This window comes from Podarcis raffonei, chromosome 7, assembly GCF_027172205.1.
Source record: "Podarcis raffonei isolate rPodRaf1 chromosome 7, rPodRaf1.pri, whole genome shotgun sequence".
Lineage (NCBI taxonomy): Eukaryota > Metazoa > Chordata > Lepidosauria > Squamata > Lacertidae > Podarcis > Podarcis raffonei.
In genome coordinates, this window is record NC_070608.1 from 68,666,288 (window position 1) to 68,738,376 (window position 72,089).

General features: G+C 43.9%; 1 protein-coding gene across 1 annotated transcript; it reads right to left on the reverse strand.

The window, feature by feature from the left end:
• Positions 1 to 12,563: 12,563 nt before the first annotated feature.
• LOC128417873 (glutamate decarboxylase 1-like) lies at positions 12,564 to 43,957 on the reverse strand. Its single transcript, XM_053397096.1, has 15 exons — positions 43,814 to 43,957; positions 38,436 to 38,570; positions 37,365 to 37,607; positions 36,263 to 36,353; positions 31,107 to 31,219; positions 29,490 to 29,605; positions 28,387 to 28,466; positions 26,954 to 27,008; positions 24,474 to 24,590; positions 24,099 to 24,163; positions 22,335 to 22,413; positions 20,169 to 20,318; positions 18,112 to 18,219; positions 14,446 to 14,535; positions 12,564 to 12,816 (listed from the first exon to the last, which is right to left on the reverse strand). The coding sequence occupies exons 1-15, from the start codon at positions 43,866 to 43,868 to the stop codon at positions 12,643 to 12,645; spliced, it is 1,671 nt and encodes a 556-aa protein (XP_053253071.1). The 5' UTR covers positions 43,869 to 43,957; the 3' UTR covers positions 12,564 to 12,642.
• Positions 43,958 to 72,089: the final 28,132 nt, after the last annotated feature.

Consider the following 72,089-nt stretch of genomic DNA (forward strand, 5'->3'; position numbering starts at 1 on the left):
TGATGTTGGGCTTAAAATAAATGGTTACTATTAGTAATGGTTAAGACAGAGAGAATAAGGATGATTAACATAAATTTATAGTAAAATAAGGGAAGATTCGCTGAATAATTGTAAGAACTTGGAATACAGAAACGGGAAGCAAGAGGAAGTCGAGGAAGTAAGGTTTAAGAAATTAGGACATGAAATGGTACTTGTTTTTTGTTCTGTTAATGTTTGTTGTTTGTTTTTGTATGTTTTGTTTGTGTTAATATAAAAATTGTTTAATAAAAAATATTATAAAAAAAAAAACAAGATGCTTGGGGTATAAATAGTAAAATTATCATTATTCTCCTATTTTCATCGGGGAAATGTTGGAAGGTATGGTCTCCTTCTGCCCTACTCTTTCTACTTAAAAAAGAAAAATAGAGAGAAAGAGCTGCAACCTACTTGTGGGTCCTGATTCATAGTTGAAGAAGACAATTGTTCTAGAACACAGCTTCAGTTCATATGGGGCAAAGGCGAGGCCTGTTTCAGTTTCCCAAGATTTAAGGCAGGGGACATGACTGAAGGTACCAGGGATGGAATCTGGGACCTTCTGCTGGTCAGGTGTGCCAACTCTATTTGATTTTTGTTTGAAGGGGGCCCAGTGTAGTGCGCATTACAGCTTTAGCACCCAGCTCCGCCGGAGTGCTGGGCCTCCTCTAGAGGATGTGATGTCACACACATGCGGCAGGGTCCCCTCAGTCACAGGGGCAACTTGGTGCCTATGGTCACAGCCCTTCTTTTGAGACTGTACCACACAGGTCTCACAGAAGGGAAGTTGGATAGCAAGCGGTAGACAAACTATCTTTAGAAAAGATTATCTTCCTAACCACTTCCTCACCAATGTAACCCTGAGAAGCTTTCAAGGAACCTCCCAGTTCTCCGACAGAGTCTGAAAAAAGGACCTGCTGTGGTGTATATCTCTCTCTCACACTCTGTGAGAATTTAGGAAAAAATGATTTGCGTACTTGTTCCCACACATCCACATGTCTATTGGCATGGTTAGTATTTTGAAAAGGAGAAAGGAAAAGTTGCTCAATAGTGCATCTATCAATATGAATAGCCTTAGCAAGCAATTGCAAAATTCATTCCAGTAATTTATCTGCCTGCATCAATGACCATTGACTGCTTGAAAATCAAGATCAATATTAATGATAGATTTTCAGTGCCATTCCTATGAACATATATTAATAAGCACAGCACAGAAATGATTCTTGACCCTGTGGCATAAAGGACAGATACTCAATAGCCTTGTGTCCTTGCCCAGAATGAACCCTGTACTTGGATTATGCTAATTAAAAACTAAACAAACTGCTGAGGTTTCGTATAATTAAGAGATGGAACAAGGCAATAAACAGCTTGCGGGTGATTTAGAGTTGGAGCCTTTTGATAACGGCAACAAATTGTTTCAGCCAACCTAAACTTCCTCTCTGTGCATTATTTATTTCACTGATCTGGAAGACAAGGGAATACATTGCAACAAGGGTGGTTTGAAAGTGATGTGCATAGACTCGGGAGACAAAAGCATTACTGGGGTATAAGCAAGTATTGACATGGCTGAAATGAGAAAAAGGTGAGCTCTCAATAGGCCCCATTAAGTAACTGGGAAATCACCCGGGTTCAAGAGAGGGAGAGAGCATGATCAGAAGAACTCAGAAGAAATCTGAGAATTTGGAAAAATTACCTTCCCCATTAGGAAAGGTTTGATTAACAAAAGTGTGCTATTGACAAATTCAAGGCTGTGCTAATGGGGTCAGTTCCCCAGATCCTACTTGAATTCTCCTCCCCATTCCTAGCATCTTTTCCCTTGTCTCGGTGCAAATACTTTTGCTCTATTACAGAGATTCCCAAACTGTGGCCCACAGGAGGGCTCTGCAAGCTTCATACAAATGGTTCAGGGTTGGTCTATGGATTTGTGGTTGAAAACATCCATCACATTAAATGTTCCTATTGGTTTTTAATTGTATTTTTATGGCCGATATTGTTTCTTCTGTTATTTCATTACAATTTGAATTTGATGGCATTGGAACACAATACAGTGGTACCTCGGGTTACATATGTTTCAGGCTACATACGCTTCAGGTTACAGACTCGGCTAACTCAGAAATAGTACCTCGGGTTAAGAACTTTGCTTCACGATGAGAACAGAAATCGCGTGGCGGCGGCAGGAGGCCCCATTAGCTAAAGTGGTACCTCAGGTTAAGAACAGTTTCAGGTTAAGAACAGGCCTCTGGAACGATTTAAGTTCTTAACCCAAGGTACCACTGTACAGTATTATAAGAAATAAAAGAAGTGATTAAAAAGAAACGATGGTTACCACGGCACATAAATTGTTAAGCGACCTGCCAAGATCCAAGTGGTCCATGGGGGTGAAGGAAATTTGGGGATCACCAGTCTCTTAAATTTCATTGGCAGAGAAAAAGACACTGCAGGGGCTAAATTGGAACATGGTGGGAGAACCACATCCTTCAAGGCTCTTCACGGGTGTGTGTGGGGGGGTGTTCAAGACCATTGGTCCACAACACAGAGACTTTGATTTGTCTGCTGTGGTGCTCTGACCTCATTTACTGTAACAGGAAAATTGATGTTATTGTGTTGCATGTGAACAGAGCAGTGTATTCCAACAGAGGGATCCACAGAGGGACTGGATCATCTCACGTTGTGTCTATTTTGTCACGGTGACACTGGCTTGGCATTTGCCCTGTGTTCCAACTTCCCAGCTCATAAAATTGCAGCAAAATAGACACATATAACTTTCACCCATCATAGTATATGGTGGTGCACACTCCCTACCTGCCTTCATGGAAGTTATTTAAGAGAAAGAGTTACATTTCTTTTGAAACTAAGGTGGAACTAAATAAGTCATTGACTGACTGATAACACAAGGACTTTGGCTGAGCAAAAGGGCTGACGGATATCCCTCACTCCCATTTGTGCATTCAGTTTCCCCAGAACTGAGCGCTGTCACAGCAACACCAATACTCTCATGCTTGAGTTAGTTATTGTGGGCTAGCTGTGCCACCTGGTGCTAAAGTCTGAGAGCTGCAGGGATGTGTTTGCCATGGTTTTCCTAAATTATGGTATACGTATGAAGACCTTTCACTTAGGCTGTGTTGTATTGGTCTGTGGATGCGGGTGGTGCTGTGATCTAAACCGCTGAGCCTCTTGGGCTTGCTGATCAGAAGATCCCTTTCTCTGTCTCCGATGGAGGTGGTGACATGGGCGGTGGAGGCAGCAGCGGCAGGGCAGGTTGGCATCTTTTACCTCAAGCACCAAAACAGGATGCCCTGCCCCTGGGCCTGGCCCAGGATGCTTGGAGGCTCAAGGGAAAACAGAAAATGGATAAAGGAGGATACACACAGGGAAGGTGATGGGCAGAAGGTCAAGGGCCCTGTGTGAGAGACAGGGTAGAGAGGATCCCTTAGGGTGGGAGGCTGAGGGAAAGGGACAAGGCTCCCAGGTAAGAGCTAGGCAAGTTCACTCTTCTGTGTGCAGAATAAAGATACAAAGAGCTTGGTATTACAGTGGTACCTCTGGTTACGTACTTAATTCGTTCCGGAGGTCCGTTCTTAACCTGAAATTGTTTTTAACAAGAAGAGGAAGAGGAAGAGGAAGAGGAAGAGGAAGAGGAAGAAGAGGAAGAAGAAGAAGAAGAAGAAGAAGAAGAAGAAGAGGAGGAGGAGGAGGAGGAGTTTGGATTTGATATCCCACTTTATCACTACCCGAAGGAGTCTCAAAGTGGCTAACAATCTCCTTTCCCTTCCTCCCCCACAACAAACACTCTGTGTGGTGAGTGGGGCTGAGAGACTTCAAAGAAGTGTGACTGGCCCAAGGTCACCCAGCAGCTGCATGTGGAGGAGCGGAGACACGAACCTGGTTCCCCAGAGTACGAGACTACCGCTCTTAACCACTACACCACACTGGCTCCCTCTTTAGCTAATGGGGCCTCCCGCTGCTGCCATGCCGCCGCCGCACGATTTCTGTTCTCATCCTGAAGCAAACTTCTTAACCTGAGGTACCATTTCTGGGTTAGCGGAGTGTGTAACCTGAAGCGTATGTAACCTGAAGCATATGTAACCTGAGGTACCACTGTACTATATTCTTTTCTGTCTTCGTCTTCATCTTTCTTTTCTTCTTTTTCTCTTTCCCGCTTTCTTCCCTATCTTTCTTCTTTAGATTAGTTAGGCTTTCATTGTATTTTAAGTGGGAAACTTTCAGGGAAAACATGATTTTGAAAAAAGGAAAGAAAATGCTACACAAACACAGCCAGCCACCATGACCCACTCCTCCACAGCCCCTCTGTTGCTGCTACTCCCTCTTGGTGGCAGGGGGCCAATGGGCAGGCAGAAGGAGGGTAGAAAGAAGCGGTGGGGACAGCTAACAAGGGCAGGAGATAGTGAGCAGTGCATGCCTCAGAGACTGGATCTGCCACCACTCCCAGCTGTCTGCGGCCTGTAGCCCTGAGGCAACTGCCTCATCACGCTTCATGGGCAAGTTGGCCCTCTTGGAATGACCTGCATAAGCAAGTTCAAATCTACATCTGAGTCACTACAGGATTCCAATTTAGGAGGGTAGCAATTTCGTTGTTGCCTCATTCTGTCCCATACCACACTTGCCAAAAGGGTTGCTCTCACCTGCTGGTAATGTTAGCATGGTTTTATTTTAACGGTAGCTGTCCTCTCTGCTTTTCATCCTTCTTCTCAGTTCCTATGCTGAAAGTAAAGTATGCCGCCAACCCAATTGCCTTGTCAAAGAAGGAGATGTATGAGTGATCTGTATTCGACGCAAATCACTAAGGTGCCTGGGCGCCAATTCATTATAGCTATAATTATGTCTTACTCAAAAATGGGTGGCATTTTAAATGATATTCTTAACACTTTCCCCTCATGCCAAGGTCTTTACAGGATAGCTCGTCTTTATCTCGCTGACCTTTGGTTACTTAGTGCGGTTTTTATGTTCAGTAATTGGACATGCCAATTAACTACCTATTTAAGGATAAAGGCTATATTTAAAATGAGTCTGGAATGCTGAAACGCTTCCCTCGGCAAGGGAAAATGGCTGAAAGGCCATGCAAAATGAATGCACTTGTCAATGCTAGCAAATAAGGGTTCTATCTGCCACTGATGCTGAATTTGCCCCAGTTTATCGAGCTGTTTTATAGCTGATTTGCCCAACTGAGGGAAGTGGGGAGGTGTTTCAGAGAGAGAACACCTGAAATCAGCTGGATAGCTCAGTTGGTTAGAGCTTGGTTGCTGATAACACCAAGGTTGCAGGTTTGATCCTGATAAAGGACAGCTGCATGTTCATGCCTTGCAGGGGGTTGGACCATATGATCCTCAGGGTCCCTTCCAACTCTATGATTCTGTGAGTTCACCATGAGCTCCTCAGATTCTCCTCCACTCTCAAATGCCATGCAACCCACTGCAGGCTCAAATTGTGGGCAACAGGGGCTTAGAAATGAAAGAGGGAGCCGAATTGCCTCTCCTCTTTCCCATTTCTCCATCTTTCACATTTCCCATTTCTCCATCTCCTCAGAGTATTGCGAAAAGAACGATGTCAATCAACATTTGATGATCTCCTTCTACCGGTCAGCAATAGAAAGTGTCCTTTCATACTGCATCACGGTGTGCTATGCTGGTTTGACATCAACTGATAGGAAGTGCCTACAGAGGGTGGTGAATACAGCACAAGATATTATGGGCTGTGCTGTGAATCCGCTGGATGAAATAGTGGGAGAACGTTGCCTCAGGAGAGTGAGGAAAATTCTCAGGGGTGATTCACACCCTGGCCGGCAATTTCTTGATCTCCTGCCCTCAGGCAGAAGATATAGAAGCATGATTAGTCGCACCAACAGGGTAAAGAACAGCTTCTATCCGTGGGCTGTTAGGCTGCTGAATGAAAAGATAACAACAAGGAAACTGACTTTCGGGTTTGGCAGGTGTGCGTCAGTAAACGAGGGGAATTAAGACTCTTAGTCTGAGTGGGGGGTGCTCGTGTAATCTTACTGTATACAAGTTGTACAAGTGACAATAAAGTATAAAGTATTTCAATTTCTGAGGGCGAATTTTGAGGATGGAGCAAAACTCATGATCCAATGTCAGCCTTATCCAGAGTTAGGAGGTATCAATGAGCCTGTCAATTTCAGTTTCCCTCCGTTTCTCATTTTTCCCCATCTTAAAATTTGTTCTTCACATTTCCACCATCAGTGTGATTATTATTATTTTTTTAAAAAAAGAAAAGTCATCTTGAAAATTCATTGGCATTTTAGTTCAAATGAGGGTTTTCTTTTATTCATCCTATTTGTATCCCACTTTCAGGGGGATGTTTTAAATGAGCAACCAAAATGTTAAAGGGTAGGAATGCAAGCCTGCTATACAAACACACTCATCAGGGAGCCGTGATGTGAAATGGTTTCCTAAGGTGACATTTTAGCCACATAACAACCCGGGGAAGTAGGCTAAATCGAGAGCCAGTGAATTGTCCAAGGACACCCATGAGCACAAGAGCTAAAAAAGTGTGTGCCAAGTAGTGGTTAGAGTGTCAGATTGAGGAGATCCAGATTCAAATCCTTGCTGATTGGTGACCTTGGGCCAATCACTGTCTCTTGACCTAGCCTACCTTGCAAGCTGGTTATGAAGATAGAATGGAGAAGGAGGCCATTTCTTTATTCCAACAAATAAAGGGGGGATATAAATGCAACCAACAGTGAGCAGCTATTTGAACCCTGGGAGTTCCTCATCCAATCCTACCCCCTTATCAAATGCACCATAAGTGACCCTCAACTAGCAAAGGATTCGAGGTAAGTGACCCTTGACGGCTTGCAGTCTTCAAACCTAAACTGAAAATTGCCGCAATCTAATGTTGCTAAAGGTAAAGGGACCCCTGGCCATTAGGTCCAGTCGTGACCAACTCTGGGGTTGCGGCGCTCATCTTGCTTTATTGGCCGAGGGAGCCGGCATACAGCTTCTGGGTCATGTGGCCAGCATGACTAAGCCGCTTCTGGCAAATCAGAGCAGCGCACGGAAACTCCATTTACCTTCCCGCCGGAGTGGTACCTATTTATCTATTTGCACTTTGACATGCTTTCGAACCACTAGGTAGGCAGGAGCAGGGACCGAACAACGGGAGCTCACCCTGTTGCCAGGATTCGAACCACCGACCTTCTGATCGGCAAATCCTAGGCTCTGTGGTTTAACCCACAGCGCCACCCGCGTCCCTAATCTAATGTTGCTAGACATCCATAATTTCCCGGATGTAAGGGCGTCCAGGCATCTGGGCGGAAATTGCTGAAATGTCTGGGAAAATCCGGATCAATGGCAGCCCATGTTGGTAGTGTAGATTTTGGTGAATTTCATTAAAAATAGCTTCTTCCTTCTTCTTTTTTAGATTTCGCCAAGAAAAGCTCAACATGTTTTTGTCCGGATTTTCCCTTTTTGAAATATGGCAACCCTACTCAATCATTTATCTACTCTCTTCGTCATTTAAACAGACGAGCGGAGTTGTACAGTAGTAAAGCATCCTCTCCCCTCTCCAGTGTGATATGTGCTTTATAGCTGAAAAATAGCTTGGGGTGTATCAGGCTTTTGTTCCAAAAGCCACTGCAGATGGGATTTCTTTTCAGAGAAAGGAGGTTCTGCTATTATACTACCAAGCTGCGACAAGCAGGTAGGACATAAAATACTCACAAGGTGCTTATTATTGTGACTACCTGCAAACTGCATGTTGCAAGCAAGCTCATTAGAGTTGATCTTTTACTGTAGACGGGATGCAGAACCCCATTTTCAAACTCTATGCGGCTCGTCGCAAAGTGCCCCCATCCATTTCTTTTGTAAAGCGAACAAGGGAACAATACGCTAAAATGCACTTTATAGACAAATAAAAGGAACGCCTGGATCAGCAGAACGTGTTGGGCTTCTGTTTAATTTGTGCCCCCAAGGCTCCACCATTTATTACAGCAGAGCAGGTGGATCTCCAGTCATCAACCTGGCTCCTATTATGGTTTAAAGCAGGGATCGGAACCAGGAAGGAGGGCACCCTGTTGGTTGCCCTGCATTTCTCACTGGTTTTTGATACCACTAACTGGGTTGCCACAAAGGGATGGAACTAGGTGGGGGGGGGAGCACAGTGGTTCTCGAGAGCTGAACTCAATCCCAAGAGATGGGATTGAGAAGATGGTGCTGAGGAATGTTGCTCTTCACTTTGGCCAGTGGCCTATGACTCCATCTTGCCCCACATGCTGTTTAACATCTACATGAAACTGCTGGGTGAAGTCATCCAGAGATTTGGGTTGTAGAGTCATTGGTATGCAGGTGACACCAAATTCTATGTCTGATTTCCATGTGGTCCTACCAACGCATTTGAAAGGTGGAGCCACTGTTTGGTAGCAGTGAAGGGCTGGGTTAGGCAGAACAGAAACATACAAGTCAGACAACAATTGGAAGACCACATTCCTGATTTAACAGGTGCCAAATAATAATAATAATAATAATAATAATAATAATAATAATAATAATAAATTATTTATACCCTGCCCTTCCCAGTTCAAAAAACCGGGCTCAGGGCGGCCAACAACAAATTTAAAACACTTAATTGTAATACAACATAAAAGCAGCATAAAATACAGTATAAAAGCATGAATAACAATAAAATTCAAAGTTCAAAAATCAATTTTAGGGGAAATCCATCCAATAAGCATTAGATAGTCACCAGGGCTAGCTGGCTGAATTAGTCCTACTTGGGCCAGCGAGGAGGCCAGGGGAGAATTAGCTGGTAATCTTAATAAAAGGGGAGGGGGAGGGAAGAGAAGGGAAATAAAAGATCAGGCTAAATTCAAATTAAAAGCCAGGCGGAATAGCTCTGTCTTACAGGCCCGACGGAAGGAGGTTAAATCCTGAAGGACCCTAGTCTCATGGGACAGAGCATTCCACCAGGTGGGAGCCATCACTGAAAAGGCCCTGGCCCTGGTGGAGGATAGTCTGACTTCCTTAGGACCCAGGAGCTCTAAACTATGGTTATTCATGGACCTTAAGGTCCTCTGCGGGGCACACCAGGAGAGGCGGTCCCATAAATACGAGGGCCCTAAGCCACAGGCAATATGGGGAATGGAAGAGACAGTGCTTAGCCAACCACAGTGAAGGGATGCAGCGAACATCAGTGACATTTGTTTTGAAAATAGTTCAACCAAATTCATATTCCAAATTGGGTCATTGTGAAGTTTGGTGTTGTAATATCACAGATACAACTTCCATATTACTTCGAACCTAATACGTTTTAATGGAGCCCATTCACACATCCAGCTTCAAGTTATCAGGTCACCTGGTATTGATAAATCAAATTATATAGGTGAACAAATTAATTTATACATGAATATGGGCCCAATTCACCCAGTGGTTACAATATACAAAGTTTAGTTTTCCAGCTTGCATGTAACGTCAGTAACTTAAGGTTTATTTCCTTGTTTTTTGACAGAGACAGAGGGGTTAACTTGGAGAAGCATCAGATAAAAGAAATGTTCTTGTGTTAATGGTAATTTTATAGCTGTGGGATGATTATTTTCTTAATAAGACCGGGGGAAATCTAGTGTGTGTGAAGCTTCATAGCCCTTTAAAAATATCTATGTATGCTGAGTTACATGAGGCTATTTCTTTTGGGGACTCTTAATATCTAAGAGTTAGGTGCTCTTAACAAATTGATAAGCAGAACATTAGAAATAGTATATACTAACTTACGTTAGACAAATTAAATCAGGATTGGAATATATGTTGTTGGGGAAAGTGATATGCACACCCCTTGAGGTTTGGATAGGCAGTTAATGCTTCTATAATCATTGAGAGCATTCATAAAATTTGAACCGAGATGTTTTATAACACACAGCACAGATGTGAAAATATATGGGTGAGTCATTATTGTTCAGAGAAGTTTCATAAGACCATAAAAGAGTTGCCCAGGGGAAGGATGCATCACCTGTGAGAATGGAACGAGACTCAGAGAAGCCATAAAAACGCATCCTCAATTTATTTTATGCCTCATCCATGCAGGGTAGATTCTCCCCTCAGATCGTTGCCAGTGCTTCAGCAAAGACTCTGTCATGAGCCCTTCTACAGTATTGGCAAAATTACCCAGCTCGAGTCCTCCTGCTGTATCTGCAATCCTTCTGATCCCACTCAAATGTGAAGTGTCACATAATCCAGTAGAGCCAAGGGAGCCCACCATAAGGGACTGAGCTAGCTGATCACCACCTCTCTTAAGAAACCAACACCCAACTCATACTGAGTCAGACCACTGACAAATTTAGTCCACTCATGCTTACTCCAACTGGTAGTAGGGCTCTGATTCTTCATGTCAAACCAGGCAAGTGGGAAGTATGTGAATAGGGCCTGCTGGTATTTAAAAATGTGTTTAAGAATAGCCATGCTGGACACCAGTTTGAAGCACAAAGTACCTTTCTAGTTAAAATCACCCTATGAAGCTGACTAAGGGACGCGGGTGGCGCTGTAGGTTAAACCACAGAGCCTAGGACTTGCCGATCAGAAGGGCAACGGTTCGAATTCCCGCGACGGACTGAGCTCCCGTTGCCCGGTCCCTGCTCCTGCCAACCTAGCAGTTCGAAAGCACGTCAAAGTGCAAGTAGATAAATAGGTACTGATCCGGCAGGAAGGTAAACTGTTTCCGTGCGCTGCTCTGGTTCGCCAGAAGTGGCTTTGTCATGCTGGCCACATGACCCGGAAGCTGTACGCTGGCTCCCTCAGCCAATAAAGCGAGTTGAGCACCGCAACCCCAGAGTCGGTCACCACTGGACCTAATGGTCAGGGGTCCCTTTACCTTTACCTATGAAGCTGACTTTGGTCTGTTCTGGTTCCATTCCTGAACTGCTAGATCCCCCTGAGGTCCGCACTGAACCAGCAGAAGAACCAAGTATTTTTGAAACAAAAAATGGGCAGCTCTAGCTGCCTTGTCTCCCCGCTGGAGGGATAGGATTCCTGGCCTTCAATTATATAAGTTCCACGCTCTTACCTAGCTAACACCAAATAAACAGGAGACATACCTAGATGAAAACAAGAACACTCCTCTGTCTCAACATGCATGTTTCATGTACATAATTCATAGAAATCAACCATGTTTTACATAATTGGGGAATCACTTTTGCGTTTATTAATTTATTTAGCATTCATAATACAATGACAATATTGCTGCAATGCTGTTCAACCTATTCTGGATTATGTACATTAAATCCATATAACTTCAGCTAATAATCTATTACTCTGTGCTTATTGAGATCCCTGTCAATGTCCCTGATAGTAATGCCCCTTTTCAACACAACACAAATATAATTTCCTAATAAATATTAAGGATATATTCAGACATCAAAAAATAAAAATCATCCCTATGGATCTTACAGGCAGAAGAAAGAAATGTATTTTTGACCTCTTGTGATGCTTGCTTTGTTTACGGCTGCCATCAAATAAGAAAGCAGGCTTGCATCTGCTGGTCCATTGTGACCTGGTCCATTTGGTTCAAATCAAAGGCAATGAAAAGTGCACCTTATTTGTGTGTGTGTGTAGATCTAGCTCTATCTGCCTGGACTTGGGCTTTTTAATTCTAAGAAAATGATACATGGACTCCTCTTGTCTTCATAAGGAAAACAGCATCCCAAATCCGAGAAATAGGATTTAATAGACAAATCCTAAGGGAGCAATCCTCTGCACAAGAAGCTGGTGTAAAGCAAGCTGGTGTGAGTTAAGCCGATGTAAAGAAAGCTACGCCACATCCAAACTCCGTTCAACAGCATGGCTACTGCTGGCAGAGCTGGCCTGGCAGAGGCAAAGCAAACCTTTTATATAGTGTTTAAGTTACATCAGCTTTGGGGCAGGTTGCCAAGCCACATGACTGAGCTGCCAAAGCTTGGAATCCAGCTTAAGTTACCTCTCTCTTGCCACACCCTTTTCACAGACCTTAAAGGTAAAGGTAAAGGGACCCCTGACCTTTAGGTCCAGTCGTGGCCGACTCTGGGGTTGCGGCGCTCATCTCGCTTTATTGGCCGAGGGAGCCAGTGTACAGCTTCCGGGTCATGTGGCCAGCATGACAAAGCCGCTTCTGGCAAACCAGAGCAGTGCACGGAAACACCGTTTACCTTCCCGCTGGAGTGGTACCTATTTATCTACTTCCACTTTGATGTGCTTTCAAACTGCTAGGTTGGCAGGAGCAGGGACCGAGCAACGGGAGCTCACCCCGTCGCGGGGATTCGAACTGCCAACCTTCTGATTGGCAAGTCCTAGGCTCTGTGGTTGAACCCACAGCGCCATCCGCGTCCCTTCACAGACCTTATGCAAGCTTAAAATCCACCACCTAAAAAGTGCTGACATTGTTAGACACATGGAAGTCAGAGATATGGGATATCTACTAGTCTATCATCTACCCACCCCTTCCTTAAATGCTACATTAATAGATCTTGTATTTGAAGATAGTTTTAAAGAGGAGCAGCTTCTAACCATGGTTTGTTCCTATTTTGAAGAACCTCAATATGCACCCAAGGTCATCAGAACAACAGTGACAAAACTTTAAACAGGATCCACTACCCCAATGAAATGTTGGTCCCCACTTTTTGAGATTTATGGCCAGCTGTCACAAATCCTTCCCAAGCCTTTCAATTTCTTCCAAGAGAAAATCAACATCTGATTTCTTGGTTGCTGGGTTAGAGAAGACCATTCTGAAAAAATTCACATGGTTCCCGTGAGGCTGATAGCTAACCATTGTAGTACCTTCTTCTATCATCCTCGCTTTTATCTTTGGAGCAACCTAGACATGGATACATATAAAAAAGTTGCAATTATGTTCTGGAATAATTTAGGGACTAGTTCCATGAATAGACAGTAGCAATGGTCTGGATGTGTAGCAGAGTAGTTACGGTACTGTAATGTTTGGTTGTAAAGAAAGGATGGAACTCATTGGACATGTGAAAGAAGAAGAAGAGTTTGGATTTGATATCCCACTTTATCACTACCCAAAGGAGTCTCAAAGCGGCTAACATTCTCCTTTCCCTTCCTCCCCCACAACAAATACTTTGTGAGGTGAGTGAGGCTGAGAGACTTCAAAGAAGTGTGACTAGCCCAAGGTCACCCAGCAGCTGCATGTGGAGGAGCGGAGACACGAACCCGGTTCCCCAGATTACGAGTCCACCGCTCTTAACCACTACACCACACTGGCTCACCCAGAAGAAGAGATTTATCAGGTGCTTTTAATATTTGGCAGGCATCCTCTCTAAATTCAGTATACCTGAAGGAGCATCTCCACCACCACCATTCAGCCCGGACACTGAGATCCAGCGCCGAGGGCCTTCTAGCTGTTCCCTCACTGCAAGAAGTGAGGTTACAGGGAACCAGGCAGAGGACCTTCTCAGTAGTGGCGCCTGCCCTGTGAAACACCCTCCCATCAGATGTCAAGGAAATAAACAACTATCCTACTTTTAAAAGACATCTGAAGGCAGCCCTGTTCAGGGAAGTTTTTAATGTTTAATGCTGTATTGTGTTTTTAATATTCGATTAGGAGCTGCCCAGAGTGGCTGGGGGAACCCAGCCAGATGGGAGATGGGTGGGTTATAAACTTCTTCTTCTTCTTCTTCTTCTTCTTCTTCTTCTTCTTATTATTATTATTATTATTATTATTATTATTATTATTATTATTATTTTGTTTTAGATGACAGCTGAACAATTTTTTCAGCAAACTTACACCCACGTGTAATCTATTGAACTATTTTTGTTTCCAAAGTTTTACTGGTTTCTCAATGCTTTGAACAATGCTTTGGACAATAGCTATTTTTATGTATATGTGGGTTTTTGCTGTGTTTTAGGTACAATTTTACTACGTATGCCTCTTAAGAGAGCTCTTTGATTCAGCAGTTTATAAATTTCTCTAAATAAAATAAATGCAGGTATTGGAAACAAATGCAAAGAAAGGGCTTACATTATGAGACAATTATGAACAGCCCTTTTAAAAGGGTATCTAGTCACTGGTGCTGTAGTATGATTGGCTAAAACTTCCAAAGATGTAATAAGCACAACAGCTAGGATACTCTCAGGACTAAGCCATGGGCAGCTACAGGAGGGAACCAGTCTCTAGGAATCAGCATCCAAGAGTTTCAGGGTTGAAGAATGCACCAAAACACATTTAAATATGTGTTTTAAGAGAACTGTGCCTTAATATTCCTGAGACGCTTTCCCCCTAAAATTGCAGATTGACATGGAAATGCAACAGAATGGAATTATATATTTAAAAAATATGCAAAACTGCCACAGACCATCCCTAGTTCTGGTGTGTAGATGAAAGAAATTGGGGTCTGGAACAGATCTTCACAACAACAGCATTGGTGTTCCTATTTCTGTACACACTTTCCATGACTGACAAAAAGGTTTGCATGAGAAATTCTACCTGATGTAGTCTTTTTTCTCTCTCTGGTCCCTTTGGGATCTTTCGAAGGCTGGGTGGGATGTACCAGAAACACACATTGGTGAGTTCAGGCTTAGACAAACAAAATAAAATACAAATTACAAAATGCCAATGTCTATCTTCAACAAATGTTTCCATTTATTAAACCCACCTGGGAAGATTCTAAACTTCGCAATTCCTTTTCAGCAACTTCTCTAGTGCAATTCACTCACAAATGCTTACTGTGTGCGAATGTGAAGCAAACCTAAGCCCAATGATTCTCCCTGAGCTTTTAATATATAAAATATTTCAAAAAGATTCCAGAATCTGAAGGAGAGAATCTTGGTTTTCACAATTTCCTTGCACAAAATTAACATGGAAGCCAATGTTTAGTAAGACTCCAAATATATAAAAAGTCCCGGAGATGTTTCATAATCTAGCTGGCAGTTGCAAAACGATCATTACTCAAAAAAAGTCCTACAACAGTCAGTTGTATGTTACTGTGAAATCTAAATTCATCCCAGTATGATATAAGCCTGGTCTCTGGGAAAGAGCTGGCTTTAAAAAGTGAAAATAAATCATTTAAATGTACCAAAACCCCAAGTGAGATGACTATTGAGAAGCCAGATTTATTAGCAAATATGTCACACAAATAGTTCGATAAAATCAGTTTGTCAAATGACAACTGTCAGCACTCTCAGTACAATGTCTAAAAAGTCCAAATTCTAATTTATACAAAAGTATAGTCCACCTTTTCTTCAATGTGGAGTATGTAGATCTCTCTGTTTTATCCTCACCACAACCTTGTGAGGTAGCTTAGGCTGAGAGTGAGTGACGGGCCCAAGATCGCCCAAATTCAGTCATGAATAAGGTCTCAGCCAAGAATAAACTCAACCAAGACATGTATTTCAGCTGAATTTGTGGGTCCGAGCATGAAATGCGTTGACATTCAAGGCTCACAGGGGAAACTGGTAGTTTCTATTGACAAAGAAAGCAGATGGTACCTTGGACAGCTCCTAGAGGCCCTACTAAGGCTGCTACAATAGACACCACCTCTGCAAGGAGCTAGAACCCAATGAAGCTCAATGAAGCTTTATGTACAGGATAACCAGTGATAAAGCTCTGCCTCCCTGGAGGAGCTGGCTGGCTGGATAAAAAGGCCCTCAACTTATCATCTTTTAGCCCTTGACTTCTGCTAGAGAGACAGAGATAACACAGGAGATTCATCCTTTGAATAAGTTTCTCCCATCAAGGAAGTGGCTTGAACCTCATCCACATCAGAGTCTTCTTCTACGAACTGCAAGGGTTGTGGGTTACGGCAAGCTGAATTCACTGCAGCCCTAATTTGGTGTTGAATTTGTCATACTTGAAGTCTAACTTTCAGACATTGGGTTGCAAACAGTGGTGGCTTTGTGCCGTTGGAAGTGTTTCCACTTGCCTCAAAGCAAGAGACCATATTTTCACCACTGCCCTGTTCCAATTGCAGCCCTGGATGCTCTGTTTTGCACTGTCCCCCCAGACCTCAGGAGAAGCTTTTGAGGGTTGGAGACATGCATTGGGCTGGAGGGATTGGCAACCATCAGTCCTTGTGAAAGCACTTGCAGAAGCTAGTGCAAAATCTCCATTGGATACAATCCAATATACTGAAAGGACGGACAGTTTTCATTCGACAGACGGATTTCATTGAACTGCTTCTGTGATATATTGATTAATAAATGATTCCTGGTGTCCAATCTTGGCCAGTTACAGTCATCACACTTAGGACACTGGTGAATCTAAGTGATTTATTTTCACCTTTAAAGGTGTCTCTTTTCCCCAGACTAGGCTTACATCAAACTGAGAGGAAACAGGGTTTCAGCATAGCATGTCTGGGCACAAATGAAACTCATGCAGCAACATCCCATAAGAACCACACATATTTGGTGGCAAAGCGCATCCTCTTCTCACAGTATATTTACATTATATATTTTACACCAGCCGGCTAGAATCATAAAGGCTCTCTGTTACTTTTAATATCTCTTTGGTTCTTACTGAGCATCATTTCCTAGCCTGGTTTTTTCTCTCTCTGGGATATTGTGTAAAAGTGATGATAGCTCCTTCAGATACTCGCATCTTTATTAAGCATTTTATGCATTACTAGCTCAGGGAAATCAGTGAGGTTACCTGTGGTTCATATCTATACACAGTACAAGTATCTGCATACATTGCAGAAGAAAACTTGCTGGAAGTATTTTATTGATCATCACAATCCTACACCAGCTGAAGCAACAATCTGTGGCTCATAGACCTTAAAAAAAAACTGAGAAGCTTTGCATCTAATTTACTTATTTTGCCTAATTTATTTGGCTTCTACTTATCATAGGTGTGCCGTGTGACGCATTCCCACTTCATAGATCACTGGAAATTCTACTGAGTTTCATATAGCCTGGAAATATCCATTTTTCCCTTTTTTTTCAAAAATGAAAACAGCTCAACATTTGATTACATTAACTCAGACCAATTTTTGTGATTTTTTAAAACCCCTATGTTTTTGTAGATCAGGAGTGGGGAATCTGTGGCCCTCTGGATATTGTTAGACTGCTAGGGTTGCCATATTTTGAAAAGCAAAAAAGAGGACACATTTGCCGACTTCTGCTTTTAACTATGGATCTCTATGATGACTCTCATCATGGAAAAGAGGATGTGTCCTGGAAAAAAGAGGACATATGGCAACCCTATTAGACTCCAACACCCACCAGCCTCATCCAACATGACCAATGGTCAGGGAAAGTGGCAGTTGTAGCCCAACACCTGGAGGATCACAGGTTTCCAATCCATTGATTGATTGATTGATTGATTGATAGCACAGAGACATCAATCATCACTTATCCATTTTGCCAAAAACCCAACAAGATGTGCAAAGTTTAAATATACTTTTTGAAACAATCACTTGAATGGAATTGCCTCATACACAGAGTCATGTACATGGCCAGATGAGTGGACCTTAGTAAACAAAATGGCTCTGGAAAACAGGAAACAGATGTAGCTCGAGGAGCACATGCCACAAGCTAGAGGCAGTCACTCCTATTGGATTGTGTGTTAGTCTGTTTGTTTATTAGTAATAATTAAATTTGTATACCACTCTTCATCCATAGATCTCGGTGCGGTTCACAACATAAAATATAAAAATAAAGGGGAAAATAAGCCAATAATCCCCCCGCCCTCCCACAACACATTTTAAAGGGCATCAGAAGTTAATCAGCCAAAGGCCTGGTTGAAAAGGAACATTTTTGCATGACACCAAAAGTGTGTAAGGAAGGTGCCAGGTGAGCCTTCTTAGGGAGAGCATTCCACAAATGGGGAACCACTGCAGAAAAGGCCCGTTCTCATGTTGACACCCTCCTGACCTCTCATGGAGGAGGCACACCAAGAAGGGCATCAAAAGATGATCTCAGGGTCTGGGTAGGTTCAGAGAGAGAAAGAGAGAGAGAGAGAGAGAGGATCCTGAGCCTAACCGAACCAATCCATAAACAAAAGCTGAGCTTCTGTGGCAATTTATACCCTGGGATTTCAAATGGATCTCTCATTTTGAAAACAGGACTTCTGTAGTATCTGGGACCTGCTGTTTTTAGAGGCAGGATGCCAGGATCAATGCGTAATCCAGTACTACTCTCCTTGTTCAATGCTTACCTCGGCATCAAACACAAGCTCATAGTTCTTTCTTGTCTTCAGTTCCTTGTAAAGGTATTCTGCAAGTTCTAGAAATCTGTTGATAAGCGTTTCAAATCCTCGCGTGCCCTGTAAGATATCAGTGGAGGGAAAGAGACAAAGTGAGAGAGTTCACTTTGCATCTAGACTGTGTCATACTATTTAAAGGATGGAAAGGCCAGTAAATCTAGCCTCCTGGCCACTCACAGGTTAGCCGACAAAAACCAAGTGTCAGTAGGGTACAAGTATAGCAGAAATCCGGAACAAACCTGCAGCCCTTCAGATGTTGCTGGACTCCAGCTCCTATTGGCCCTAGTCAGCATGCCCAATGGTCAAGAATTGTAGGAATTGTAGTCCAGGTACATTTGGAGGGCTACAGGCTCCCCATCTCTGAATTAGACAATATGTGCACAGCCTACAGGGAAGAGCTGAAACTCAAAGGTAGTGCAACTGCTTTGCATGCAGAAGGTCCCACGTTCATCTCTGGCATCTCTAGGTGGTGCTGTCTTAAGCCCTGGAGAGCCACCTCCAGCCAAGTGTAGACATTAGTGAGCTTGATGGACCAAGCCTCTGCATGAGGTCACAGAATCATAGAATTGTAGACTTGGAAAGGGTCCCAAGGATGATCTAGTGCAATCCCATGTGGCGCAGGAATCACAACTAAAGAATCCCTGACAGATGGCCATCCAACCTCTGTTTAAAAACTTGCAATGAAGGAGTTTACCACTTTCCGAGGTAGTCCATTCCACGGCTGGAAGTCCTTCCTAATGTTTAGTAATATCCAAATGCAACCTGATGACCAAGTACAACAATGCAATGTCAATATAAACTCTGTATATAATCTATACAGAACATTGAACAATATGAAATATATGAAATGTGCACTCTCTGCAAAACCAAATAAACAGAAATCTTCTAAATCTCTGAAAGTCACAAAATATGCACTCTTGATGGATTCTCTTGAAAACATAGAGAGAGAAGCAATGGGTCATATTCTTATCTGGTGAAAACAAGGCATAAATCTTTGTTTTATGAGGTCCAATGCTGCCAAAGTGGTCCACAAACAGACGTAGTGAACAGTGATTCTGGATATACCCACTGTTTCATGGAATTCTTCTTCAGCACAGCAGAAGAATACAGAAATGCTTCATAAACCCATCTATATGGTGAATGGAATTGTATAACAACAATTGCTATGGATCAGTGGTCATAAAATTATGTAACCACTCTATATGGTTGCTTCTCTCAGAGACTTGCATAGCCCATAAAGACTTTCAAAGACCTATAAGACTTATGTTTATTTGGTTTTATGTTTTCAAGAGAATCCATCAAGAGTGCATATTTTGTGTCTTTCAGAGATTTAGAAGATTTCTGTTTATTTGGTTTTGCAGAGAGTGCATATTTCATATATTTCATATATTTCATATATTTCATATTGTTCAATGTTCTGTATAGATTATAAAGAGAATATAAAGAGTTTATATTGACATCACATTGCTGTACTTGGTCATCGTGTTGCCTTTGGATATTACTGATATTTGTTTGCAACACAGGGGTTTAATTGTTTGGTTTCTTCCTAAGGTTTAGCCAGAATCTCCTTTCTTGTAATTTGAATCCACTGCTTCAGTTTCTACCCTCTGGAGCAGAAGAAAACATGTCCTTTGGAATATCCCTCAGAAACTAATGCATCACTCTGTGGCAGATGTTCCTCAGAAGTGCTATTTTTCTACAAAAAGAGATGCCAGAACTCACCACGAACACCTCCCTTGTTCTCTTAGAATGGCAATGGTGCCCACCTAAGAGGTGCCAGAACTGAGTTTGAGTGAGTTCCAGCTGAAAAAAAGCCCTGGGTGCATCAATATAGAAGAGTTTTGTGGGTTTGGCAACCTCACTTTACCTGCAGTTCCCCTGCTCTCCCATCCTCTCCCTCCCTTCCATGGCTTCAGATTCATCTTTTCATGATGAACGTCATTGTTATGCAATATATCTCAGCGACTTCCTCCCACGTGGGATTCTGATCCCTGCAAGATGTTCCCTACCTTAGCTCTCCACATTAGCCACAGCTTGAATATGTCAACATGCCGGCCACACTGGATTGCCTTGTCCCCAGTGTCGTAAGCTGTGTCATACTGTTTGTCTGGTTGGAAGAGATATCCGGCACAGAGCTGATTACAGGCTTGGAGAAGACCCTAGCGGAGGGATAGAACTGTTAAGATAATGCTGCATTTGAAATCACATTTGAAACTATTCAGTGACAGGAAGTAAACATACTTTATGACATTTTAATGATTTTGTAGAACCTGCTCTGAGATATTTGCCTGAACATGATATGCATGTGTACAGGGAACATAAAAAAGAACTCTGCTGGAACAGGTCTCTCTAATCACATCTGGCCTGGCATCCTGATCTCCACAATTGTCAGCCAGATGGCTAAGGGAAGCCCACAAGCTGGGCATGATGACAATGGTCATGTTTTAGCCCCATTGAAATAAATGGCATAACTTAGTCACAATTAACTTAGATACAACTGATTTCAGTGGAGCTACAGCATGAGACTCTACCAGTGAGATCACCTTTCCCCATATATGCCCACTCAGTCTGTGGATCTGGCACTGTTGCAGATGCAGATAATACTCTGGATTTGTAAGAAATTGATCTTCTACACTCACAATCTGGAACTCCCTATTGACATCAAGCAGGTGTCTTCACTGCACTCCTTTCCATACCTGCTTTAGACATGCCTCCCCCAGATGTGCAGAATGTTTACATGTGTTTTAATATCTATATTTAGCTTATCACTGATTTCAGCGATGATTTCAGCGCTTTAAATAGCTGTTTTAACTATAGTCGAATGAAATCGCAGGCAGGATTCGAGACAAAAGCAGTGGAAGAAAAATGATACGGTCACGATACGTAGAGAAACTTTTTGTAATCGATCAAGATATAATGCAGCAGAAAAGGTTTGAGTAAAAACATGGTAGAGAGGGGGTGCGAAGTCAATTTATGAAACAATGTAATTACTTGATATGAAGATTATTGTGAAAATGTTGCAAAAATTTGATAAAAAATTGTATTGCAAAAAAATCAGCTGCTTCCAATGAGCAGCGTTTGCGGCCTGATGTGCCGCCTCCTCTTCCCCCAAATACAACACAGCATCTTAGCTGTTTTCCCCCGTCCCCCTCAGCCTTTGTGGAGGCTCACAAGTTCCTGTCAAACCTGCCCATTCAAATGGGCCAATCCACAGTGGCCTCGGGGGCGGGGCATGGGAAGCAGACCTGCGGGAGGCAGGCTTCCGTTGAATCTATCCCCCCCATCTATTTGCTCGGCCGATCCGTCAGCGCAGCATCCAGTTGGCCAAGGCCATCAGGACCACCACAATCTGTTTTTATATATATACTTTTATTGTCTTATCCCTTTTGTAGACCACTTTGAGCAGGCATCCACAACCTGCGGCCCTCCAGATGTTTTGGCCTACAACTCCCATGATCCCTAGCTAACAGGACCAGTGGTCAGGGATGATGGGAATTGTAGTCCAAAACTTCTGGATGGCTGAAGGTTGGGGATGCCTTACTTTGAGGTTTATGGTTTTTTAACAATCAAGTAGTATATAAATATTATTAAATAAGAATGACTGAGTTAGTCTGGATACAACCCAAGTATTCTTCTTCATCATCATCATCATATTTGTATCCCGCCCATCCGGCTGGGTTGCCCCAGCCAGTGTGTTCCTATCAAAGAGATCAACTCAAACAGTCTCGGTACAACTTGTGACCCACCAAGCTGAATGCAGTCTACTCCCACATATTATGGCCTGCTGGATACTTCAAAATCCTTGCCTCTGCACACAGCCAGCATCTAGCAGGCTAAACTACATAGCTGATGGACTGCATTCAGCTTGGCATGTCACACATTGTTATGTTTACATCGCCTGCAGATATATAGCCTAGCACAGCCTTCCTCAATCTGGTGCTCTCCAGATGCGGACAACTAAATGCACTTACAACCCAGTCATACGCATGTTTTCTCCAAATCAAGTCCTACCAGGTGCAATAGGAGTCACATCCTAGCATCAGATAGCAAATCTAGTCATGCTTGTGTGGAATTTAGCTCCTTCTTAAAGAAGCAGCATTGAAAACTGGTCTGGGATCCTGTGTCTTCCCTGAGATAGTGAGCTCTGTCCATGGTAGGAAAGGGGTGGGTGTTACCTTCTCACGGACTAAGAAAGCAGAGCACTGCAGCGGAACTCCCATCAGCTTGTGAGGATTCCACGTGACAGAATTAGCCCTAGGTAAAGAAGAAAATTAAAAGATAATGAATATGCCAGGTTTGAAATGGGTCGTATACTCTGAAGCATATAAACGCACACATAAATATTAGTTGGAAGCATTAGCGATGAAGTCACCGACCTAATAATACTTTATAGAGATGTTCATATCAGCAACTTTGATCCACAAGGTTTATCATCAAAGCAACTTGACAGGAGAATGGGGAGCGGGAGGTGGGGGAAGCAAAACGAAAAGTCAGCAGGACTTTCGAGAGAATGGGGACGCAGCATTTGATGCTGCAAAAAAAAATTGTATGAAATTATGCCAACAGGGAACAGAGTGCAAATAAATTTGCAGGTCTCTTACATCAGGGGAGGAGGGGTCTTGTTCAGCCAACTTTTTTGGGAAGGGTGCATAGCAGTGGGGCAAAGGGAGGCAAAAGGTGGACAGGGGAACAGGTGGAACTCTTTGTAGAAGATGTGTCAGGGACTGGCTGGATGAGGAAGCCACCTGGCCAAGAGCCCCCCATGGAAAGTGCAGAGGGAAAGGGTTTGGACCCAGAATCCTGGTGGTGGGGAACCAGCCACACCACAGAGGAAGGGAAGAGCTGGGAAGTACAGGAGGCTGGGAGCTTGGAGGATGATGAAGAGGAGGAAACAGGACAGGAACAGGAATCAGACTTGGCGGGTCCACCACGAAGCTACTCTGACACCTTCTCTAACAGCCTGTAGCCACCCCCCCACTGCCAAAACAAGACGTCTGCTGCATACCACAGAACACAGAGCCAGGCAGACACAGAGAAGGTCCCCTGGGGCTCACCGTAGATGGAGGAAGGGGCCTGACACAGAAGGAGTAAGAGTGGAGGGGGAGTTACAAGCCAATCCGGGCAACTGCTTCATCTAGGCAGGAGCAATCCTTAGAAATCTCCATGTGCTCTTTGTTCTGCTTTCTTAATAAAGAAACTAACTGTACGTTAGCTAGTGTTTCACTCTCTTTCTCTGATCTGCGAACGACCTGCTCTCCTTGCTGGCTCCATGACAAGAGGCTACATTCCAGCCATGTCAAAGTCAAAGGATTCTAGACATACACATGCACACTCCTTCCTTCCAGATTTGTCATTGTTGTTGTTTAGTCATTTAGTCGTGTCCGACTCTTCATGACCCCATGGACCAGAGCACGCCAGGCACTCCTGTCTTCCACTGCCTCCCGTAGTTTGGTCAAACTCATGCTGGTAGCTTCGAGAACACTGTCCAACCATCTCGTCCTCTGTCGTCCCCTTCTCCTTGTGCCCTCAATCTTTCCCAACATCAGGGTCTTTTCCAGGGACCATCCAGATTAAGTCTGTGGTATTCAAGGACACATTGTAGCTGGACACAAGCACTCCAGATTGGTCCTGGGGGGGCGTAGGGAGGGCTGTGGCCTTGGAAGGGTCTCGGGGGCCAGAGAGGGCCACATTCAGCCCCCAGGCCTGAGGCTCCTCACCCCTGTCTTACATAATATAAAACTTGGTACTGCTCTAGATTTATTTTCCTTTTCCCCTCAAACTCAGTGCAACAACTCGCTTCCACTCCTACTATGAGTCACTATTACTATGGTGACAGGCCTTACAGTCTGCACTTCAGCAAGAGGTCTGAAGCGAGGAGAAAGACTGGCTAATACGTTGATCTCACTGCAGCATCCCCTTAAAGAACATAATGGGATTACCTTTCAATGCCACTCAGTTTGTGGGAATGTCTTCTCGACAGAAGCAGGCCGCCTCCCCATGCTGCCTATCAGAAACGAAACACACGCTTATCTTACTGGGAGAATGCCACCGTTCACCAACACCGTTTATTAAAATTTTGCCTTCAACTCATCATAAGTACATTTCGTAATGGAATAAGAATCCAATCTACAGACAATCCTATAGACATTCTGAACTTAGTTGCTATACTACTGATCTCTTTGCTTGGAAGATTTTGTTATTATTATTATTTATGATTTTCAATTTTATACATTTCAATAATTTTACAATCATTTAACATTTCAAAACTCGACTTCCAGGAGCAAGATGGAACAGATAGCCAACAACCACCTTACATCCACATGCATCCAGAGGTTATACTTCTCGCAGATGTCAGCTATGTGAACGAGTGGATCGAAAGCTCCATACACAGTTGTCCCAGCTGTGGCACTCACATACAATGGTACTTTGCCCTGAAAACAAATTCAAGATGGCAGCCTGTATTAGTGCACATGCAACAAGGACTTGTCCTTTGTTGTAACCTAGGTTGCCATACATCCAGAATTTCCCGGACATACCGGGAACACTGCTGTCAGAAATGTCCTTTTTGCGATTTGGCTCAACAGCTGTCAGGGACTGGGCAGAGGAGGAGGACTGGTGGAGACCGCCTCCCCATCCTGACCCTTCCAGGGAAGCGGAAGAGAGTATAGACTTACAACAGGGGGTTGAGGAAGGCAGCAGCTCAGAGGCAGATGAGGGGGGAAGTTAGGAAATCATGGTCGAGCCAGAGCAGCAGCTGGCTGACATATTGACACTAGAAAGCATTCCAGACCCACCTCTCTCAGAACCTGGCGGGCCTTAAAAGTAGGAGAGCAAAGACCTTGAAGAAAGAGGACACTTACCGGCACCCGTAGAGAAGGTGATAAGGTTGACGAATGAGGAAGTGGGAGAGATGCGGGATATAGAGTGGAGAAAGGAAATGTGGTTCTGTGAATCAGCCCCAAAGTCACCCATAAAGTTGATTATTTGATTGGTACAGGGTTGTGAATATCTATCTATTGGCCTCAACTTGATGGGGTACAAACTGGCAAACCAATCTAAAACTTTTCCCCAATAGTAAAAGTTAATATATCCCCCAAATAAAATTATTCATTACCTGTTATGGAGATCCATCTTGACAGGGCTGAGATGCAGTCTGACTGTTAACTGCTTTTGACTTTACCAAGACTTAAAGCATATCCCCTTTGTGACATCACACATGACATCAGAATGGCATGTTTGCCTTCAACTTAGACTATCTCCATGACAACAGCAATGGCCAGTAAACTTCTGCAGCCAAGTAACCATCAGCCTGACTACCCAGTTGCTTCTATCTAGACTATTGGATGTTCATTTTTTGATCTCATAATCAAAGCCTGAAGAAGAGCTGTGTATAATCTGAAAAGCTGCTTCCACTGTTAAAGAAAACTAATTTTCAGGGACTGGGCAGAGGAGGAATGGTGGAGACCTCCTCCCCATCCTGACCCTTCCAGAACCCATCTCCCAGAACCCAGCAAGCCTTAAAAGTAGGAGGCCAAAGAGCTCAAAGACAGAGGGAACTTAGAGGCACCCGTAGAGGAGGTGATGATGATGACGAATGAGGAAATGGGAGAGAAGGGGGTGGAGCTTCCCTCAGGACAATGCCATGATCCAAGAGGCTGGGTTCTATAGCCTCTCTGTGTAATTATTGAATAAAAAAGGATGGTAAGAAACATTCCCTTGTCTTTATACCTTCCTGGGCAACTAGCTAGGAGGTCAAAACTTTAAAAAGTTCAACAACTCTGCCCAAAGAAAGCTCAACTTTTGTGAAACATCATAATCCTTTGCTGCAGAGCATAGTAAGATTCATTCCTTTTCTTGACAAGCATCACTGTAGGATATAGCGGCAATGCGATATATCGCAAAGGCATTTTGCCTATATTCTGGAAAAATGAATTGATGCATCACAGGTGGGAGAATCTATTCTTTTTTCCTTCTTTGTCTCGTGTGCACAATCATCATCATCGATTGTCAGCCTACAGATCAGAACTCTTGGGTTTCCTTTCTCTTTGTCCAGCTCATACGTTCTTCAACACTTGAAATATTTTAAAAATTGGGAGGCATTTCAACTTGCTACTATGACAAAAGTAGCAGGGAAAACCCTGTTGCACTGGTGGAAGTTTGTGCGCAGGCTTCCACTAGCGAGACTCTCTAGTCCAGTGGTTCTCAACCTGTGGATCCCCAGATGTTGTTGGACTACAACTCCCATCATCCCTGAGCTCTGGCCTTGCTAGCTAGGGGTGGTGGGAGTTGTAGTCCAACAACATCTGGGGCCCCACAGGTTGAGAAAGGCTGCTCTAGTCGTTGCTTGAGACTGCTTCATATGGCATATTTTTAATACCATAAAAAGGATACCAGTACCAATGCCAGGTTTTGATATTGGTCTCCAGAGGTGGCGACTCCTACTCCCGAGAGGAAGGACCATTGGCTATACAGGCTGGGGCTGATGGGAGTTGGATTCTGGTAACATCTGGAGGACCATAAGCTCCCTAGCCCTGTCCTCCTCCTTCACCATCATCCCTTTCACTTTGCAAAGGACAAAGAGGAGGAGGAGATGAGGAGCAGCCACCAAGTCATCCTCAACCACCTGCTAACTTGCCTGGGGGGAGGGAGCTAGAGACCCCTCTGACTAGTTCCAAATAACCTGCCAAAGTCCAATTTAGCTCAATAGGGATATCACAAACATACAATTAAATTCCAGCAGAGTAGCTATAGAACAAGGACCTGAAAGGTTACATGAAGGTGATGGAAGCCAAACCTGTTTTTTAACTTGGATAATGTTTTCCTCCAGTTCAGATGGAATCATCTTCCCCCTGTTAAGAACAAAGCAGCAGTACTTGCTAAATATTACTCATTGTGCATCCTTCCAAATGCATAACCATTAAGGGCACCATCCGTTTCCCCCAGCAAGCTAAAGTTTTGCATAGTGGAAGAAACCCCCATAAGACTCAATGCACCACTTCAGAGAGGAACAGGACGTTTGGCTCTACATTGGGAGTGTGCAATAGTTCTCCCCCCACCCCCAGTTTTGTAATTTGGGCTGGCACCTGAAATCCACATGGCACCTAACAGAACCTCCTTTTCATGTCTGGTATTTTATCTCACATTCCATCTGGAGACTGTGGTCACACCCACACCAAACATTAAAGCATACAGCTTCCCCCACAGAATGCTAGGAATTGTAGCTGTGCAGAAGCCATGAACTTTAAATGTGCTTGAAATGTTTGCTGTGGACGTGAGCTGTGACCCAAGTGCAGATGCCATGACTTCACTACCAGCAGTGTTTCCTGGTCTTGTCCATTCTGTTCTGGAGAACTGAAAAGCCCCAATGTTATTTTGTGACATTTTGATTGACCTGCTAAAAGTATTCTCCTGATATGGATTTTGGAATTTTTCTACAATTCGTTCATTTCCGTTCATTTTTTCCCATTGTTTTTTTCCTTACATAAACCATTAACTGTTGCTGTAGCGACAGAGCTGATTTGGGCAGCTATCGCCTGATGTCTGCCACTTTTCGAGGTGGTCACCATTGTATTTTCCCAGAATGCTTTGAAATGATGCAATGCCCAGTGAATTTGGGGGAGGCAGCCACCAAATGGAGTTCTGGTGCTAAACAAGATGTTAAGCTTCCCATCTTTAAATGGTTTTTAGCCAAGTAGCCCAAAAGAGACAGGAGGTCTGAGAAATTATTATCAGACCTGTGAAAAACATGACTGTTGGATGCACAAGCCATTGCGAAATGAAGCCAATTGCTTAGGGAGACCAGGATTTCAAAAGTTGATTGACATCCAGGGGTAATTTCAAAAGCCGGCACTTTTTAGGCAAGTCAATTGAAAAATCAACAACCTTGGGGTTTGTCATAAAGAAGCTTAACAATTTTTGTGGTTTCCTTAAAAAAGCTCAGCAACTTTCAGGGTGTCCTGGTTTTTACTTATTGAAATATGGCGACTAAATGGGAAGTTCACTGAATGATGTGCAATTAAGATATTATTTCAGATATTATGCCTAAAATACAGAAAACATTATTCAGTTTGGCATTGCAAAAGCAACACATTTGTTTTTGGGAGAAAGTGTTCCTAATATGTGAATCTAGAATATGAAGAAATAAAAGGTTCACACATCTCTGCAAATGCAAGTAAATTGCTTGAGTGGATATATAAATCATGCACAAAAAGCAGCTGAAGGCCTTACCTTTCATCACACTTGACGACAATAACATTATCCATTCCGATCCCAAGAACCGCTGCAGCTTTCTTTACAGAATAATGGCTCTTAGATAGTAAGGTTGAAAAGGTTAAATAGAGGAAAGATCTCACAACATACATTAGAGCTGAAAGATTGCTCTACGATTGCTTCTATGTTAAAGAAATACAAAGACAGACAAGACAGGGATTTAAGCCCTTGTCGTCTGTTGACATCTAGGGGAGTACAATTCAACTAAAATACTACTTAAATCATTGTTTTGAGGAGAAGAGTGAACATCATACACGGTGAAACTGCCCATTCCTGTGTTTGCTGGTTTCAGAGTAACCATTCCAAAACATATATCATCTCTAATACTGTTTTGTTGCTCAGAGGGAGGTATTGCCACCAGCTCATAAGGCATCCTTGAGATTTCTCTGATTACCAACCATTATTTTATGAAATTGACAATGGTCACAGCCCAGTTAAGGCCAGCAATGAGCTATGACTAAGCTCCATTGAAATCAATGGGTGAAGATAAAATCTGATATTTGAAAACTTTCCACCCGGTTTTGCAAGTGAAACAAGGCATAAACTTGAGCTCTTTTGGTCACAATGTGGGAACCAGGCAAATCTTTACAGAGTATACACAATCTTTAATTGAAACTTGAAGAATCAGGTTGTTTGTTTTCCCCCCAGAGTTCAGCCATGGAAATGAATAGAGATGTTTGAATTAGGGCTGGAATGAAATGGCCCCCCAATTTACCATCAATTGGTGGCAAATCTGGAGTACCCATTTTGCATGCACGCATAAAATGTTTGTTGCAAAGTGATTGATTTTGGTTAGATTTGACTTAGGGTGGCGGTTCTCGCAAGACAAGCATAGCAGCAGCGCATGATTTTACACACACACACATACACACACAGCTTAAACAACAAGAAAAGAGAAGAAGCTTACAAAGGTTTATTACTGGTCTTATATAAAGACTTACTAAAATATAACAGGATTATCTTACTAAAGACTTACTAAAATATATACAGGATTATCATTAAAAGGCATCATATCACAGGCAAATAACATCGCATCGACTTTATTGCAAGTGCATACTCACATGTTCAGAAACAAAGAGTATGATGTCAGGGATGGCTGCCATGCCTTTGGTTTTAATCTCAGGATAGTGTTTATAGCGGGCAACTAGAACACTGTAGAGGTTTGATATGCTGCCCCCTGGAAGACAAAGAAAGAAATTAAGCATCTGCTTGAATAGCTTAGTCTCCTTGGGAATGAATAGTACAACATAACACATGGGTAGGCAAACTAAGGCCCGGGGGCCGGATCCAGCCCAATCGCCTTCTAAATCCGACCCATGGACGGTCCAAGAATCAGCGTGTTTTTACATGAGTAGAATGTGTCCTTTTATTTAAAATGTATCTCTGGGTTATTTGTGGGGCATGGGAATTCATTCATTTCCCCCGCTTCAAAATATAGTCCAGCCCCCCACAAGGTCTGAGGGACGGTGGACTGGCCCCCTTCCGAAAAAGTTTGCTGACCCCTGCCCTAGAGGGATGATTCGTTAAGAACCCTTTCGAGTAAGATGGAGATTAATTCCTATCCGCTAGGAGGAACCTCATTTGGCTTTTTCTCTGAGCTGTGGGTCCCAGGTCCAACATCTTGCTCAGCATCTGTTTGTGGAGTCTGCTGTGCAAAGGGCAGTCCAAAAGAATATGGTCCAGTGAGTCTGGTACTTCCTGACTGCAGGCACACAGGTAGGATTGATAAGGAATTTGCGAGTATCTACCTGTGGTCACTGCGGAGGGGAAAGCATCTAGTCTTGTGAGCATAAAAGCTCTTCATTGGGAAGGAAGTGCTTTGCATATCCTATCATTTTTAATCGCCAATCCTTCTTTTTAAGGACCTCACTCACTCACCAGTTTGGAGCTAATAAGATCCGAGCGTTGTAGTGGCATACAGAAATGTTTGGATGGGTACTTCCATCCAATGTCCTCCTCTTGGGCATGGGAAGTAGAGCAAACAAGGCTGGGAGGAAGCTGGGGTCATTAATCTCTTGCTAAACCATAGTTTTAGGGACACGGGTGGCGCTGTGGGTAAAACCTCAGTGCCTAGGGCTTGCCGATCGCATGGTCGGCGGTTCGAATCCCCGCGGCAGGGTGAGCTCCCGTCGTTCGGTCCCAGCTCCTGCCCACCTAGCAGTTTGAAAGCACTCTTAAGTGCAAGTAGATAAATAGGGACCGCTTTCTAGCGGAAAGGTAAACAGCGTTTCCGTGCACCTGGCTGGTGCCGGCTCGCCAGAGCAGCTTTGTCACGCTGGCCACGTGACCCGGAAGTGTCTCCGGACAGCGCTGGCCCCCGGCCTCTTAAGTGAGATGGGCGCACAACCCTAGAGTCAGACACGACTGGCCCGTACGGGCAGGGGTACCTTTACCTTAAACCATAGTTTAGTGTGATACCTGATCACAGCAAAAGAAAAAAGTCTTTCTCTTTAAAGCTTTGATTTGATAATCTAGCCATACCACTTTCTCGGAGTTCTCTGCCCTCCCCTTAAGAAACATGTTCTTACAGTGATTTTGAGCCAGTATCTATTCATCTTTCTATACACAGTCTATCTTCAAATTAATGTTCACATTTTAAAATGTCAGGAAATGATCCATGTCGGTTCTAGGGTTTGAATAAGACTCATTGGATGAATAATAATTTCTGATCTACTTACCGGGAGAAAATATGCCATCTGCTTCACTTTCCCCCCATCCGATAATTTCTTGCATTTTTCTAAGTATGATCTCCTCCATTACAATGAATACTGGGGCTATTTCATAAGTAAACCTAATTTTTTTTAAAAAAAACCAACAACAAACAAATGGTAGTCAGAAACACAAAATGAACTCATCGGAATGGCTTGATAAAGACAAAGAAAAATCAATACAAATTTCCGCCTCTGTCAAGCAACAGAGAATTGCTCACAGAAACAGGCTTCCACACAGGAAGGGAACATGAATGTATTAAGACACCTGGATTTGCTCATTTGCACCTGTATCTCAAGGTTCATCCTGCTTTGAAGGAATTGGCTGGATGCATGTGTGTGTGTATATATATATATATGAACATTCCCATCTATGAGGAGGTGGTTGTTACTTGGGGTTACTTGTGCACAGGTAGAATTCGATCTGGGGCCTTCACATTTCTTTTTTCATCCCTTCTTTCCTGAAGTACTTTTTCTTACCACCCTCTTTTCCATCTTCTGTGTCAAGGGTGGAGAAACCTATGACAGTGGTGGGTGGAGCCAGAGGCAAAAGTAGGGATGGTTAGAGAGCAAGAAGTGGGCTGGCCCAGAGGCAAAAGTCAGTGGACTTTTGTCTTTGAACTGTAGGCTAGTAAAGGTAAAGGTACCCCTGCCCGTACGGGCCAGTCTTGACAGAGTCTAGGGTTGTGCGCCCATCTCACTCAAGAGGCCAGGGGCCAGCGCTGTCCGCTGCTCTGGCGAGCCAGAGCCGCACACGGAAACGCCGTTTACCTTCCCACCAGAGCGGTCCCTATTTATCTACTTGCACCCAGGGGTGCTTTCGAACTGCTAGGTTGGCAGGCGCTGGGACCGAGCAGCAGGAGCGCACCCTGCCGTGGGGATTCGAACCGCCGACCTTTCGATCAGCAAGCCCTAGGCTCTGAGGCTTTTACCCACAGCGCCACCCGCGTCCCCCACACTGTAGGCTACATCTCAGCAACAAAACATCTCAGCTCCATTCAGCTGAGCAAGGGGCATTATCACATACCAGGTGGTTAAAGCACCAAAGGATGGTACTAAGTAGGACTGATGTAAGACCCTGATGTTGGGAAAGATTGAGGGCACAAGGAGAAGGGGACGACAGAGGACGAGATGGTTGGACAGTGTTCTCAAAGCTACCAACATGAGTTTGACCAAACTGTGGGAGACAGTGAAAGACAGGAGGGCTTGGCGTGCTCTGGTCCATGGGGTCACAAAGAGTCAGACACAACTAAACAACTCAACAACAACAAGTAGGACTAGCAAGGGGGTGTGGCCTGTGGGAAGTTCCTGAGGACTAGGCAGTCCATCCCTCTCCTGAGGTTCACTACTGCTTGTTTAAGATGTTAAATCTGAGTTTAGTTGTTACACTTCAGTTTTAACTTCTATGCTGATGACTGATTCCATGGCATGCAGTGATTTTTTTGGTAGGGGGATAGTTAGGACCAGAGGTGCCAGCTTGCAAGGACGATTGAGTCGGGGTCTGAGCATTGCACCTCCCTCCCTAAGCTGGCAAGAAGCTTCCCAGGCTTTGGGATGGTGGAGGCACAAGGCCTCCAGGATGCTGAAGCCCTGCTACCTCCTTCCCAAAGCCAGTTGAGCTTTGGGGAGGTGATGGGAGGGCTAGTGGACTCTTTAGGGGAATAGCCTAGTCCCCGTAGTCCATTGACCGCACACCACAGATGATGATGATGACAACGGTAATGACTATACAGGCATACCTCATGTTACGTCCGCTTCATGTTACGTTCTTTCATGTTACGTCCCGTGGCGACCCGGAAGTACCGGAAGGAGTTACTTCCAGGTTTTGCCGCTCACGCATGCGTGGATGCACAAAATGATGTCAAGTGCATGTGCAGAAGTGGCAAATCGCAACCCGCACATGCGCAGACGTGCCGCTGCGGGTTGCATTCTTTTCATGTTGCGAACGGGGCTTCAGAACGGATCCCGTTCGTAACCAGAGGTACCACTGTAATGATATTTTTGAACTTTCCCAGGTAACTTGTTGTTAATGGACAGCAGTACAGAAATGCTATACATAATAATAAAACATTATTACTGAGAACGGAAGCCTCCAAGAGGTAGTTCTGTTATCATCAGCATCAAGCAACTTTCCCGACAAATGCTTGTTCTCTAACCACACTGAGTGGTCCGTGTGGTGGAAGAACACAAAGCCACTATCTAACACTGAAGCATTACTTCCCGGCTTGGCACAGTCCACTCTGCTCCGCCCCACCCCACGCTCCCAAAAAGAGAGGTGTGTTTGCCAGCGAGCCGGTAAACAAAGCTTACTGAACAGTACAGGTAAGTGCATAATGGGTTTCGAGCCCTGAAGCTATGTCGTTGAGTTTCATGCTCCCTTTGATCAAAATCCCCTTTTGATCACACTGCACTTTGTCTGCATGCCTTGGTCCTTTTATCCTCTCTTAGAGGATAAGATGACCTTATCCTCATCCTGCACTGCTGGCACCAAATTCAGAGAACAACATTAGTTAACCGTGGGCATCCACAAAGGTACAGGGAAATATTGAAGTACACAGTACATGTCCAGTGCTTGGTTCGTTGAGAGCACATAAACTCCACCAAGAACGTTCCATTAATAGAAAAGGGAAATGTCATGGTGCTCCACTGAATTCAGGCTGATCTCCGCGCCTAATCAGGAAATGTGGAAAGGGCCATCCTAGTGGAAATTTTTGCTGCTCTTCTCGAACTGCTGCCATATAGCCCTGTCTGTTTCATGTTTGGACTTTGAAGCTCTCCTGAACTTCAGAAGCAGAGAGCTGTGCATCAAAGCAGCAGTTGAAATGAACATGAATTCAAAGGTCCACTGGGCATGTAGAATGGATTGCACAGTTGTTTGGATCTTTGCCTTTGTCTCAAAAGCTCTCAAGACTTATTCCAAAATATCAAACTCAAATGGTGTAATTCTCAGTGACTCATTCTGGTGATCAAATTAAACTGGTTTGGATCTAGGCTTAGTTACACTTAGAAGGTGTCCCTTGAAATTGACAGGATTTAAGTTAGCCCAATTGATTTCATTGGGTTGAAATCAATTGTCTTTGAGATGCCATGCCACATAGGAGTTTTAAGAATATTTCTGAAATGTCACTCTTTAAAATCAAAGATGCGCAAGAGTAAAATCCATTGTGGAAGTCTGTCTTCAATTCTGAACAACAACAAAAAGGCTTTTTGGAAAGCTTTTGAAGCCTTTGATGCAGTCCTGCAGTCCAAATTTAGTCAATAAGCTATCTTTGTTCCAAGCTCATTACATAATATTTAAGACAGCAGAGGAAAACGATTAAATTTGCTGAAGTTTTCCATAAGAACTTGGCATGGACATTATTCTGTTTATATCTGAAGTTATCAACAGTATTTTCATTGACATTTCTCAGACTCCTTCCAACTTCATCTTTTGAAGAGTTCTTACACAATGCCCACTTTGTTAAAATGTCACTATGGAGACTATTTCTGCTGTTCATAGTATCACAGATGTAATTACAGGATGGAGGGTTAAGATTCAGCACTGTCGACCTCTCAAGATGTATCATTTAAGCACTCAAATTTGCTTACAGCAAAACCCACCAAAACTCTGAAAAATTATATATTTCACCTGCTATGCAGGAAAATTGATGGGATAGTTGTTATTTTAAAAAATCTTGTAAAAGTGCAATGCGCATCAGAATTCATTGTGTTATTCTTGCAGGCAAATGAGGGAAAGGCCCTCTATAAAGAATTATGACAAGTTTGCATATGTCTTCTGTAAATAGTTGTTATTTATAATTAAGCATGATCCAGCCAAAACTAAGGATCATTATTTTTAATTCTCAGTGGACTTTTATTAAGGCAGTTGGACAAACTTTGTAAATTTATAGCAGGAACATGTGGTCCTCCAAGATGCAGCTGGTCTACAACTGCCATCGTCTCTGACAGTTGGCCATTCTGGCTGGGACTGATGGAAGTTGGAGTCATGGAAGCTGCCTCATACTGACTCAGATCAGACCATTGGTCTATTTAGCTTCCAGTCAGCAAGCCCAAGAGGCTCAGTGGTTTAGACCAGTGAGCTCCCGTTGCTCTGTCCCAACTCCTGCCAACCTAGCAGTTCGAAAGCACACTAGTGCAAAGAGATAAATAGGTACCACTGGGGCGGAAAGGTAAATGGTGTTTCTATGAGCTCTGGCACTCATCACAGTGTCCTGTTGTGCCAGAAGCAGTTTAGTCATGCTGGCCACATGATCTGGAAAGCTGTCTGTGGACAATCCCTTGGCCTGAAAGTGAGATGAGCGCCATAAGCCTATAGTCGCCTTTGACTGGACTTGACCATCCAGGGGTCCTTTACCTTTACCTTTTACCTCTACCTAGCTCAGTATTTTCTATGCTGGCTGGCTGTGGCTCTTCAGGATTTCAGACAGGAGTCTCTCCCAGCCATACCAGGAGGTGCCTGGATTGAACCCAAGACCTTCTGCCTGGGACCACTGAGATGAGTCCGCGTACACCTTGCAGGCCACAGGCTCCCCACTTTTGATTTAAAGAGTTCTTCAAGTGAGACTTAAACATGCTTAACTTTGTCTGAATCTTGCCTACAATAATAGGCTCAGATTACCTTTGTTATTGTCCTCATGACAATCTGCTATTTGTCCCAGAAGATACCACTTGCTGCAAATAGTGTTTTCAAAGCAATAGCTCAAGGAGGTAGCGTTTTTTGTTTTTAAAAGAGGATATGGAGACAAGAGCTCACTCGCTCTCCTCTCACGCTGCAGTCCCAGTCCAGATCAGGATCCCCACACAGAGAGATGCATGTTAAGGAGGAGGTGTGACAGATGCTAAACATGTTTCTTTTTAATCATATCATTTGGCCCTAAACTGAAGCTTTTGTTATTTCAGTAGAAACTGGGCTCCTTAACTACTTTTTTCATTCTAGTTTTTCCATCCTTCTGAGTCTAATACGCCAGTCATCCCAATGCATTTCATAAATGTATTTAGTCTCTGTTTGCTGGATCTCATACATCCTTCGCATTCTTAAAGAGCAATAATAAAAAAGGAGTTTGGTTTCGCTGTTGTTTCTTAATTCAGATTAATCTTGTCTAAAAATGACAATCTACAGTACATACATGTTTGTATTTGCTGTAGCCGTCAGCCATTCCCCAGCAAGTCCTATAATGTCAAGGCCACTGGAAAGTTGGTTGAAGTAACGAGGGTGCCCTGAAATGTCGATAAATTGAAGATAAAACAGGTAATGCTTTTTGAAGAAATGTTAGGGGTGCATCACTTCATCAGCAAAGTTTCCAATTTGTTAGGGTTGCAATATTTCAAAAAGCGAAAGAGGAAAAAAATTGAGGTTTTGAGCTATTTTTAAGGAAATTCACCAAAATCTAGACTTCCGACATGGATTTTCCCAGACATATCAGTGATTTCCAACTGCCGTATTCTGGCTATGTCCAGGAAATCCCAGACATATGGCAACCCTAAATTAGGGTACAAATTAGTGGCAGTTAAAATATATTGTGAAGAAGTTAGGTAGAGCCAAGGGGGAGGGGGTGTTTGTACAGGGAAGTACAGTAGCAACTGTGGTAGAAGAAAGCTCTTGGCTTATGTGGATAGTTCATTAAACACACACACAAACAGAAACGGACATCTACTTCTTTTCCACAAGACACCATAGTCTCCAAGGACCTGCACTCCAAGAAAACCAAACTCTCAGTAAGCATTGGAACCCCCTGAAGTCTCACCACTTGGAGATTGTGATGTGTGCAACCATACAGCTCTTCCATAAAAGTGAGGAGGGAGAAAGAAGAACACAAGAATTCGGCATATGTCTAAAGTTCTTGGGTCACTTATTATACTATGTCCAGGTAGGATGGTGCTGAATGCAGCCATTCCTGCAGCACATAAACATGATCAATGGCCAGATGGATGGATGGATGATCTGGCCCTATGTCTACCCTGAAGACAGAAAGTTTGTAAGCCACCAGACTGCAATAGGAAGACGCATGCTAGAGCAGCGTGAACAGATCGAGGTGGCCCGCCATCCTGTTTCCCATGTTGGTTGGCCACATGTCTCTGGGAAGCCCACAAGTTGGGCAAGGAGGCAATATCCCTTCCCTGTGGTTGACTCCCAGCTCCTGCCATTCAGACACATGCTCTCTGTGAACCCAAAGTCCACATGGCTGCTAGCCACTGAAACAATGCTGTATAAACACAACGAGCAGTTACCTGTTTTGACTCCATATTTCAAGGTATCCCTACAGTCAACAAGTATTTGTTCCAGAGGTTCTGGCTGATCCGAAAGTTCCACGCTGAAGCCTTCCAACCCTTCCAGAAGCTGGTGAGGGTGGTGGAAATCTAGCACTTTCGTCTTTCCATCGTAGGTCTTTTTGATGTAACTCAGGAGAATACCCACAACTTCATGCAGGAAACGTTCTGTCAGTTCCTCGCCATTCTGAGAAGGCAAAAGATCTGGGAGTTGGAGGAGAGAGATTCTGTTTAATGTGTAGGATTCAGGAGGAGACTTGGGGCAAAGGGTGATTTGCATGGGATGCACATTTAAATTTGCAACTGGGTAGAAAAATGGGGTCAAGCTTCTCCCAACCATTTTAACCCATGGTCCCTCCATCCATCCCCTGCCCCAGTCCCAGCAAATAGGACTCCATGTCTGCCACACAACAGGACCTTGAGATGAATGGAAGGAACACATAATGACTGTTAAACAGTGATGGGGAAACTGTGACTCTCCAGATATTGTAGGACAACTGGACTTTATCTCCAGCTATCGGCCACCAGCCTCAACTTCCAGAGGACCACAGATTCCCTACCCCTGCTGTAAAAAGTACAGGGGGAGAGTCTCCAGCTTCAACATCAGCATTGCTTCTTTGCATGCCACCTTTCCATAGTTCCAACCATGCTCCAGGTGGCTTACAATATGCAAAGATGTACATAATTTCAAAAATATGAGAACAGCGGTCACAAGTGATAAATAAAAACTTATCGAAACATACACAACAAATTTAAACAATCCCCACATGCCGTAATAAGATTTTAAAATTGATATACAAAAATAGCACGAGTAATGGCAAAACTAGCATCTCCAAAATTAAATATGGACCGCAACAATGACCCCTAAACAACACCCCGCTTCAAGATTCTACAGACATCCTGAGAAGCAGGTCTTGAAGGATTCACAATGGGGTGATTCAGAAACTGTGCAAGTAGATCTCAAATTTCCACCTCTCTCCCCTACACACACACACACACACACACACACACACACAAATATATTAATCCTACCTGACTCAAAGATGTTTGAAAAATTGGTCACAAAGCTCTCAATGGTAGAATCCTTTTCTTTCTCTTCACTTTCTCCCTGGAAGCTAGAAAGACGCTTTTGTCTCAGTGGGTCAGGTCCAGTACTGATCTGTTTGTCTGGAAATGAGGAATAAAAAAGGTCGATATACAAAGGATAAGTAAGCTTGCTAAAATAGCCATACCCAATTCAAAACTGCAATGCCCCATTCGTTGTATTGGATCAGTTATTACGTGTGTGATCTTTGCTGCCTGTTTTGTCGTTTCTTCAGCTTGTAAACCTCCTTGTGTAAACTGCCCTCCATTTCCCTTCTTTTGACACACAAACATCCCCTGTTTCTCTGCCACAGCTGCGCCAAATTGGGCGCCACACTGTGGGCTTTCAGGGTGTGCGCCACAGCGTGGCATGTGTGCTCCGACACCGCAGTGGTGCCTGGGGCCTCTGCCCATGGCTTCGGTGGGCCCCATATAGGCCCTGTCGTGGCACATGTCCCAGTCCAGCCGCTGCCTAAGCACCAGAGGTAAGGCAGTGGCAGCAGCCTGGGGGTGAAGGCCGAGCAGCGGTGAATGTGGGGTACAGAGGTCGGGCACCCACAACAACAAAATTGTGGGTGACTGGCTCCCCAGGGGCCCCTGGAGTTGGTGCCAGTGTTCTGCTCTATTCTTGATTGGCAGACTCACGCAAGCTCTTTTCAGGCATCCTAATGCCTCCATAGCATCTAAAAAAGCAGAGACATCACCTTGCCAAGAAAGGTCCGTATAGTTAAAGCTATGGTTTTCCCAGTAGTGATGTATGGAAGTGAGATGTATGGAAGAAGGCTGATTGCCAAAGAATTGACGCTTTTGAATTATGGTGCTGGAGGAGACTCTTGAGAGTCCCATGGTCTGCAAGAAGATCAAATCTATCCATTCTAAAGGAAATCAGCCCTGAGTGCTCACTGGAAGGACAGATCCTGAAGCTGAGGCTCCAATATTTTGGCCACCTCATGAGAAGAGAAGACTCCCTGGAAAAGACCCTGATGTTGGGAAATATGGAGGGCACAAGGAGAAGGGGAAGACAGAGGACGAGATGGTTGGACAGTGTTCTTGAAGCTACCAGCATAAGTTTGACCAAACTGTGGGAGGCAGTGGAAGACAGGAGTGCCTGGCGTGCTCTGGTCCATGGGGTCACGAAGAGTCAGACACGACTAAACGACTGAACAACAACAAATGCCTCCATGTGATGAGATCAGAGTGAAGGGAGAGCAGGAACCAGTGCACTAAACCTGCCCCACCTGTTGCTCAATTTGGAACCCTGGAAGGTGATGCATAGTAAAAATGCACACAAGAGTACTATGGGGAGCAAAGAGTTAGTGACTCCAAGAGACTAAAGGTAAAGGTACCCCTGACCGTTAGGTCCAGTCGTGGACGACTCTGGGGTTGCAACGCTCATCTCGCTCTATAGGCCAAGGGAGCTGACGTTTGTCTGCAGACAGTTTTTCTGGGTCATGTAGCCAGCATGACTAAGCCGTTTCTGGTGAACCATAGCAGCGCACGAAAGCGCCGTTTACCTTCCCGCCGGAGCAGTACCTATTTATCTACTTGCACTTTGACGTGCTTTCGAACTGCTAGGTGGGCAGGAGCAGGGACCATGCAATGGGAGCTCACCCCGTCATAGGGATTCAAACCGCCAACCTTCCGATCGGCAAGCCCTAGGCTCAGTGGTTTAGACCACAGCGCCACCCGTGTCCCTCTCTCCAGGAGGGTACATAGGATGAAATCATCCTTTCCACCTGTTCTGTGGTCTCACCTATTCTTTTGCTCTTTGTGTGCTTAGAGAACACCAGGATGAATCCCAGTAGCCAGCTTTTGTTTCGCAAATTCTATGGCACTGTTCTGCTCAATAGGAAAATACAGTGCTCCCTTGCTACACTGTACACAATCTTCCCCGCCAGAGAAGAAGGGATGAGGGAAGATCTCTATCAGAGCTTGCTGCCTGACGCAATTGCCTCACTTTGCCTCTCACAGTCCTGTGCGAGACTGTATTTCCATGGCCTAACTTTGTGCTGCACTTAGTGCTTCACCAGGTCAGGTATAGCCTCTCCTTCCCTTATTCTCTTTTTTAGTGTGGGTCTGTGGCACATTGTCACACTCAATCTTCAGCCTTGGGTATGAAGGTTTTACCCAAGGTATGTGTATACTGCATTGGCTGGTTATATAGGTATAACCTCATACCTTCCAACATTTCTCCGATGCTATTTAAAATTAATTTAGCAGAACTCAACTCCAGAGAGAAAACAAAACAAAACGTGAAACATCTGATATTTGTTTTAGTGCATTTGATTTTTGCTGAAATTTTCTGCATGGGGGGGAAAAATAGATCATTTACACAGTTAATGACTCAGTTTTACCTGCAAAGCACAGGTGCCAACAAAGATATTTGCATACAATCATCTGAAGGGGCAAAATTGCACCTGCTACAAATAGAAATCTACATTCTACGTGTTAATCCCCCGTTTTTCTCCTAGTGTGTTTTATGGCACATTCTACAATGTGGCTTTGTCATTAAAATATACTGTGCTGAAAATGTAAATCTGTTCTCATTTTGCCCAGAATCCATTTTGGTACATTTAATACCTCAAATGAAAGCATGAGTTGTAAAGCGACTTTTTTTTTCTTTTCCCACTCATGCAAAATGACTGTGAAGTAATTTCAGAGATATAATCTTTTCCTTCTAACCACTTGCAAAAATTTGATAAGGGCGAGGGGTGTGGGAGTGGAAAGATAGAGAGAAAGAGAGAAGAAAAGTGTCAAATTATATCCCTGGACAATTAGCTATTTGCAGTTGCATGCCTTCCGCAGCGCTTCATATTCCCATGTCATTCTTCCTTTTCATATTTATAGCATCTTTGAATGTACTGCCAGTGCTTTTGGAAAGTTACGTATTTTCACTGGGGAAATCTTAAAAGGAGAAATCGTGAGGCAGTGGGTGTCCCTTTGTTGGCCATGAAGCATTGTCTCTGTGTGCAGATCCTCAACAGCCATAGCTGAAGAGATTGGGTTACTGGCCTGGGAGCTCAGTAGGAGACAGGAGAAGAAGAAGAAGAAGAAGAGGAGGAGGAGGAGGAGGAGGAGGAGGAGGAGGAGGAGGAGGAGGAGGAGGAGGAGTTTGGATTTGATATCCCGCTTTATCACTACCCGAAGGAGTCTCAAAGCAGCTAACATTCTCCTTTCCCTTCCTCCCCCACAACAAACACTCTGTGAGGTGAGTGGGGCTGAGAGACTTCAGAGAAGTGTGACTGGCTCAAGGTCACCCAGCAGCTGCATGTGGAGGAGCAGGGAAGCGAACCCAGTTCACCAGATTACAAGACCACCGCTCTTAACCACTACACCACACTGGGGAGCACCCTAAAAAGAAATAGGAGGTGGTAGCCAGAGTCCTGAAATTGGGAAATTATGGCTTGGATCCTAATGAGGCAACTATGAATGAAAGGGCTCCTTCCCTTCAGAGCTCTGACTGAGGATCTTGCCTGCTTAAGGGAGGGGTGCAATTTTCACAGATACCCCCTTCCCCTGAACCATGTCTCATACTGCTCCGGAGGGTCCCCTAAATATACCTGCCCTCTGGAGCATGTGGGAGGGCACAAGAGGCTATAGGGGGGAGCATAGGAGCCAACTCCTAGGGGTCGAGGTCCCATCAGCCCCCCCTAAAATATTTGAAGGGGGATGGCCCGCCCAAATTGATAGACTTTGCCATTCAAATGGTGTGGTGCAATGCGTCATGTGTTCAATTGTGCAGGGCAGGGCTTATCTGTCCCCCCCAATATTTTATTCAAGTTGGCACCCCTGGGGGGGGGAGAGAAGGGATCAATGAATGTCATCTCCCCTGCCCCATTCTGCTGAGTGAAGCATCACTCAAACAGATCTCCATTTAGAGAGACTCCCATCAAAGTCTTGTGGTTTGTAACACAAGAAAATTAAAGAAAATTAATTAAAAACAAACAAAGGAAGGAAGGAAGGAAGGAAGGAAGGAAGAATCCAAGGCATTGAAATGACTGTCATTAGCCAAAGGTCTTGGATTGCATAATGATTGATTGATTGATTGATTGATTGAACTAAGTATCTCCTACTAGAGAAAGTACAGAAAGACAATACTGTATATGTTTATCCCTGAGAAGGAGGAGGAGGAGAATTTGGGTTCAAATAAGTGTTTGCTGGATGGAATTCCATAGCAGAGAATCCACAGCAGATCATCCACAGCCCAGATAACCAATACAGTACCCTCCAAAAGTTGTTGAACTACAACTCCCATCAGCCCCACCAAGCACAGTCAATGGTCAGGGAAGGTGATAGTCACGATCCAACCACATCTGGAAGTTGCCCCATTAGCAACCCATGTCATAGAGATTTCCTGGACAAACGTCCAGTGTTTCTCAAACTTGAGTCCCCAAGCTGTTGTTGGACCACAACTCCCATCATCCCTGACCACTGGTCCTGCTAGCTAGGGATGTTGGGAGTTGTAGTCCAACAACAGCTGGGGACCCTAGTTTGAGAAACACTGTCGGATAGACCAAAAGTATTAAGACTCTACAGACCTGGAAGAATATCACAGGACCCATTCTCATGTTGAATTTTTAGATTTGTGTCTGCATCTGAATACAATGAAAAGAAATGTGAAATCTGAATCAGCTCAATGAAGTCTGTCTTTACATCTGTACAGCAACTGAAGGAGAAGCAATGAGAAACCACCAAAGATTTCTTAGAAAAGTTTCTGTTTAACTGTTGAACATTAACAGCAGAAATATTTATTTCAGGAAAGCGCACATGAAACATTTCAGATAAAAGACTGAGCTCCTATATGCCTGATAAAAATTAGTTACCTCATAAACTAATAAAAATTAGTAAAAAAACCCCAACCTTATAATTGTTCCTTTTGGGGTTTTGTTGTTGTTGTTTTAAAACACATCGCCACCCCTTGTTAGCAGGAAAGAAAGAAGGAAGCGTTTAAGATTTAATTTCTTTCCTGACAGTTTAAAAACAACACCACCATAGCTTCTCATCATATATAAAGCAGCAGGTGGCTTTTGAGGAAAACAAACATCAGGGATGAGGAAACAGCAGACAAGAGACCAATCTGTGCTTGCTGCTCTTGTCTTTGAGGATTCTGACCCCAAATGTTCTGAACTTCACAACCGCCACCCAAACACTTTGAATGACTTCTCTTTCGCTTTTTAAAATGTACCAGTACAAAACGGAAACCGTGTCCCAGACTCTCTCGCCCTGACAAAGTCATCCTCAAAACAGATTACTATTTTTAAACGTCTTGAACAGCTAGATTTCTTTTTAAAAAAATAATAATCTGCTAATGATATCTGCGCACTTACTTGTTCTGTTGTTCACCATCTGGAAATCCATTTCTTTGCCACTCTGAATAACCATGCACGGCAGAAAAATATCCAGAGTAGTAAAAAGTGCAATTTCTCAGCAACCCGAATATGGACAAACACACAATTCTCAAATGTATCTGCTGCTGAACTAATTTGTTTTACATAGTTTTGTATTTGTTGAATAGATAGTGCCTCTGGGCGTTCCAGTTACTTGTTAAAGCGAAAAAGGGTGGGGACAAAGAATTCTGATTTCTTTTGTGTAGGGGTTTGTTTTCCTTTTCTTGGCATTGCTGGCTTAAGGCTTTTAGGATTCTTTAATTATTTGTTAGGTCAAATGCAAGGAATATTTTTCCTTCCTGCTGTTCTCCTTCTCTCCCTGCCAAACACACAGACATCCCTATACATTCTTTGCAGCAGTTTGATAACAATGACCGCTCCCCACATCAAATGGGGGGCGCCCTTTATGTGGTCACACGCAGCCCCCTGAACCCCAGTTTGGCTCCTGGTAGCATGGGCTGGCTTCGCCCTCCCCAGACTGGATACCTGGAGGTCTCTGCCTACCTCAGCCAATTGCCCAATCCCGCCTGGGGAGGCGTTGCCAGGGAATTGGCCAGGTAAGGGGAAGGACCACCCTGCCCACACAACAGAGGGAGAATCTTACCTGCGAAGTGTCAGTTGGCTCCAGAGCTTCTCCCACACAGCCATCCCTCAGTTAAACCTTCTTTTGCAGGTTAACCTCTTCTCTTTGTGGCTTAGGGCCCTCATATTTACGGTACCGCCTCTCCTGGTATGCCCTGCAGAGGACCTTAAGGTCCATGAATAATCATAGTTTAGATGTCCCGGGCCCTAAGGAAGTCAGATTATCCTCCACCAGGGCCAGGGCCTTCTCAGTGATGGCTCCGACCAGGTGGAATGCTCTGTCCCATGAGACCAGAGCCCTGCAGGATTTTCTTTCCTTCTACAGGGCCTGTAAGACAGAGCTATTCCACCTGGCTTTCAATTTGAACTTACCCTGATCTTTTATTCCTCTCCCTTCCTTCCCCCTCCCCTTTTTATGATTACCCGCTCTGGGATCCCACAGCTAATTCTCCCCTGGTCTCCTCACTGGCCCAAATAGGACTAATTTAGCCAGCTAGCCCTGGTGATCACCTAATGTTTATTGGATGGATTTCCCCCCTAAATTGATTTTTGAATTCTGAATTTATTGTTATTCATGTTTTATACTGTATTTTATGCTGTTTTAAATTTGTTGTTAGCCACCCTAAGCCCGGTTTTTTTGAACCGGGAAGGGCAGGGTATAAATAAAAAATTATTTATTTATTTATTATTCTTCACAGGTACGTGGGCACTGCTACGTCATGGTCTCTGTTGAAGGGCCGGAAAGGAATTTTCCTGCATTGGCAGGTTAGATTAGCCTCAACCAGAGCCAGGGCCTTTTCAACACTGGCTCCAGCCTGGTGGAATGCTCTGTCTCATGAGACCAGGGCCCTGCGGGATCTGATTTCTTTCCGCCTGTAAGACAGAGTTGTTCCGCCTGGCCTTTGACTTGGAAGCAACTTGATCCCCCTCCCCCTCTTTCCTTTTCCTCTCTCCTTCTGTGATGGAACTCCTATTTGGGGACTTCCCTGGCTTTTTTCTGGCCCACATAGGACCAGTCCAAAAAGTTGGCCTTGGTGAAGATTTGATATTTTCATCCTTCAAAAGTTTTTGATTTGAGTTTCTATTGAAATGAGGCTGCATTTTAATGTTGTGTTTTAATCTTGTTTTCAAGTTGTATCTTAATCAATTGTTTTATATCTGGTGTTAGCTGCCCTGAGCCCGGTCTTGGCTGGGGAGGGCAGGGTATAAATAAAATTTATTATTATTACCCTCACCTGGTTTAGCCAGCCATTTGAAGCCATTTCCTGGTGTGTGGATGCTGTGACATAATGTCAGCTTCTGGGAGCCACAGATGACAGCTGAGGCGTGGCGGGGACCAAAGATAGACAAACTACCCCAGAAGGAGCATAACATGTTCCCTAGAGTTATTGCCCCTCCCCTAACCCCCCATACACCCCGGTTACAAAATCTGGAAAGCCATGAGTTCCCCATTCCTGGCTTATAAACTGATCTTCTCTACATTAAGGAAATGTTTCTAGCGGTGAGAAATATAATAATTTACATGGAAATTTCCTAAGAATTGGGCATGAGAACTGCTGCCGTAATATAATATTTTCTATTCATGTCTCTCAGATACTCTCAGAGGACCACATGATTGCTCGCACCTTCTTTTCATAGTTTTTAAATGCCTTTCATCTAATTTCCGGCGGCTTAATAGATGTTCTTTTCATTTTTCTGGATCATTTATCATGTTTTGATCAAAGTTCTTTGTACATTTCCCAGCTGAGCAATCACTTGTGATTTTGTTTCACTAGTGGGAATGGGAGTAATCAGCTAAGATTAACCACATTTCTTGAAATGGCAGAATTATATCAATAAAGAGGACTAGAGGAGGTAATATTTCACAATATTTTGTTGTTGTTGTTGTCCAAACACTCCCCTGTTTTGCAAGAAGAGCAAGCAGCTTTCAAAAATTCAACAAAATAGGAAATGTTTGATTATATTACATCTTCAGCTGGGTGGTTTACCAAAAGGAGTTTGGATCACAATTTAAAACATGATATTAGAGCTGGGGGAGAATTTAGAATCAGTTTTTATTTTAAGGCAAACCTGCCTATTATGTACTTTCCAAAACAAAATGTGAACTGAAATAGGGACACCCTTTAAAATTCATACTTCTCTGAATTTTGTGGTGCATTTCTGTAGTCATAGGATCATAGAGTTGGAAGGGACCATGGGGTCATCTAGTCCAACCCCCTGCAATGCAGGAATATTTTGCCCAACATGGGGCTGGAACCCACGATCCTGAAATTAAGAGTCTCATGCTCTACTGACTGAGCTCTAGTCAGTCTGAGCAGTACAGTGGTACCTCGGCTTACAGACGCTTCAGGTTACAGGCGCTTCAGGTTACAGACTCCGCTAACCCAGAAATAGTGTTTCAGGTTAAGAACTTTGCTTCAGGATGAGAACAGAAATCGTGCTCCAGTGGCGCGGCAGCAGCAGGAGGTCCCATTAGCTAAAGTGGTGCTTCAGGTTAAGAACAGTTTCAGGTTAAGAACGGACCTCCGGAACGAATTAAGTTCTTAACCCGAGGTACCACTGTAATGTGTAGGAAAACGCACATACTAGTATAGAATGCGTATAAAAGTCTACATCTTAGTAGAAATAACATACCAAAATGTACTATTTTATGGGGAAACGATTTGCAAATATGTGTATATTGGGCAAAACTGAATGCAACAAAAATGCATTTTATGAGAAATTCAGGCTATGAATTCATGGGGACTTTTTAAAAGGGAAAAAATGCAAACTGATGTAGAAATGTGAATTTAAGATTGAAAAGTGAGAAGTGAACAGAAATGGGAATTTACAAATTGGCCAATTCCTACATGAGATACATAATCCTGTACGGTCAGATGGGAACAGTAATCTAATCAGGGTGCAGGAATAACCACTCCCCACATTAAATGGGGGGCGCCCCTTGCGTAGTCATGCGCAGCCCCTGGGACCCTGTGTGGCACCATTACCACAGGCTTGGCTTCGCCTTCCCCAGGTGGAATACCTGGAGGTCTCCGCCTATCTCAGCCAGTTGCCCAATCCCACCTTGGGAGGATTTGCCAAGGTGATCAGGCCAGGTAGGGGGAGGGACCACCCTGCCCACACAATAGAGGGAAGGATCTTACCTAGGAATCATCAGTTGGCTCCAGAGCTTCCCCCACCCTGCCCACCCTCAGTTAAGACTTCTTTGGCAAGTTAACCTCTTCTCCACAGGTATGCTGGCGCTGCTACGTCAAGGTCGCTGTTGAAGGGCCGGAAAGGAATTCTCCTGCATTGGCAGGTTTGCCTTTCCCGTAGCAAAACGTCACAACTTTGGCGGTATCAGGCATTGGGCAGAATCCTTTAGTCTATCTTCCCTAAATGGGGGTGGGCGTGTAGCAGTGACTCTTCTCTTTGCGGCGGCGATACCAGGGTTCCCTGTTAAATGGGTTGTTTTGAGGGGAAGCTTTGGCCGTACGCCTAGAGGTTGTCATTGCTGTCCCCTGCAATGGCGGCAAAATGGGGACGGGCTCTCTCTGCTTGAACATATGTTCTCCAGAGCCAGCCCAATCCCCACACACACTGGATAACCCTGATGTTCCCCAGATCCCCGGCGAGGGACTGGGAAGGATAAAAGCCCAGTGCCTGAGCCAAGGTCTACCCACATCTGAAACTTAATAAAGTTGTGGCAATTTTAATCCCATAGCACATTGTCTTGAGTCGTTATTCCACACGGAGCAGCCCAGGGTTTGGGGGACTCTGCCTGTCCACACAAAGAGAATCTGTGTTGCAGATCCACCAAATTGTAAGTCCTGCCCATCTCACATCAGGCAGGGCAAAAGAAGGGAGCTTCAGGGAAGATTCTGAACTTGTATTGGTTCAAAGGCCCAGAGACCTCCAGTGGCAGGCAGGGCAAGGGTCCCTGTGTCGTTGATTTCAGTGTGCCTAGCATGCTGTACAATTGCCAGTGCTCCAGTCTGAAACAAAACATTTACTTGCATTAGCTCCCTCAGGTACAAATGGAGCATTAGCAGGAAACTACAGCTTATGCTGGCCTGCAGCACGGTTTTAAGTTTGGATAGCAGAAAGTTACCCGAACCGAGCTTTATGAGCGAACAGGGAAATTGAAGAACCAGTACACTTTGCATATATGGCAAATGGAATGAGCATGATTCTGCCAATTGTGCTTTTAAAACTGATGAATGTCGAGTGGCAAGTGACTATTTTTGAGAAGTGTCTCTTTTCAATCATCATAAATGAAAGAACGCTCATTTTATGGTTTAAGTATATGTGAATTTGTCTGTCAAATCACCTCAGAAATTGCACTTGCAGTTAAAGGCGATGCCTTACTTCATCCAGAAGGGCAATTAATCCTCCCTAGAGCTGCAGTAAAATCTAAGATATTAGTTATTGATTTAAAGTTTGGACATAAACTTCAAAAGGTCAAACCTCAACATCCTAATCCATTACTTGCTAAAAGTGTAATATTTTCCCTTGGTGATATATTCTGTAGCATCAAACTTTTAATATATGTATATCTAATTTTTACTCACCAAGTTACAGAGTAACAGTAATTCTAAAACAGTGTTGCATTGCAGACCACTTTTTTTGATTCTTAAATAGCCTATGACTCCCCATCCCTCATATAGGAATCCACCTGAAAGGATTCTGTATTTCAACTAACCTCCCTCTGCACTCATACATTTCTCCTATTCTTTGAGGTGTGCATTATGAACTCTTAAAGCTCTATCTGGGCCCAAGCACAACAGCTTTTGCTGACCAAGCAAATGTTGGGGCTTCCGCTGACAGGACTCATTAACTGATTCCTACAGAGTCCACCCACCCCACCCTCTGCTGAAATTAGGCTTGAAAGAGTGTCTCTATTGCAGCCAATAGAATAGGTTTCTCTTTGTGTTTGGTTATTTTTTTTAATTAGATTTGTATATCACCCTTCACACAGCGATTTCAGGGCAATTTACAAAGTAAAAATACAAAATGAGAACACAAAATACATAATGAAGCAAAACCAAAAACAAGCCAATAGCCACTCAGCCAAAGGCCAGGTAACAGAGAAACGTTTTCGCCTGGTGCCTAAAGATATGCAATGAAGGCGCCAAGTGAGCCTCTCTGGGGAGAACATTCTGCAAACAGGGAGCCACTTCAGAAAAGGCCCTTTCTCATGTTGCCACCATCTGGACCTCTCACAGGAGGTGCACAAAAAAAGGCCTCCAATGATAATCTCAGGGTCCGGGTAGGTCCACATGGTTGCAGGGTGCGTTGTGCTGACAACAGTTTCTCCAATTTGAAAAGGTTCACGTGGACCCCAAATGGCTACCAACCCCAAAGAGGGTCAATGCAGGCAATGGTGCAGCTAAGTAATCTTAGATTCTGGGCTTAATAGGTAGATATAGACAACCATGTGTATTACTTCAGCTGCAGAGTACACAATTAACATTTCTCCACGCTCTGCTGTATCACAACTGCTTCTACGTAGCCTAGGAGAACATAGAGGCTGACCTATAATGAGTCAGGCCTTTGGACCATGTAGCTCAGCATTGTCCGCACTGATAGGCAGTGATGCTCCAAGGTTTCGAGGAGGGGACATTCCCAGCCCTACCCGGATATGACAGGGACTGAACCCGGATATGACAGGGAGAGAGTTATAGCCCTACCCCTGATGTTCTAGAGCAAGCAAACAAACCACATACCACATAACCACAAAGTTTCCAACCCGGTGTTAGGAAGCTGACAAGGAGAACATGATATGGCTGGAATGTAGCATCTCGTCCGGAAGCCGACGAGGAGAGCAGGTCGTTCACAGATCAGAGAAAGAGAGTGACACACTTGGCTAACTTACAGTTAGTTTCTTTATTAAGGAAAGCAGGACAAAGAACACACAGAGACTTCTAAAGGTTGCACTTGTCTGGACAAAGCAATTGCCTGGACTGGCTTGTAGCTCCTCCTTCACTCCCTAGTCCTCTGTGTCAGGCCTCTGTGTGAGCCAGTGTGGTGTAGTGGTTAAGAGCGGTAGATTCGTGATCTGGGGAACCGGGTTCGCATCTCCACTCCTCCACATGCAACTGCTGGGTGACCTTTGGCTAGTCACACTTCTCTGAAGTCTCTCAGCCCCACTCACCTCACAGAGTATTTGTTGTGGGGGAGGAAGGGAAAGGAGAATGTTAGCCGCTTTGAGACTCCTTTGGGTAGTGATAAAGCGGGATATCAAATCCAAACTCTTCTTCTTCTTCTTCTCGCTCTGTCTACGGCGAGCTCCAAGGAACCCTCTCTGGGTCTGCCTGACTCTCTGCTCGGCAACATGCAATAAATGCCTCACTCTGGTAGGGGGCTGCAGAGAAGCTCTCAGAGTGCCTCTGTGGGAGAACTGCTAAGTCTCTCTCCTGTCCCTGCCCTGTGCTGGGGCACCTGCCTGTTTCCTCCCCTTCACCAACCTTCAAGCTCCCAGCCTCCAGTACTTCCCAGCTCCTCCCCTCCTCTAGGGTGTGGCTGGTTTCCCACCACCAGGATCAAAATTCTCTCCCTCTGCACTTTCCCGGGGGGGGGGGGCTCTTGGTCAGGCAGCTTCCACCACTCCATCTCATCTAGCCAGTCCCTGACACCTTGAGGAAAAAGATACACGCCCAGTATGTGCCGTTTCCTCTTCTAAACTCACTGAAATCATAGCATAATTACCAGAAGTGAAACGGGACCCGTTTCCTCTGCCCTGATCAACCAGCACAATTTCCACGGGAAGAAGCACCATTGTTGAAAAGGACAATACATATTTTTAAGGGAAAAAATAGTAATAAAATGAGCATCTGTCATGCCCGGCTGGGTACCCCCTGGCTATAAAATGTTTCTGAAAAGGAAGGATGCTGCAGTGACAGGCCCCAGCCCCACAGTATCACTGCATGTGAATGCTACCCTAGATGCTCTCTGCATGGCTGTTCAGCGACCTCCTAAGCTGCAGGGCTCTGAAGACCTGCCTGAGATGTATTTAGCTGCACCGCAGAAGGCAGGTAGTTCCATAGACTAGTCACCCCAATAATTTTGGTTAGAGGTAACTTTGGTTTACTTTAGACCAGATGTCCTCCTTTAGATCTACACATATATGTATAGATATAAAAACTGAAGCGAGACCTAACTAAGAGAAGCATTTGGGAAGCTAATTGCCTTGGAACAGCTGTTCAGCTCCTAGCTTCTTGCTCACCGGGGCAAAATTAATCTTCTATTGCTTGTAATAAGCTTCCCTGAATTTCTTTCTTACCCAGGCAATGAGGGAGGTGATAATTAAATAAGTTTACCCTTCCTTGGGGCACAAAGAAAACGAGAAAGTTAATAAAAGTGCATTTTTATTACTCTGTTTAATTAATTCCAGAGAGCCGATTGACTCAGAGAAGTATTAATAAAACTCTACGAGAGGCAGAAGGAAGACCCAATACACATTTCTTAACAGTTTGATCCCAATTTCTCCTTTATGATGAAGGCGTGTTAACTGTCTCCATCACAAAACCGGGCTTACCACTAGTAGAATTAGCCTGAAGTTTGGTGAGTGGCTATCTCCTACTTCTCTTTTCTTTAAGGATCTCTCCCGCACTGCTGAAAGGTGAGACTCCTTGAGGCATCTTTCAAAGGCTTCTATGAATGGAGGGATTAGAATTCTGCCTTAAGAGTAATCCACCAATATTTGTCACTGTGTGTAGCATAGGTCAGCCCTCTCCTCCTGCTAATCTGCCCTTCAGTCCTGATCCAGGGGTCTCCAGTCAGGCTGACCCACTCTGGGTTGATCCAGGGACCACCCACCTTGCCCGGGATCTTCCCCGAAGCAATTTGGGGACAGGAAGTGAAGGGGGGAATTTGTTTGTTTGTTTGTTTGTTTGTTTATGAAATCTACATCCTGCTCTTCATCCATAGATCTCAGGGTGATTCGCAACATAAAAATGCAATATGTTGTTTTCATTTAGTCGTGCCCAACTCTTCGTGACCCCATGGACCAGAGCACGCCAGGCACTCCTGTCTTCCACTGCCTCCCGCAGTTTGGTCAAACTCATGTTAGTAGCTTTGAGAACACTGTCCAGCCATCTCGTCCTCTGTTGTCCCCTTCTCCTTGTGCCCTCCATCTTTCCCAACATCAGGGTCTTTTCCAGGGAGTCTTCTCTTCTCGTGAGGTGGCCAAAGTATTGGAGCCTCAGCTTCACGATTTGTCCTTCCAGTGAGCACTCAGGGCTGATTTCCTTCAGAATGGATAGGTTTTATCTTCTTGCAGTGCATGGGACTCTCAAGAGTCTCCTCCAGCACCATAATTCAAAAGCATCAATTCTTCAGCGATCAGCCTTCTTTAAAAATGCAATATAAAAACCCACAAAGCACATTAGCAAAATAAAGGGGGGGGGGGACAAACCAACAATCTGCCGTCCCATATCATGTTTAAAAGTGTATTGGATGTTTATCAGCCAAAGGCCTGACAGAAGAGGAATATTTTTGCCTGGCACCTAAAGGTGTCTAATGAAGGCCCAGGCAAGCCTCCTTGGGGAGAACCACCACAGAAAAGGCCTGTTTTTGTGTTGACATATTCTGGACTCTTGAGGAGGAGGCACACAATGAAGGGCCTCCAATGATGATCTCAGGGTCCAGGTAGGTTCATATGGAGAGAGGTGGTCCTTGAGGTATTGAGGGTATTGCCAGAGTAGGAGATCAAGCATCTCTTCCTCTCCCTCCACCATATGAGAGCAGGTGGGAAGCCACTCACAAAGGAGCAGCAAGCAGGACCATGCAGGATCTAATGCATCTGGTTTCCAGCTTCTAAGCATCAGGATTCAATCCTGCTGCTTCAGGGGGCAGTAAGGAGGGGTCTGGTGGGAAGTGCCCTCACTACTGGACAAAGAACTCAAACTCCACGTCTTCAATGCATAAACCAAGTTTGGTACATAAGGCAGTGGTCCCAAGGTATAGGAGGTGCAAAGAAGGTTTAGACGCATGGCTTGGCACAAGCACAGACATTGATCCAACAAGTGACTTGCCCCCTGCATCTTCCTTTGAAGAGCAGGACAGATACAGCTCTTAGTCCCAGGAGTTGGCAAGCAAATGAGTGGGCTGGGCCTGAGAGGTTTGCTCGTACCACTGCCAGTGTCTCAAACTCCTCAGGGATGTCAGAGATGTCTGCACTAGCTCGGCATATGATTTGCTCCTTCCTGCCTGATGCTCCACCACTCTGACAGCCCTAAATCACTGCGGTCCAACCAAACCTCACCTGTAGCGACCCAGGACTGTCTCAACCTGACTTGACTGATGCCTGGATTGCTCCAAATAGGCCTGATTTTGTTCAGGACACAGCCAAATCTGAGAGGATACACAGCTTACAGCTGGAGCACAATTTCTGCTCTCATCCTGAAGCAAAGTTCTTAACCTGAGGTACTATTTCTGGGTTAGCAGAGTCTGTAACCTGAAGCGTCTGTAACCTCAAGCGTCTGTAACCCGAAGTACCACTGTATATGTTTGCATTGCACTGATCTTCCCTGTCCTGGTAAGCAGCCATGATTCACTTGCCAGGACGCTAGGGTAGCAGCTTTGCTCCATCCGGTGAGTCACTTCTGTCATATTACACAGCAACACAATCTGCGAAATGTATCAAATGTTAACAAATTCAATCAATAGAAAGCTGAGGTGAGGTAATATGAAGCTAGGGGAGGAAAGAAAGGAACAATTGAAGGTGTGCAGGTCATAAGCAAAGTTACCCTTTATCCATCTGCCACCCCTGAATTAAACAGTTTGCTGATTGCTTTTCAATCCTTGGTATTTGGCTGCCACAGGTACCCACCCATCCCACTTGTGCTGAGCATTTTGAAGGGAGAGATAAACATTTGCCTCGCCCTGAAACTATACAGCTTTTGTTATCGTAATTCCCAAGTAACAGTAAAGAACCTGAAACAATGTGGACATTCATAGGTAATCAGACACTCGCGTATCCAGTTCCCAGGCATCGGTTACACCAAAACAATAGAACATCAACAAGGGATGGTCGCACCTGTAAATTTCAGTTTCTCTTGGTCTCTCTTCTTCCCAGGCTGGAGTTCAGTTCTCTGCATTCCCACAACACTTTGTGATTTTTCTTTGTATACCGAATACTCCTCCCCATGAGAATTTATCAGCATTTCAGGGCTAATGCATCCCAATATACATATAGTGGTACCTCGGGTTACATATGCTTCAGGTTACAGACTCCGCTAACCCAGAAATAGTACCTCGGGTTAAGAACTTTGCTTCAGGATGAGAACAGAAATCGTGCGGTGGCGGCACAGCAGCAGCGGGAGGCCCCATTAGCTAAAGTGGTGCTTCAGGTTAAGAACAGTTTCAGGTTAAGAACGGACCTCCAGAATGAATTAAGTACTTAACCCGAGGTACCACTGTATTTTTCTGTGCACATTTTTTGCAAGCCAGTTACCCCCTGATGTAATGCATTTTGTACATTTTCACCGGCGGATGCATTATTATGAACACCTTATCCCAGTATATACACATGACTGGACTGGAGAACTGCACAGCAAAATTCAGAGGAGTACACATTTTGAAGGATGGCTGGTGTTTTGATGCACCTGTTGTTTGGGAAAGAGTGAATTGGGTTTGCCTTGACATTTGAACTGAATCAAAGTTCACCCTCAGGCCTACCTGTAATATGCAGGCAAAACATTAGAGCTCCGCAGGCAAGGTTGGGTTGGTTCCCAATGGTCCCCGCAGAACAACGTTCAGGGTTCAGCTAATGAGTTCCATCAGTGGAAATCCTGCACAAGGACTTCCACTTTCAAAACAAGGCTCTTTCCCCCCTATGTGCCGCTGAACCCCTGAAATTGGCTCTGAACCCCCCAGAGCAGCATGTGGGGGAAAGGAGGGAAGATATTTCTGTACACAAGCCCAAATGGTTGCCCTGATGGAACAAGCTATTTAGCACCACACTGAATATTGTATAAATAGTGTAATCTGGAGCACAAGTGAGCACAATCTTCTCACCAATACATTGAATATACTCCAGCTATCCCTGAGAGGGCCTGCCCTATCATTAGGCAAACAGAGGTGGCAGAAGCACAGACCCTCCAAATGTCCCTATTTTCCAGGGACGTCCCTGATTTAGAGAAACCATCTCGGCTTCTGATTTGATCCCAGATTCCAGAATGTCCCACTTTTTCTTAGAACGTCCCTATTTTCATCAGATAAAATTGGAGGGTTTGTAAGTTGTAAGTTGCCCAGTGTAGCTGAGGCAACCCAGTCAGGTGGGCAGGGTATAAATAGTAAAATTATTTTTATGGAATGGGACATCCCTATTTTCATCCAAGAAATGTTGGAGGGTAGGGAAGCAGAGAGGTGGTAGCAGGAGAACCCTGGCTGTTCTTCCTAAGCCCCACCACTTCCACCATCCCAGGAGGATAGTGTCAGGATGCTGTCAGCAGCTCCGAGCTACTTGCCCAGGAAATTATAAAGGCAAGAAAAAGTTTCTTACAGTCCTTTTTTATTTCAAACTTTACAGAGAGAGGCCATAGAACCCAGCCTCTTGGATAATGGCGTTGTCCTGAGTGAATCTCCACCCCCTTCTCTCCCACTTCCTCATTCGTCATTGTCATCATCACCTCCTTTACGGTGCCACTAAGTACCCTCTGTCTTCAAGCTCTTTGCTCTCCTACTTTTAAGGCTCGCCAGGTTCTGGGACATGGAGGGTCTGGAATGCTCTCTAGTGACAACATGTCAGCCAGCTGCTGCTCTGGCTCTGTTTGCTCCTCTCCCATAATTTCCCAGCTCCCCCCCTCATCTGCCTCTGAGCTGCTACCTCCCTCAAACCCCTGTTGTAAATCTATACTGTCTTCCTCCTCCCTGGGAGGATCAGGATGGGGCAGCAGTCTCCACCGCTCTTCCTCCGCCCAGTCCCTGACATCTAGGCCTGCGTGTGCCATGGACCTCTTCTGTGCCCGCCCCCCAAAAATTAGCCTGCTCCTCTCAGCATTGAAGCAAGATCCAGCTCCTAGTCCAGAGCAGAGGGAGGCCACCATCTTGTCCTTCACTTCAGACAGCAAAATGTTTTGGACCCGCCCTGTCAAGAACCGCCACTGTTTTCTGATTCTTGTCACTGCTCCTATTTTTGTTCTTGAGGGCAAATTATTATAGTTTTTGTTAAGAGTGGCCTAGCTAGGGTTTTCCGTCTTCCCATTCTGCCCTCACTATCTCATCAGCATGGCGGAAAGTAAACACATCTGGTCTGCCCAGCACTTAAATCACCCTAGTGCAAAAGAGAAATAAAACTAGGATTGCCATATTTAAAAAAGGAAAAACCATGACACCTCAAAAGCTTTTTACAGGTAGACCCAAAAATTGTTGAGCTTGATTGATCCAGAACAAAGCACCGCCTTTCAGAGATTCCCCCCGGACGTCAATTCTGCCTTCTGATAATGTCCAGGGGGAAAACCAGGATGCCCCAAAATTAGGACATTAGGAAACCCCAAAATTGAGGGGTTTGTTGAGCCCCAAAACCACAATTTTTCTATTGATTCAGGGCAAAGCACCACCTTTTGGAGATTCTCCTGGACGTTGATTCTGCCTTCCAATAATGTCCGAACGTATGGCAGCCATAAGTAAAACAAACGAGAGATGACTTGTGTTGGCACATTACACTGAACAAGCTGTGGATCTAAATTGCAAGCAGAACAAATTGTGAGTGTCCCTGTAGGAGCCAAATTTAGTCGCTGGCATTGCTGCTGCTGCTGCTGTTTGCATCCTGAGAAATGCATTACATAACATGAAAAACAAAGTGAAGCAGTGGTTGCCAAGTGCTTTGATCTTCTGGAATAAGTCGTGACCTTCTATAATAGGAGACATCTGGCCTCCCTGAGGGTACGTTTCCACAGCAGCTGCCCACACTCTTGATTCAGCAGCAATGAAAAGCATGGGAATCTCCCTCTAAAGCCAGGCAGTTCCTTCCCTCCACCCTGGGGACATGTCCGTGCCATCACGAGAAAGCCAGCTGTGAAGATTTCACAGGATTATATCACAGGATTATATCAATGGTTCCCATTGGACAAGTGGGCGGGAGGGGGATCAGCATGGGCTGAAGTTCCCAGTGCAAGGGGACTTTAGTGCACACGCATCCAATCCTTTAAATAAGCACCCTGCAGATGTGACCCAAGACAGCCATGCACTCACAGTGAGGCAGGAGGTGTTTATTTTGAGAGCAAAAGATTATTGTGCAAAAGAAAGAACAGATGTCATAGTTTCTGTTCGAGCGTTGATTGATCTACAGCCCTCTTCCCAGCGCACGGCTTCTGACACAGCTCTTCCTCCTCTTCTAGACTCCCCCTAGGACTCAGCTATACAACTGCAAACAAAACGTTTTAAATGTGTTGTAAAGAGCAATATACGAATGTGACACTAGGTGGCGACAGTGAGCTATGCCAAATTCAATGTATTTTTCAAAACCTTTTTTTAAAAAAAGCATTTTCACAGTGTTTTTAATATGTGTCAGGATTCCACTCCAGTCTGTCTTTAAAAACTTGACAGGGAAGATTTCATCCCTGCTGGTGGAAAATGAGGTTGGACCGATGTGTTCTTTAGCTTTAAATAGGGGGGGAGGGAATCGTGGGGGGGGGCAGGCATGGAAGAGACAGGATCTGCCACCTGAGGTGAGTCTCACATTGTCTCACATTGCCTCATGGTGGGCCAGCCCTGCTCATATTGTGATTATGATTATGATTATTTGCAGCTGCACAGCTGAGTCCATGGAAAGCAGAAGTTCCCTTGTGTTTTATTGTACGCAATACAACACTTCTTATGGTCCATGATCTTTAAACCAGGCTAGAACTGAACAGCCCTTCAAACAGGAGACATAGCCACCCTGAAGCAGCACACTACGCGTCCTATGAGTCAGGAGGGCATCAGATGACATCAAGGAAGCCTAACCCAGATGAAATTCATAGTTCAGGGCTAAACTACACAATACACTCAGAAGCGGCTTACCTGACAGGTTGGAGCGGTTGCACTTGCTTCCAGACAGCTGAGTTGCTCCTGTTTGCCAGGAGACATGGGGCCAAGGTGATAGGGATGGTACAGATCCTGCCAATGCATTTGTCAGTCATGCCAATCACCCCACTACCTCCCAGAAAGCTAATGTAGCAGCTTCACCCAATCTGGGCAGCCTCTTCTGGTTGCCCCAAGGGTACCAATGTAATTTTTCTCTTTGGAAAAGCAATCAGGTGGTCTATATTTGCAAAAAACGTGGGATGGAGAAGGAGGACCTGCCCATTCTTACTGTGCCATGGCCCCAATCCAAACCCCTCCCCTGGCATAGCTGTCAACTTTTCCCTTTTCTTGTGAGGAATCCTATTCGGAATAAGGGAATTTCCTGTAAAAAAGGGAAAATGTTGACAGCTATGTCCCCTGCAGTTGCTACTAGCTATGAAAGGGAAACACTGTGCGCATAAATGTTTTTTTTTTTTAATTTTTATTGGTTTTTTCCACACATAATACAAGACAATACAACACAATACAAGACATACAAACACGTAAACACGTATAATTTCTTAACCTTTCATTTCTTAAGCCTTCTTTCAGCGACTTCCCCATACCTCCCCTTTCTGCATCCCTGTTATCAATCTTTTCAGCATCCCCTAATTTCAATATAATACTTTCTTTAGATCTTATTTCTCATATCCAATTGCTAATCGCTGCAATTCTATTTTGCATTACCCAAAACATTTTAGCATTCATTAATTTTACAACAGTTCTTAAGATAAATTTTAAACTTCTTCCAGTCTTCTTCCACCGTCTCTTTCCCTTGGTCACGGATTCTGCCGGTCATCTCAGCCAGTCCCATATAGTCTATTACCTTAGTCTGCCATTCTTCCAGTGTAGGTAGTTCTTGTGTCTTCCAATACTTCGCTAATAGTACTCTTGCTGCTGTTGTAGCGTACATAAAAAACGTCCTATCTTTCCTTGACACCAATTGGCCTACCATGCCCAGGAGGAAGGCTTCTGGTTTCTTCACGAACGTGCATTTAAGCACCTTTTTCATTTCATTATAAATCATTTCCCAGAATACCTTGATCCTTGGGCACGTCCACCAAAGGTGGTAGAAAGTACCTTCAGTTTCCTTACATTTCCAACATTTATTATCGGGCATATGGTAAATTTTTGCAAGCTTGACTGGGGTCATGTACCACCTATAAATCATTTTCATAATGTTCTCTCTCAAGGCATTACATGCCGTAAACTTTATACCGGTGGTCCATAACTGTTCCCAGTCAGCAAGCATAATGTTATGACCAATGTCTTGTGCCCATTTAATCATAGCTGATTTAACCGTCTCATCCTGTGTATTCCATTTCAACAGCAGGTTATACATTCTTGACAAGTTCTTAGTATTGGGTTCCAATAGCTCTGTTTCTAATTTTGACCTCTCCACCTGGAAGCCAATTTTCCTGTCCTGTTTGAAGACTTCATTTATCTGATAGTAATGAAGCCAGTCTCTTACTTTTGACTTCAGTTTCTCATAGCTCTGCAATTTCACTTTTCCCTCCTCCTGTTCTATAATTTCCCAGTACTTTGGCCATTTGGATTCCATATTAAGTTTTTTCACTTCCTTAGCCTCCATTGGTGACAGCCACCTGGGGGTTTTGTTTTCCAACAAATCTTTATATCGAATCCAAACCTTATACAATGCTTTCCTAACAATATGGTTCTTGAAACCTTGATGAATTTTTACCTTGTCGTACCATATATATGCATGCCAGCCAAATCTGTTATTAAACCCTTCCAAATCCAAAATGTCTGTGTTTTCAAGAAGCAGCCAGCTTTTCAGCCAGCAAAACGCCGCTGATTCATAGTACAACTTTAAGTCCGGCAGGGCAAACCCCCCTCTTTCTTTTGCATCAGTTAATATCTTAAATTTTATTCTGGGCTTTTTGCCCTGCCAGACAAATCTAGATATGTCTTTTTGCCACTTCTTGAAACAATCCATTTTGTCTAAAATCTGCAATGTTTGAAATAAAAACAACATTCTAGGCAAGACATTCATCTTAATAACAGCAATACGGCCTAACAAGGAAAGTCTCAAATTTGACCATACTTCTAGATCTTTCTTAATTTCTGACCAGCATTTCTCATAGTTATCTTTAAATAAATTCACATTCTTAGATGTCAAATTAATCCCCAGGTATTTCACCTTCTTTGCTACCATTAACCCCGTTTCACTCTGAAACTTTTCCCTTTCAACAGCTGTTAAATTTTTGTCCAGTACTTTCGTTTTCTGTTTGTTCAACTTAAAACCTGCTACTTGACCAAATGCTTGTATTAGTTCTAAAACTCTTTTCGTACTAGTGTCTGGCTCTTGTAAAGTTAAAACTAAATCATCTGCAAATGCTCTCAATTTGTACTGTTTAGCTCCGACCTGAATCCCTTTAACCAGCTGGTCCTCTCTAATCATGTTTAGTAAAACCTCCAGGACAGATATAAAAAGTAGTGGGGATATTGGGCATCCCTGTCGTGTCCCTTTTTCAATAGCAAATTCTTCTGTAACCACATTATTTACAATCAATTTTGCTTTTTGCTCAGAATAAATTGCACTTATACCATTCTCAAAACCTTGGCCTACCCCCATCCCTTGGAGATTCTTTTTCATAAAACTCCAAGAAATATTGTCAAAGGCTTTCTCCGCATCCACAAATATTAATACTGCCTTAGTATTAATATTAACTTCCAGTAACTCCATAATGTCTATTATATTTCTCACATTGTCTGACAAATGTCTTCCTGGAAGAAAGCCCGCTTGGTCTTTATGAATCTCCCCCACCAAAACTCTTTTCAATCTTTTTGCCAAAATGTCTGCAAAAATTTTGTAATCCACATTGAGTAATGATATAGGGCGGTAGTTCTTGACCTGATTCTTCTCGGTCTCTGTCTTTGGTATAAGTGTAATATAGGCTTCTTTCCACGATTCAGGTGCCTTCTTCCCCTCCAAAATTTCGTTACAGACCTCCTTCAACGGTTGCATAAGCCATTCTTTCAAAACTTTGTAGTATCTGGAGGTCAGTCCATCCGGTCCTGGAGATTTTCCCAATTGCATATTTTGAATGGCTCCCTCAATTTCTTGATCCGTTATCTTCTGATTCAAAATCACTCTACTTTGTTCCGAGATTTTTTGTAATCCATATTTTTTAAGAAATTCTTCAATTTCTTTTTCGTTCACCGGCCCTTGTGCATAGAGTCTCCTGAAATAGCTCTGAAAACAGTTTCTAATCTCATTTGGTTTATAAACGTTCTTTCCCTCAACTTCTAAGTTGGTAACCGTATTCTGTTTTTGTCTCTTCTTCAATTGCCATGCCAAAAGTTTCCCACATTTATCTGCCGATTCGAATGTCTTTTGTCTCATTTGTTTTATTTTCCATTCTATCTCTTGATTCATCAATTCCATGTATTGTCTCTGATGAAACTTGATTTCTCTCAAAATTTCATGAGACTTTGGTTTAGATCTCAATCTTTTTTCTCCTTCTTTTATCTTTTCCATGATCTTATCCTTTCTCTCATTCTCTCTCTTCCTTTTTACGGCATTCTGTTGTATTAAAAATCCTCTCATGACAGCTTTGCTTGCGTCCCAAACTATTCTTTTTTCCACTTCTGTTCTCAGATTTATCTCAAAGTAGTCCTTAACCGCCTTCTGGGCCTTTTTATATACCTCTTCATCTCTAAATAGGGAGTCATTCATCCTCCATCTGAAGGAGCCAGCTGTTGTTGGGTTCATTTCCATCTTTACAGCGTTATGGTCGGAGCAAGTCTTTGGGCAGATTTCCACTTTCTTGACCTTTGCTGCCATCCCACTAGTTATCCATATTTGGTCGATTCTCGTCCATGTCATTTTTGCTTCAGAGAAAAAGGTTCCCTCTCTCTCGAGAGGGTTCCTTGTTCTCCAAATGTCAATCAGGTTCATATTGTCAGTCATTTCAAAAAATGTCTTAGGTAATCTCCCATCCTTGGAGATCACCTGTTTTTGTGCTTTGTCCATATTTGTAGAGACCACTCCATTCATGTCTCCCATTAAAATTACATTGTAGTCCAAAAAGTCTATTAGTGTCTCATGCAGTTTCTTAAAAAATTCCGACTTCCCTTCGTTTGGTGCATAGACTCCTATTATCAATAGTTTTTCTCCTTGTACTTGGATTTCAATTGCCAAATACCTTCCTTGTTCATCTTTAAATATTAATTTAGGGGCCAACTTCTCCTTTGCATAAATCACCACTCCTCTTTTCTTCACTTTATCCGATGAAATAAATTCTTGTCCTAATCTTTTATTGATAAGTAATTTTCGGTGTACCCTAGTCACATGGGTTTCCTGTAAACAAATCAAGTCCAATTGCTCTTTTTTCAGAATATGAAAGACTTCTCGTCTCTTTCTAGGAAGGTTCAAACCATTACAATTCCAACTTAAGAATTTCAGAGACATCTTGTTATTTATTCGGTTGCCCCTCCAACAGCTCCAAGGAGATCTTCTTCTGTTGATTTTCTAGCTCCAAAGGATAGATTTGAAATGTCTGGTAGATTTTCTAGATCCGTAGGTTCCGCCGTTTCCTTAAGAAGATCTTCCTCATTTCTTGTCAGGAACTGTTCTTTGTCTTGCACTGTTTTTATCTTGATTTTCTTTCCTTTGTAATTAAAAGACAGACCTTGTGGGAACTCCCATCTGAATATTATGTTGTTCTTTCTCAATAGAGTGACCAAATCCTTGTAATGGGTCCTCGCTTCCAAGATATTTTTAGGAATATCTTTAAAGATCTGCACACGCGAGTCTTCAATTTCAAGAGCTGTTTGGAAATGTAAATTCAATATCTTATCTCTCTCCTCCTGAGATCTCAGAGTTATAAGGCAATCTCTTGGGCTCTTTCTGTTCTGTTTCCTTCCCAGTCTGAAAGCAGTTGTTATCTTAAATTCCTCCTCTTTCAAGCTGTCCTGCCAGAATTCCAGAAATTCTTTTGTCAAATATTCTATCAAATTGTCCTTTTCATTTTCTGGAATCGATCTCAGTCTCAAATTTTTATTTTTTCTCTGTAGTTCCAATAAAGACAGAGCAGCCTCATGTTCTTCCAGCTTTTTACAGACTGGTACTATCTGTTCCTGTGTATTTCCTGCAGAAAGTTTTGCTTCCTCTGCCGAAACTTTTGCCTCCTCTGCAATCTTTCTAGTTATCTCATTCTCTTGAACTAATTTATTTATAGTCTCTGTATTCAAGTCCAATTTTGTTGATAATTGATTCAACTGTTTGGAGTTTTCAGTGCTCTGCTTTGTTAGCACTTCTAGGGTTTCATTTATCTTGACTAATGCTTTTGTTAGTGTTACTGTATCCATGGAGGGAGCTGCAGGTGGTACAATTGAACCTCTTCTCTTTTGTTCAGCTTTGCTTTTGGCCCTTGTTGTTCTCTCCTCTGTTGGGCCACTCATATCCCAAGGTCTTTCCCACGAGAATCACTTTCAAGTGGAAAATTCCACAGGTCTGTTCCTTGCAGTGAAAAATAGTAGTTATTTCCCTACAGCCTCTAGATGGAGCAGTTCAGAATTTCCAATACAAGGTAACAAAGGTTCCCTTCCTAAATAAACAAAGGTGGCAACCAAATGTCCAATATCTTCTAAATAGCCAAATTGTATCTTTCCAAAGTTCCAGACTTCTGTCAAATCAAATCTTTAGTTGTAATCCAGCAGAGAACCTACTTTGTAGCAAGTCTCAAATGACAGTTCTCAGTCCCGGTAGCTCACTCCCAGGCAGTCCTCCCCAAGGGTTTAAAACGGCAGAACTTTCCCTTCTAAGCCTCTTTCCTGCAGGCAAAACAGTTCATAAATCTTCCCCCCCCTGCCCCTGCTTGCTAAGGGGGGGGAGCTGAGTCCAATGCCTGAGTCCGTCACTTTTAAAGCACTTTCTAACAATTGCAGCTTCTTGTTTCAATGCTTTATTTACATGCAGTCCGGAGAAGGCAGACTTCCTTATTTTTTACCTTCTCCGCTTTCAGCCAATTTATAATAATTTCCTTATGAATTTGTTGCTCAGTCTTACTCACGGTAGTCCAATTTGTAATCCAAATGTCAGGAAGAAGTCGGCGCTCTCCGTCAATGGCGACGCGGCTTCACTTCACGGGCTGGGTAGCGGCTCTCAGCACCGCGCTCCCCCGCTGCCACTCCAGAGCCTTTAAAAAGGCTCCTTTGCAGTAAAGAGGGGCGCTTAAGGTGCCCACCGAGCCTCCTTGCTCTCAGGCTTCTGTGCCTGAGATTTTAAGGGTCCCCGCTTCGCCGTAGCGGTCAGACCCGAACTCGTGAAGAAGCCTCCCTGAGCGGAGCTCAGCGGGAGGCGGCCATTAGCGCTGGCGCCAACCGGAAGTCCCACTGTGCGCATAAATGTTTAAGCTCACAGTTTTCCTCACCATGACAAGGAGCAAAGGAAGAGCTCACTCACATGTGTGTATTAAACCTATACGAAGCAGCATATACAATATGCTTACAATTATGGCGGTCTCCTCAAAAATCTTTCAGCAAAAATCTAACGTTATGCAGGATGGGCGGTGGAAACAGAAGGCTTTTTTTTTCATAGGCCAAGAAATCAGCCCTCGACGCCTTAACCTGCGGGAAAAGCTTTTTTGAAAAAATCACAATTTAAGAAAAAATTGACGTTATCCAATTCATTCAAAAATGGTGCCAAACGATTGCAAATGCTCCCCTGAAAGGTTTCGCGGTGGAAACTGAACGCTTTTTATCACAGGACAATTAATCCGCCCTCGACACCTTAACCTGCAGATAAAGGTTTTTTTGAAAAAATCCCTAAGCCGTGGAGTCACAATTTCAGCAAAAATCTGACGTTTTCTAATTCACTCAAAAATGGTGCCAAACGGTTGCAAATGCTCTCATGAAAGGTTTGGAAGTTGAAACAGAAGGCCTTTTATCACAGGACAAGAAGTTAACCGCAGACACCCTAACCTGCGGAAAAAGATTTTTTTTAAAAAAATCCCTAAGCCACGGAGTCACAATTTCAGCAAAAATCTGTTGTTCTCCAATTCTCTCAACAATTGTGCCAAACGGTTACAAATGTTCCCCTGAAAGGATTAGTGGTGGAAACAGAAGGCTTTTTATCACAGGACAATTAATCCACCCTCGACACCTTAACCTGCAGAAAAAGATTTTTTTGAAAAAAATCCCTTAGCCGTGGGGTCACAATTTCAGCAAAAATCTGACTTTCTCCAATTCAGTCAAAAATGGTGCCAAATGGTTGCCTTCTTTTTCCACAGCCAAACCTTACTGGGGAGCATTTGAAACCATTGGGCACCATTTATAGTCAATTGGAGAACGTCAGATTTTTGCTGCAATTGTGACCCCACGTCTTAGGGATTTTTTTCAAAAAAATGTTTTTCCGCAGGTTAAGGCGTCAAGGGCGGATTTCTTGGCCTATGATGACAAACTTCTGCCACTGTCACAGTGCCTAAACAACAAGCCTGGAGAAACTGGTCTGAGTTGCTCTGTGTCACCCTAGAGAGTATTTCTGGGTACGTGAACGATATCATTGTCAGGAAAAACAAGGGAGCCTGTAAGATGAATTATGAAACAATGTCAGCTGACAATTCATTTTCGTGAATGGTTATTGCCTATGCCTTTTTGGTTGGATGAAAAATAAAAGCTATGGGTTCTTGGGTGTTTTTTGTTTTGTGTTTTTTAAAATCTAACCGCTGTCTTCCAGGGAAAACTTAATAAATAACAACATAATGTTTCAATGCATCAAGGGAGCAATCGAATACCAAGATCCAACAGGATGTGAGGGTTAGGATCCAGATGATCTTAGGCTGATTCTGGACGTTCCTAGTGAGGAGGCTGATTTAACATTTTATGGCCTTTAAATATGTTTGTGAGAGCAGGAGTTATTGGTTTGTTTTTGTTTTATTATGCATTTTGTGTTCTCATTTTGCATCTTGATGTTGTAAACCTCCTTGGGATCTTTGGATGAAGGGCGGTATACAAATTTTAATAATAATAATAATTGTAATTTTAATGATTATAATACAGAATCAGGATTATAGCAGACCTGCCAAAGAAAGGTTTGATGAGAGGAATGGAATTAAACCTTGTAAAGTTGCCCTGAATAGTGAAATAGCCCAGGTGGAGCTTTAGCCTGGTGTGTGATGCCTCAGCTGGAGGTCTCAGGTGAGGGTCAGATGCCTCATCAAGCTAGTAAAGCCCAGAGTATATAACAGGCCTTTGTCCTGGCTAGGCCGATACTCATAACTTCCTTGGAAGCCTCATTCCTGACCATTGCGTAGGTCAACTCTATGATTCTATGACAAGGAAGCTGATGCTCATCACACCCTTGGAAGCCCCATCCCTAAGCTGGGACGTAGTTATACAGCTGCAAATATAACGTTTTATGTATGCTTTAAGTGCATTGTACAAATGTGACACTAGATGGCGATGATGAGCTAATGGCAAGCTCCATGTAACGTATTTTTCGCTCTATAGGACGCACCGGATCATAGGAGGGGGAGAACAGGGGGGGATTCTCCCCCTCTCTGCTCAGCACCCCTTCAGTGAAGCGGCAGGAGAAACGGAGCCCCTTCCATTTCTCCTCCCGCTTTGCTGAAGGGGTGCTGCGCAGAGAGGGAAAACTGTGCAGCTCCTCTCCAGCGAAGCGAAGCCTGGAGAGCAAGAAGGATCGGTGTGCACCGACCTCTCTCGCTCTCCAGGCTTCAGGCGGCTATCCGCAAGCCTTTGGAGCGCAGTGGGAACTCCTGCTGCGCTCCGAAGGCTTGCGGATAGCTGCCTGAAGCCTCCGGAGAGCAGCAGGAGTTCCCGTTGCACTCCGGGGGCTTCAGGCGGCTTCAGCAAAAACAACGCGAAGCCTCCCTCTGTGCTTCGGAGGTTTTGCGTTGCTATTGCTGAAGCCAAGGAACCTGCATTCGCTCCATAAGATGCACACACATTCCCCCTTAATTTTTGAAGGGGAAACGGTGCGTCTTATAGAGTGAAAAATATGCTATATTTTACAACTTTTTAAAAAAGCATTTTCGCAGTGTTTTTTTATATCTGTATAGATCCTCTTCTGGTTGCACTTTGCCGGATCAAAATTCTGGATTATCCAGAATTGTGTTTTCAACCTTTGCAGGCCAAATGCTTTTGGAAGCATGGAATCTGCACAGTGACTACTCCAGTTTGTTTCTCCCCAGCATTGGGAATCTGTTGCCTCTGAACACGGAGATTCCATTCACTACCCTGATTTATATATCTTACTAGACCTTCGAGAATCTGTCTAATCCTGAAGCTATGTCAGCCCAATGGAGGCAGTTACTCAAAGATGGGGAAATTTGTCATGGCTACGTTGGAAGGCAATAAGTCCTTCTGCATGGTGACAAATATCCTACTGCTTCCTCTTGTGCTCTGAAGAGATAAAAGCTTTATAGTTAACACAGAAGCTTCACTTGAAGCAATGAAGAAATTGTGAAGGGACCTCTGCTGGGAGCAGCTGCCCACCTGGCTTTCACCATAGCAACAAGTCTTTTTTCTTCTTCACTTATTCAATATTACATTCTAAAGTCTACTGCTTCCCTCATCTTCGCCCAAGAAACAGCAGCAGCAGCATTGTGTGCAACTATTGTATGAGGCCATCTCAACGTGGTGATTTATTCGTCCTGGTAATCTATTCATCACAGAAGATTGTCAAATTGTCAGTGCTACGCATAAAAAAACCACATGTTAATGGGACAGGGCAGTTTGCTCTGCTTATGGCTCCGCTGTTTACAGGTCACACATATGAATGGTCTTTGTGGTCTGTGTCATGTGCTGGGCAACTGGTAGACATGACAACAGGTTGTACTTCTGGTTGCCAGGTGATCAGAGAAGATGATGCCACACACCTGCAGTTACTGTGAGATTATCTCCAGTGACAATAATCCACCAACAGCATACAAATCAATATGGCTAACCTGATCCAAAACACCCACCCACCCCACTCACACACAAAAACAAAGATCACCACAGCCAGTCACAAACAAACAACCACACCCTAGGCCAACCCCAACCTCTCTCACAAATGAACAGCACGAGCAATGCTGACACCAAACCCTACATACATTAAGCAAAATAGAAACATCGCCACCCGCCCCCCCATCTTCCCCCCTCCCCCCCTTCCCCCCCTAATGTCTCAACAAATGAAACTGATTTGTAAAAATGTTACATGGGAAAAATACGAGAGACATTACACAAACTTCTGTAAAACAAGAAAATCTTTAATAATAAAAAAGAACAAAACAAAAGAATTGCCAGTGCAAGTTTGGGTAAAAGCTCAATGGCGTTTGTGTCCAGATTTTCACTTTTTGAAATATGGCATCCCCAATGTGACTCACAGTCTGAAAAAAGTTCCCCACCCTGCAGTGTTTAATGTATGTGCCAGCCAGCATGACTTCTGAATAAAGTGTAAATCAGATGTCTTAAAACATAAACAAAAGAAGCAAAAAATGCTTTTTCCTAATTCTTAATAGACCACTTCATACACCCAATGAAATAGGATCTCACTCCAGAGGTTTCCTTCTTGAATGTTGTGAAAATGGATGCTTGATGTGCAGAGCTACAACATGAATCAGCAAATGCAAACCCTGAATAGCAAAGCACAATAAAGATTGGATAGGTATGTGTCACTGCGCATTTGCAAAAAGGCAGAACAAGAAAACTCTATTTTTTAAAATGTATTTTTTATTGAAGATTTCTTGGTTTGCAAAAGTATGTGCAATGTCTCTTTTTGTTACATTTTTTTTAGTCATTTTTATTTTATTTAGTTATACCTGTAAATAATTTTTCCCCAAGTACTTTTTATTGCTTATCTATAACAAAAACAAATAAAACAAATACTCTTACATCTCCAGTGTGTTGTGATGGGGCCAGATCTGGAACTGGGGGGATCTGAAAATCTTTCCCCCGAATCTGAGCAAAACTCAAACTGCTTCCAAAATTCAGTCTTGGCTTCCTGTTGAGTTTGCCACCAACCAGCTATCCTGGCCCAATGCGTTGAATCGGGAGGCACAGGGTATTGCATTTCCCATGCAGCCCAACAGGAAAGGTCATCGAATCATAGAACTGGAAGGGCTCTAAGGATCATCTAAATCCCACCCCCTGCAATGCAGGAATATGCAACTGTCTCACACAGGGATTGAACCTGCGACTTTGTCATTATGAGCCTCACGCTCTAACCAACTGAGCTATCTGGCCTGCTATCACAAAGCCTCTCTTGTCTACAGAAAATGCTCTCCACCATCACAAGGGTGTGCTTGGGAAGAGGAGCATTAAGTAGCAGCAGCCGGACAAACGCCTCGGGGGTGGCAGTTATTGTTCTTAACTTTCTTGGGGAAAGAAAAGTTCTGCATGGCTAAATTAAATTGGTTGAGGCAAGCTGCAACAAAGCGAATGTCCCTTCAAGGCAATTTGTCTCTGTTGATGTCAGCTTTAGCCAGCAGAGGGCTGTGTTCTCTAACAGCAAGCAAGGAAGCTGAGATTTCCACTCTGAACTTCATTTTTTCAAAACATCATTCCTCTCCAACAACTCCTAAGCACGCGGTGTTAACAGAAAGAGAGGAAAGGTCTGCTCTTCACAGTCACCTGCCTTTTGCTTATCTTGCCAGAGGGTCATGTTTTTTCCATCTGTTCAGCTCGCCAGAAATCCTCGGAAATAGAAATGGATGGAATTCAGTGCCTCAATATTACAAGCAATCTGTTTGCACTAGCATACAGTGGTACCTCGGGTTAAGAACTTAATTCGTTCCGGAGGTCCGTTCTTAACCTGAAACTGTCCTTAACCTGAAGCACCACTTTAGCTAATGGGGCCTCCTGCTGCTGCCACGCCGCCGGAGCACGATTTCTGTTCTCATCCGGAAGCAAAGTTCTTAACCCGAGGTACTATTTCTGGGTTAGCGGAGTCTGTAACCTGAAGCATCTGTAAACTGAAGCGTCTGTAACCTGAGGTACCACTGTATATCAGATGGCCAAACAGACATTCCCATTTCCCCTCTCCCCTGGCACACCACTCTGGCAGTTCTTCCAACCTTCCAGGAACCCATTTCTGGGGGAGCAGGGCCAAGAGAAGAGGGGGAAAACCCCACTGCACAAGCCAAAAACCTTCCACAGGGTTTCCACTGACGGGGTTCATCATCCTGACATCCATCTGGAATTGATATCCGTTCCTGGGAAGAAATGTGTGGGCTTAAGCAGTGGACATTTTAAGCCTGTTGTTCCCAAGTGGGTCTACTGCCCTTGGGGGTGATTACCTAGGGGGCACTAAGAAGCAAGGGGGAGCAGTAGGATGCTGCAGGTGTGGATTTCATTCATTCATTCATTTTTCATTTCTTATTTCATAAAAGTTATACACTTCTTGGCTGTAAAAAACAACAACCCTCAAAGCTGTTTACAAAAAATGAAACAGTAGAATTGAGAAAAATTCACAAGCCCACTTTAAAACATACAAAAGTTAAAATACTGAAACAGATTAAAAATTCCTCAACTTTCTAAGCACCTGGAGAGGCTTTTCTTTGTTGTTGTTTAGTTGTTTAGTCGTGTCCGACTCTTCGTGACCCCATGGACCAGAGCACGCCTCCTGTCTTCCACTGCCTCCCACAGTTTGGTCAAACTCATGCTGGTAGCTTTGAGAACACTGTCCAACCATCTCATCCTCTGTCGTCCCCTTCTCCTTGTGCCCTCCATCTTTCCCAACATCAGGGTCTTTTCCAGGGAGTCTTCTCTTCTCATGAGGTGGCCAAAGTATTGGAGCCTCAGCTTCATGATCTGTCCTTCCAGTGAGCACTCAGGGCTGATTTCCTTAAGAATGGAGAGGTTTGATCTTCTTGCAGTCCATGGGACTCTCAAGAGTCTCCTCCAGCACCATAATTCAAAAGCATCAATTCTTCGGCGATCAGCCTTCTTTATGGTCCAGCTCTTACTTCCATACATCACTACTGGGTTTTCTTAGGGTTGCCATATTTCAAAAAGTAAAAACCGGGACACCTCAAAAGTTGTTGAGCTCCCCCACCCCACTCCCCAGACTTCAATTCCACCTTTGAAATCCCTGTAACGTCCAGACGTATGGCAACCCTGCTTTTCTAGACAGGAATGTTTTTTAGCAAGCGCTGAAAAGACTACTGTGAAGGCGCCTGCTTGATCTCAATAGGCAGGGTGTTCCGAAGTTCAGGTGTTGCCATGCTGAACGATTGAGTTCTTGCCAATGTGAAATAGGTATTCTGTGGCACCTGTAGGAGTACCAGTTCTGCTGAATGAATTGGTTGAGCACATGTGGAGTAAGATGGTGAGTAAGGGGGTGAATTTATGGGACTAAGGGGGCGGTGGTCCAAAAGGGTTTGGGAACCACTGTTTTAAGCCAACAGGGAAAGCAAAAGTGCAACTGATGAACCTGTTCTTCCTTGTCCATCTAAAGCTCCTTGTAAGTCCTTAAACTTGCAAGGTATTTCATGCCTGTCTATTTTTTGGGAGTCAACACAGGCCATCCGAAAACATAAAAAGGTAAAGGGACCCCTGACAATTAGGTCCAGTCACAGACGACTCTGGGGTTGTGGCGCTCATCTCGCTTTATTGGCCGAGGGAGCCGGTGTACAGC

Coding starts and splice junctions, on each gene's coding strand:
- LOC128417873 (XM_053397096.1), bottom strand. CDS start 43,868: ATGGTTATTCAGAGTGGCAAAGAAATGGATTTCCAGATGGTGAACAAC. Junction 37,608..38,435: donor TTCAAACATCTTTGAGTCAG/GTAGGATTAATA, acceptor TCCAACTCCCAG/ATCTTTTGCCTTCTCAGAAT. Junction 29,606..31,106: donor AGATGGCATATTTTCTCCCG/GTAAGTAGATCA, acceptor TTTGTCTTCCAG/GGGGCAGCATATCAAACCTC.